Raw genomic sequence first — 72,089 nt, forward strand, 5'->3', positions numbered from 1 at the left:
CTATGGGGGTTCTGTCATATCCATCGCTGGGCCTTCAGAAGCACCCCGGCAGCATCACCTCCTGCCCTTTAAGGCCTCCCAGTATCCGGTCAGCAGGGCACTGGCGCGGCACCTCCCCAGGAACCCTCCCGCGACCTTCCCCCACATGATCCGTCCCCCCCCACCACCTCGGGTACCGCGCATCCCCCCGGATCGCCGCGCACACGCGGCGCACACTAGGAAGGCGGCTGGCACCCGACTTCCGGTTTTGGCATTCCCGGCCCCGCCCCTTCCGCCGCGCGTCAGAGGCCGCGGGAGCGCGCGGAAAGGAGCCGGCACGGCGCCCCCGGCTCCGGTATGCCCGCCGCCCCCATGCGCGCCAGCCTGCGCTTGCCGACCGGACGCAACCGCCGACCCGGCCGGAGGGGGTTTGAGACCGGACCCCGGGGGGAGACGCATCAGGAGGGGCCTGCATACATACCTGGTGCCCGCATTCTGGAGACGGCTGTCCACCGGACCCTTTGCTCCGCCTGCTCTAACCACTGCCGTGGCGACCTACCCGGCCCCACCGTGGCTCTTCCAGGTACCCTGAGCTTGACCGAGGTAGGAGATCCCCCCGCTACCTGAGTCGGTCAGCCGGCCTGGGAATCCCTCGACGACTCCATGATGGACGATCTGAAGGAAGTCCCGTCCTCTAGGAACAGGAAACCAACTGATGCGTGGGAGAGGTGCCGCCCTTTTGTATCTGTAGGTTTCCTGTTCCTGAAGGGCGGATCCCCTCTCTCAGGTGGTGCTGTCATGGACGACCGATAAAATCTCTTTAAATCTTCTGCCTGAGTGATTGTGAACGAGCTGAGTGTGACCTGACTAAGTGCGAACTGTTGTAAGTGTGTGACTTGCGATTCAGTAACTTTGGATTCAGGGAGTTTCCAAGGGAGGTATTACTGAATTACTGTGATATTTTTTAATACTTTTTATTTATTTTTTTATCTTTTCTGTTTGGTGCAATCCCCATTAGAATGTGCTCTACTATTGCCAATGCCATAAAGTGTACGTGTTGCCGCATGTATGAAATCCTTGACCAGCTGGTCGAGGGTGTATACTGGTGTGCGAGATGTGAGCATGTTGAGCATTTGGAAGATACTGGATCTAAATGTGCAGCTGGCAACACTGAGATCCATAGACAATATGGAAAGGAGTCTTCTGCTCACTGAGCAGACGCTCAATGGGATAGATGAGGGGGGGGGATGCTAGGTTGGAGCTGCAGGACAGTGAAGCAGCTAGCTGGGTGACAGTTAGAAGGCGGGGTAGAGGGAACAGTGCCAGGGAGGGCTAGTCCTAACCTGGCACACCCCAATAAGTTTGCTAAGTTGGCAGATGAGGGGAGTGTCAGTGCAGGAGCAACACTGCTGCAGCAAGGCATGACCTCTGAAAGCCGGAGTGTCTTCTCCAGTAAGGGGGGAAATAGGAGAGCAGGACAGGCCAGACAGGTGCTGGTAGTGGGGGACTCAATTATTAGGGCAATCTGTCACAAAGACAGGGATCGTCGAGCGATGTGCTGCCCACAAAGTCAGAGGAAGGTGGAAGGTCCTTACAGATGATTTCAGGGAATTAGGCTGCAAACTTAAAGCAAGGACCTCCAAGGTGGTATTTTCGGAAATACTTTACCACGTGCCACGCCAGAGAGGCAACGAGACATTAGGAAGATTAATAAGTGGCTCAGGAATTGGTGTAGGAAGGAGGGGTTTGGGTTCCTGCAGAACTGGGCCGACTTCTTTGTTGGCTACAGGTTCTACGCTAGGCATGGACTGCACCTCAATGGGGAGGGTGCAGCTGTGCTGGGGGAGAAAATGGCTAGAAGGTTGGAGGAGTGTTTAAACTAGGGAATGGGGGGGGAGGGTATTCCTTTTATAGGAGGGGAAGACAGTGCAGATAGAGACCTGGGCACAAATAATGAAATTGGGGGTGGGGATAGAACAGTTAATAATTTGAGAAAGAATAGAGGTACAGAGAGATACATAAGATGCATGTATAATAATGCCAGAAGTCTCGCCAACAAAATGGAGGAATTAAATTAATTTTGTTGGAACAAAATTATGACATGGTGGGGATATCTGAGACATGGCTGGACGAGAGCCATGACTAGGTGGTTAATTTACAGGGCTATAGTCTGTTCTGAAATTACTGTAAAATAAGCGAGGGGGAGGCGTGTTTTTATATGTAAAATCATTCTCAAAACCCATCCTGCGTGATAAAATATACATGTATCTAATGAAAATGTAGAGTCCCTGTGGGTGGAGATAAGGGGAGGGGAAAAAAATAATAAAAAACTGATAGGGGTTTGTTATAAGTCTCTAAAAATAATGGAAGCAACGGAGAATATCCTCATAAAGCAAATAGATGAAGCTGCGACTCAAGGAGAAGTCATTACTATGGGAGACTTCAACTACCCTGAAATACATTGGGGAACCGAAACCTGCAGTTCCAGCAAAGGTAATAGGTTTTTGACACCTATGAGAGACAATTACCTTTCACAACTGGTTCAGGACCCAACAAGAGGGGGGGGGCAGTGCTAGACCTAATATTAACCAACAGGCCAGACCGCATATCAGATATAAGGGTTGAGGGTCACTTGGGTAATAGTGATCACAAAATAATAAGTTTTCATGTATCCTTTAATAAGATATGTAGTAGAGGGGTTACAAGGACACTAAACTTCAGGAAGGCAAATTTCCAACGGATGAGAGATGATCTTGGTGCAATTAACTGGGACGATATCCTGAGACATAAAAATACACAAAGAAAATGGGAGACGTTTATTAGCATCCTGAATAGGACCTGTGCACAATATATACCGTATGGGAATAAACTTGCTAGAAATAGGAGGAAACCACTATGGTTAAATAGAGCTGTAAGGGACAAAATAAGTGACAAAAAGAAAGCATTTAGAGAATTAAAGCAAGTAGGTAGTGATGAGGCATTAAATAAATACAGAAAATTAAATAAATTTTGTAAAAAGCAAATCAAGACAGCAAAGATTGAGACAGAGAGACTCATTGCCAGAGAAAGTAAAAATAATCCCAAAATATTCTTTAACTACATAGTAAGAAACTAAAAAAATGATAGTGTTGGCCCCCTTAAAAATAGTCTGGGTGAAATGGTAGATGAGGATGAGGAAAAAGCCAATAGCCAATATGCTAAATGACTTTTTTTCAACAGTATTTACACAAGAAAATCCCATAATGGATAACATGATCAGTGATAAAAATCCTCCATTAAATGTCACCTGCTTAACCCAGCAGTAAGTACGGCGGCGTCTAAAAATCACTACACTACAAATCCCCAGGCCCGGATGGGATACACCCCTGAGTACTGCAGGGATTAAGTACAGTCATAGATAGACCATTATTTTTAATCTTTAAAGATTCCATAATAACAGGGTCTGTACCACAGGACTGGCGTATGGCAAATGTGGTGCCAATATTCAAAAAGGGGACAAAAACTGACCTGCGGTTTATCTGCGGTTTTTGCAAAATCCGTGCGGATTAATCCGCAGCGGATTCCGCAGCGTCTGCACACACCCTTACTATTTGCCACATGGGTTTTTTTTGCCTTCCTCTGGATCAACATGTTAGGGCAAGATAGGATAGGATATGGGTTGAACTAGATGGACTTAGGCTGTGTGCACACGCTGCGGAAAAGGTGCGGATTCATCCGCGCGGATTTTGTACAATCCGCAGGTGAAAACGCAGGTCAAAAGACCTGCGGTTTTACCTGCGGATTGCTCTGCGGTTTTGCCCTGCGGTTTTTCATCTCCTCAATGGAGGAGATGGCAAACCGCAGGAGAATCCGCAGAAAGAATTGACATGTCAATTCTTTCTGCGGATTGAAAACCGCAGATAATCCGCGCGGAAAATTCCGCACCGTCTGCACTGCGGTTTTTGATTCCCATAGGGAATCATTGTACTGTACACCGCAGCAGAAACTGCTGCGGGTCCGCAGCGGCCAAGACCGCTGCGGAACCGCAGCAAAATCCGCAGCGTGTGCACACAGCCTTAAAGTCTTCCTTCAACCTTAACCCCCAAGAGTGGTTTGCACGTTCATGACCGGGCCAATTTTTACAATTCTGACCACTGTCCCTTTATGAGGTAATAACTCTGGAACGCTTCCGTGAATCCTGGTGATTCTGACAATGTTTTCTCGTGACATATTTTACTTCATGCTAGTGGTAAAATTTCATTCATATAACTTGCGTTTATTTGTGAAAAAAACGGAAATTTGGCGAATATTTTGAAAATTTCGCAATTTTCCAACTTTGAATTTTTATGCCCTTAAATCAGAGATACGGCACACAAAAAACTTAATAAGTAACATTTCCCACATGTTTACTTTACATCAGCACAATTTTGGAACCAAATTTTTTTTCTTAGGAAGTTATAAGGGTTAAAAGTTGACCAGCGATTTCTCATTTTTGCAACACCATTTTATTTTTACGACCACATCACATTTGAAGCCACTTTGAGGGGTCTGTATGATAGAAAATACCCAAAAGTGACACCATTATAAAAGCTGCACCCCTTAAGGTGCTCAAAACCACATTCAAGAAGTTTATTAACCCTTCAGGTGCTTCACAGGAATTTTTTGAATATTAAAAAAAAATTTAACTTTTTTTCACAAAAAAATACTTCAGGTTCAATTTTTTTTATTTTACCAAGGGTAACAGGAGAAATTGGACTGCAAAAGTTATTGTGCAGTTTGTCCTGAGTACGCTGATACCTGATATATGGGGGGGAACCACTGTTTCGGCACATGGCAGAGCTCAGAAGGGAAGGAGCGCCGTTTGACTTTTTCAATGCAAAGTTGGCTAGAATTCAGATCGGACGCCATGTCACGTTTGGAGAGCCCCTGATGTACCTAAACAGTGGAAACCCCCCACAAGTGACCCCATTTTGGAAACTAGACCCCCCAAGGAACTTATCTAGATATGTGGTGAGAACTTTGAACCAATAAGGGCTTCACAGAAGTTTATAACGTACAGCGGTACAATTAAAAAATCATTTCTTCCACAAAAGTGATCTTTTCACCCCCAATTTTTATTTTCCCAAGGGTAACAGGACCCTAAAAGTTATTGTGCAATTTGTCCCGAGTACGCCGATACCCCATATGTGGGTGTAAACGCTTATTTGGGCGCATGGCACAGCTCAGAAGGGAAGCAGCGCCATTTGACGTTATTGGCTGGAATTGAGATCGGACACCATGTCGCGTTTGGAAAGCCCCTGATGTACCAAAACAGTGAAAACCCCCCACAAATGACACCATTTTGGAAACTAGACTCCCCAAGGAACTTATCTAGATGTGTGGTGAGCACTTTGAATCCCCCAGTGCTTCACAGAAGTTTATAACGCCCGGGCGTGAAAATGAAAAAATTGTATTTTTTCCACAAACATGATCTTTTAGTCACCAATTTTTATTTTCCCAAGGGTGCCAGGAGAAATTGGACCCCAAAAGTTGTTGTCCAATTTGTCCTGAGTATGCTGATACCCCATATGTGGGAGAAAACTACTGTATGGGCACATGTCGGGGCTTGGAAGGGAAGTAGTGATGTTTTGGAATGCAGACTGATGAAATGGTCTGCAGGTGTGATGTTGCTTTTGGAGAGCCCCTAATGTACCTAAACAGTGGAAACCCCCCACAAGCGGCCCCATTTTGGAAACTAGACCCCCTAAGGAACTTATCTAGATGTGTGGTGAGCACTTTGAACCCCCCCAGTGCTTCACAGAAGTTTATAACGCCCGGGCGTGAAAATAAATCATTTTTTTCCACAAAAATGATATTTTTGCCCCCAATTTTTTATTTTCCTAAGGGTAACAGGAGAAATTGGACCCTAAAAGTTGTTTTGCAATTTGTCCTGAGTACACTGATACCCTATATGTGGCGGTAAAACACTGTTTGGGCGCATAGCAGAGCTTGGAAGGGAAGGAGCACCATTTGACTTTTTCAACGCAGAATTGGCTAGAATTGAGATCAGACGCCATGTTGCATTTGGAGAGCACCTGATGTGCCCAAACAGTGGAAACCTTCAAATTCTAACTCCAACCCTAACGCCAACACACCCCTAACCCTAATCTCAGCCCTAACCCTAATGGGAAAATGGAAATAAATATTTTTTTTTATTTTATTATTTTTCCCCTAACTAAGGGGGTGATAACGGGGGGTTTGATTTACTATTTATGGCGGTTTTTATAATTGGCAGCTGTCGCACGCTAAAAGAAGCCTTTTATTGTAAAAATAGTTTTTACATCACCACATATTGAGAGCTATAATTTTTCCATATTTTGACCCACTGAGTCACGTGAGGTCTTATTTTTTGCAGGACGAGTTGACATTTTTATTGGTATCATGTTCGGACACGTGACAATTTTTGATTGCTTTTTATTCCGATTTTTGGGACGCAGAATGAACAAAAATCAGCGTTTCATGAATTTCTTTTGTGGGGGTGCGTTTCGCCTGCGGTAAAATTGATAAAGCGCTTTTATTCTTCGGGTCAGTACGGTTACGGTTACAGCGATACCTCATTTAGGTCTTTTTTTATGTTTTGGCGCTTTTATGCAATGAAAACAATTTTATATAAAAAATTATTTTTGCATCGCTTTATTCTGCGATGACGCTGTATGGCGGCTCGTTTTTTGCGGGACAAGATGACGTTTTCAGCGGTACCATGCATATTTATATGCGTCTTTTTGATCGCGCGTTATTGCACTTTTTGTTCGGCGGTATGATAATAAATCATTATTTTTTGCTTCGCTTTTTATTTTTATTTTTTAAAGGGTTCCCTAAAGGGGTTAACTAATGGGACAGTTTTATAGGGCGGGTCGATACCAAATGTGTACTTTTGTTTGTTTTTTTTTTATTTCCAAAAAATTAATTAGGGAATATTATTATTTTTTTTTTTTTAATTTAGCGATTTTTTAAAAATTATTTTTACACTTTTTTTTTTAAACTTTATTACATTGTCCCAGGTGGGACATCACTGTCCTGTGACAGATCGCTGATCTGTCACATCACAGATCACTGTGACAGATCAGCAATCTATCACAGGCAGTGTGCAGGTTTCCTCCTTGCCTGCGCTTTGCAGGCACTGAGGAAGCCAGCTCCCTGCAGGCCCCCGAAGGTCCCCGTCGCCATCTTGGATCCGGGGACCTGCAGGGAAAGAGCCCCCCACAGCAGCGCTGCACAGCGCTGCTGTGGGGGGCTCAGGGAAAACCGGAGGGAGCCCCCTCCCTGCTGATGCTTCCCTTTAACCCCCGGTACACCGCGATCGTGTTTGATCGCGGAGTGCAAGGGGTTAACGTGTCTGGGACGGTCCGTGACCGCCCCTGACACATTGTGAAGGGTGTCCGCTGTGATAATCAGCTGATACCCGGCCGCGATCAGCGGCACTCACCATGTGGGCGCCGCTGATCGCTGTGACGTACTATCCCGTCCCTGGGAATTAAGTCCCAGGGCACATGGAAGGGATAGTACGTCACATGACAGAAAGGGGTTAATTACTATGTTACACAGCGCTGTGTCAGATCAGCGATCTGACAGGTGCTGCACAAGGCTTCCTTATGCCTGCGCTCTGCAGACACTGAGGAAGACGCCTCCCTGCAGGCCCCTGCGGCCATATTGGATCCAGGGACCTGCAGGGAAGGAGGCCCCCAGAGCAGTGCAGCACATCGCGCTGCGCTGGGGGTCACAGGGAAGCACGGAGGGAGCCCCCTCCCTGCCGATGCGTCTCTAAACCCCCGGTACACTGCAATCGTGTTTGATTTCAGTGCGCCAGGGGGTAACGTGCCGGGGGCGATCGTTGACCGCCCCTGACACATAGTGCCGGGTGTCAGCTGTGATAATCAGCTGACACCTGGCCGTGATCAGCGGCGCTCCCCCCGTGAGTGCTTCCTCACTGCCTGCAAAGCGCAGGAACGAGGAAGCCTTGTGCAGTGCCTGTGACAGATTGCTGATGTGTCACAGCAATCTGTGATGTGACAGATCAGCGATCTGTCACAGAACAGTGATGTCCCACCCGGGACAATGTAATAAATATAAAGGAAAAAAAAGTGAAAAAATAATTTAAAAAAAAAAAAAAAAAAAAAAAATATACCCTCATTTTTTGGAAAAGAAAAAACAAACAAAAAAAAAACAAGCCACAATTAAGGTACACATATTTTGTATCGCCGCGTCCATAACGACCCACCCTATAAAACTGTCCCAATAGTTAACCCCTTTAGCAAACCCCTTAAAAAAAAGCGAATAAAAAAATAAAGATTTACTATCATACCGCCAAACAAAAAGTGCAATAACGCGCGATAAAAGACGCATATAAATATCCATGGTACCGCTGAAAACGTCATCTTGTCCCGCAAAAAAACGAGCTACCGCACAGCGTCATCAGCGAAAAAATAAAAAAGTTATATCTCGCAGAATAAAGCGATGCAAAAATAATTTATATAAAATTGTTTTCATTGCATAAAAGCGCCAAAACATGAAAAGACATAAATGAGGTATCTCTGTAACCGTACTGACCCGAAGAATAAAACCACTTTATCAATTTTACCACACGCAGAACGGTGAAAATGCACTCCCCAAAAGAAATTCATGAAACGCTGGTTTTTTGTTCATTCTGTGTCCCAAAAATCGGAATAAAAAGCAAACAAAAGATGTCACGTGCCCGAAAATGATACCAATAAAAACGTCAACTCGTCCCGCAAAAAATAAGACCTCACATGACTCAGTGGGTCAAAATATGGAAAAACTATAGCTCTCAATATGTGGTGATGCAAAAACTATTTTTACAATAAAAAGCGTCTTTTAGCGTGTGACAGCTGCCAAACATAAAAACCGCCATAAATACTAAATCAAATCCCCCGTTATCACCCCCTTAGTTAGGGAAAAATAATAAAATTTAAAAAATGCATTTCGTTCCATTTTCCCATTAGGGTTGGGGCTATGGTTAGGGGTGTGTTGGGGTTAGGGTTGGATTTAGAATTTGGGGGTTTCCACTGTTTGGGCACATCAGGTGCTCTCCAAATGCAACATGGCATCTGATCTCAATTCCAGCCAATTCTGCGTTGAAAAAGTCAAATGGTGCTCCTTCCCTTCCAAGCTCTGCCATGCGCCCAAACAGTGTTTTACCCCCACATATGTAGTATCAGCCTACTCAGGACAAATTGCAAAACAACTTTTGGGGTCCAATTTCTCCTGTTACCCTTAGGAAAATAAAAAAATTGGGGACTAAAAAATCAAGTTTGTGGAAAAAATATGTTTTTTTTATTTTCACGCCCGGGCATTATAAACTTCTGTGAAGCACTGGGGGTTTCAAAGTGCTCACCACACAGCTAGATAAGTTCCTTGGGGGGGGGGGTCTAGTTTCCAAAATGGGGTCACTTGGGGGGGGGGGGTTCCACTGTTTGGCTGTGTGAACACGCTGCGGATTTTGCTGCGGTTCCGCAGCGGTTTTGGCCGCTGCGGACCCGCAGCAGTTTCTGCTGCGGTGTACAGTACAATGATTCCCTATGGGAATCAAAAACCGCAGTGCAGACGGTGCGGAATTTTCCGCGCGGATTATCTGCGGTTTTCAATCCGCAGAAAGAAATGACATGTCAATTCTTTCTGCGGATTCTCCTGCGGTTTGCCATCTCCTCCATTGAGGAGATGAAAAACCGCAGGGCAAAACTGCAGAGCAATCCGCAGGTAAAACCGCAGGTCTTTTGACCTGCGGTTTCACCTGCGGATTGTACAAAATCCGCGCGGATGAATCCGCACCTTTTCCGCAGCGTGTGCACACAGCCTTTAGGTACATCAGGGGCTCTCCAAACGTGACATGGTGTCCGATCTGAATTCCAGCCAATTTTGCATTGAAAAAGTCAAACAGCGCTCCTTCCTTTCTGAGCTCTGCCATGCGCCGAAACAGTGGTTCCCCCCCACATATCAGGTAACAGCGTACTCAGGATAAACTGCACAATAACTTTTGCCATCCAATTTCTCCTGTTACCCTTGGTAAAATAAAAAAAATTGAACCTAAAGTATTTTTTTGTGAAAAAAAGTTAAATGTTCATTTTTGTTTAAATATTCAAAATAATTCCTGTGACGCACCTGAAGGGTTAATAAACTTCTTGAATGTGGTTTTGAGCACCTTAAGGGGTGCAGTTTTTAGAATGGTGCCACTTTTGGGTATTTTCTATCATATAGACCCCTCAAAGTGGCTTCAAATGTGATGTGGTCCCTAAAAATAAAATGGTGTTGCAAAAATGAGAAATTGCTGGTCAAATTTTAACCCTTATAACTTCCTAACAAAAAAAAAAATTTGGTTCCAAAATTGTGCTGATGTAAAGTAAACATGTGGGAAATGTTATTTATTAAGTTTTTTGTGTGTCATATCTCTGTGATTTAAGGGCATAAAAATTCAAAGTTGGAAAATTGCGAAATTTTAAAAATTTGCACCAAATTTCCGTTTTTTTTCACAAATAAACGCAAGTTATTTGAATGAAATTTTACCACTAACATGACAATATGTCACGAGAAAACAATGTCAGAATCACCGGGATCCATGGAAGCGTTTTAGAGTTATTACCTCATAAAGGGACAGTGGTCAGAATTGTAAAAATTGGCCTGGGACTTAACGTGCAAACCACCCTTGGTAGTGAAGGGGTTAGTATAATGGTATCTTATAGCATGTAGCAGTTGTAGCATTATACCTTTGCATGTTTTATCCAAGAAATGTCATTCATTTTAACACCCTTCTATACACATCCCCATCTCTATATATAAGTGTGTGTGTGTGTGTGTGTGTGTGTGTGTGTGTGTGTGTGTGTGTATATATATATATCATCAACCAATCACAAAGCAGCAGAGTGGGACGCGGTTGGAGAGCAGGGCTGAGGACAGATACAGCAGGACAGTGCATGGAGAGCGGGGCTGTGAGGAAGACAGTCTTCAGGACAGGGGCCGAATAGTGCCGGCACCTTCCCAGCCCTGTCCCGGCTCAGTAGGCGCTCCCCGTTGCCAACTGCGCTATCCCCCCCTCTCCACTACAGCTTCCCAGCCTAAATTTAGTCCCCGGCTTCTACTGCGTCCTATTACAGCGCTAGGCCACGCCCCTGCAGGCCGCCCAATCACACGCGCTGCAGCTCCGCCCACTCCAGGCCACGCCCCGCAGGCAGCTCAATCACATGCGCTGCAGCTCCGCTCTAGCTCCGTCCACTCCAGTCGAACGAACAATCTGCGCACCTCTCTCCCCTGGTCCTGGCATCACCGCGTGTGGTGCATGGAGATCGGGGCTGTGGAGGAAGGAAGACAGCGGGGCTGTAGAGGGAGAGAGCGGGAGAGCAGGTCTGTGAAGGAAGAGAACGGGATTGTGGACGGAGAGAGCGGGAGAGCAGGGCTGTGAAGGAAGAGAACGGGGCTGTGGACAGGGAGAGCAGGGCTGTGAAGGAAGAGAACAGGGCTGTGGAGGAAGAGAGCGGGAGAGCAGGGCTGTGGACGAAGAGACCGGGGCTGTGGAGGGACAACGGGACATGGATGTAGAGCGCGGCTGCGGAGGGATAGAACGGGAAGGCGGGTGGAGAGGGGGATGTTAAGGAAGACAGCGGGACCCACAGTTAGGTACTATGCTCAGGCAACGCCGGGCTCTTCACCTAGTATTATATATTTTTAAACCAACACAAATAAAATATTGCTAATATTTTTTCACGTTTTAGCTATCCTATTGTTTTTAAATACACGACTCATCCTTATTTCTATTTCCATTTTTATGCTCATTATCACCCATTCTTCCACAGCCCAAGGTTATAACGGGGTACAGGTATCCGCCCTTAAAATACTTAATGCTGCATGTCCCCAATTAATCCAATCACTGAGGCAAGAGCGCTGGTATATAAAGGGTGTTTTTAGACCGGGTAGTCACAGCTCTGATGAAGAGGGATTGATTCCCTCGAAACGCGTTGGTTAGCTGACTATCCTGGCACCCATCCTCTATGCTTCGTGATGTCACGCTTAGCTCTGCCCCCTCCTCTCACACCCGAACCCTGGCGTTGCTTCCGCCCGGAGCACGCTCGGCATCGGTGCTTCTCATTACTCCGGGTCAGCTCTCCCCAGCTGATTCAGCAGCGCAATACCACTCTTCTCAGCAACCTCCAGACGCGTTCCCTAAAGTCAGTGTCTCAGCACCAGCGGCCATTACAGCCGCAGGCACAGCACCGTTTTGATCGCAAGCGGCTTCCAACGGCATTCACGGGGTCCTGTGAGCAGTCTCTTGGCATTTTCAGCCTACCACTGTTTGCTCCAGCCCCCAACGCCCCAAGTTTGAACACATTGCACCTTGCCAGCAGCAGTAACTAACCAATTCTTACATATATCTGCTCCTCTCTCTCTTGCACTGAAAACCATTTAACACCATTTAACACCATTATTATTATTATTATTATTATTATTAGTGGCATTCCTGTACAATCAATGTTGTTACCCGGATAAATCCTTTGCATTTTCTTTTATCCTCGTGTTTTTTTTCCTTGTCTCCAATCCCTGGACCTTCATCCCTCTCACAGTATCCTTTAGTAAGTAATTCACTATCCAGTCAAGTTATTACTAGGAGGCACATTCAGCTACTAAATCCAATATTTTTTTTCATTCAACTAGGGATCATAAGTGATTGATGTACGCCTGACGTTTTAACCCTATGACAGCTCACGCTGTCTGTTTGGGGCTCTACACCAGAGCACGTCGAGTAACCACTCACCCTTTACTAATAAAACAAATATACTATACTCAATCAATTAAATCTAATTTAGGTACTAAAGGTGAGGTACCATCCATAAGCAACCCTACACCATCACTGTTAATCCAACCAAGTAATTGTATAAACTAGCCTATGAATACTTTTAAAACAACTACTGTATACTCAACGCAACTTAATTTATTCCAGGTACCAGGTCACGGTGCCATCCTTGAGCATCGCACACCTTCTCATACCCATTGGTCATCACCACTATCCTAACCCCTCCAAGTTATACTAGTGAGATCGATTTTGCTTGCACATATCAGATTTCCCCCTGGTCGGGGCCATCTGATTGTAAACTTTTTTAGCGTAGTGTTTCACTACTTTTCTATTCTTTTTTAGGTGCACTACCAACAGGAAATGACACAGAACCTGTTCAAACACCTACAGCTTTTAAGTTTACCCCCTCCCCCCCCCCCTCATTTTTTGGACAAATATTTAATAAACCCTTCTTAGAGCCTAAGCGCCTGTGTATATTCACTCATTTTTGACTCCTCTCCAGATTTTGAACATTGGTGGACAGCCATTTTGGTCAAATAGTTATTTTGAAGACACTCCTTTGTTATTTTAGCTGTGTGCTCAGGGTCATTTTCTTGTTGGAAGGTGAACCTTCGGGAAAGTCTGAGGTCCAGAGCACTCTGGAAGAGGTTTTCATCCAGGAAATCTCTGTACTTGGCCGCATTCATGTTTCCTTCAATTGCAACCAGTCGTCCTTGTCCCTGCAGCTGAAAAACACCCCCATAGCATGATGCTGCCACCACCATTTTTCATTCTTGGGATTGTATTGGGCAGGTAATGAGCAGTGCCTGGTTTTCTCCACATATACCGCTTAGAACTTTTTTGTGATAATTCTATCTTCGTCTCATCAGACCAGAGAAACTTATTTCTCATAGTCTGAGAGTCCTTCATGTGTTTTTTAGCAAACTCTATGCAGGCTTTCATATGTCTGGCACTGAAGATAGGCTTCCGTCAGGCCACTCTGCCATGAAGGCTGGATTGGTGGAGGGCTGCAGTGATAGTTGACTTTGTGGAATTTTCTCCCATCTCCCTACTGCATCTATGGAGCTCAGCTACAGTGATCTTGTGGTTCTTCTTTACCTCTCCCACCAAGGCTCGTCTCCCACGATTGCTCAGTTTGGCTGGACGGCCAGGTCTAGGAAGACTTCTGGTGGTCATAAACTTCTTCCATTTAAAGATTATGGAGGCCACTGTGCTCTTAGGAACCTTGAGTACTGCAGAAATTCCTTTGTAACCTTAGCCAGATCTGTGCCTTGCCACAGTTCTGTCTCTGAGCTCTTTGGCCAGTTCTTTTGACCTCATGATTCTCATTTGGTCTGACATGCGCTGTGAGGTCTTATATAGACAGGTGTTTGGCTTTACAAATCAAGTCCTTTCAGTTTAATTAAAAACAGTTGGACTCCAATGAAGGAGTAGAACCATTCCAAGGAGGATCACAATGAAATGGACAGCATGTGACTTAAACATGAGTATCTGAGCAAAGGGTCTGAATACTTATGACTAGGGATGAGCGAGTACTGAAATATTCAGACTCTCTATACTCGTACCGAGTATACCGTAATACTTGGGTATTCGGTACGATTAGCGAGTCCAATGTTAGTCAATGGAAAATATGAGTAATTGTCTGCTCGACCCTACAAAGCGGTCTGGAGGCTGAGGAAAAGGCTAAAAAATGTGTAAATGTTAAAAAAATGGATGCTGTAAACAAATGTATATAACATGGGGGCACCTGGTCAGGGGCTGCAAGAGTGGTTTTACACCACTGCTTCACTAGAATGTACAAACACCATTTGAAGTCCTGTCGCTTTTTGCCAGCAGAGCGGGACTCGCATGCCACTTAGTGCCAGTGAGTAAGTGTGTAAGTGGTGTAACGAGACCAATCTGCCCTAGGGGCTTTGTGTTGGTTAACGCAGGAAGAAGCCACCCATCATCATCATCACAAGGGATTCACAATTATAAAGCTTGGACTACTGTCCTTGTTGTTCCACTGCCACTGCCCAATGTGTAGGCTTAGACATAGAGTCTTCAAAACACAGCCCCTAGGCCTAATATCACGGTTGATGCAGGAAGGAGGCCTCAAGAACCAGACAATTATGAAAGTAGACTACTAGCACGTTACTTCCAGTGCCCAATGTGCAGGCATAGACACAGTGTCTTCAAAACATTAGCCCAAAGGGTTGTATCATGGTTGATGAAGGAAGCAGGGCAGGTCTGAAGGGCCAAACAATTATGAAGCTAGGACTACTAGAACAGTAGCTGCAGTGCCCAGGCCTAGCCATAGTGTCTCCAAAAATTAGCCCAAGGGGCTGTATCATAGTTTATGAAGGAACCAAGTCAGGTCTGAAGGGCCAAACAATTATGAAGCTAGGACTACTGGCACAGTAGTTGCAGTGCCCAGGCATAGCCATAGTGTCTCCAAAAATTAGTCTAAGGGGCATGATGATACCATGGTTGATGAAGGAAGAAGGGTCTCATCACAAGTGCCTCCGATGGGAAATATTAATTACCGGAACATTGTAGCTTATTGACCATGAGGTACATGTGGCAGAAGCAGGATTTGAAAACGTGTAAGAAGAAAAGGGGTGTGTATGGGAAGGGATGGATGTGATCAGCAGTTGCAAAAAAATAACGTTTTGGGTGACTTTAGGTTGGGATACTGTCATCTGGAGGGCTTAAATAATACTGTTGCGAAATCCAGTGCTTGTTAAATTTTATCAGAGTCAGCCTGTCTGCATTCTCTGTAGTCAACCGTGTGCATGTATAAGTGATGATTGCCCCAGCAGCACTGAAAACACGCTCTGACATCACACTAGCAGCAGAGCAGGCCAGCACCTCCAAGGCATATAAGGAAACGTCTGGCCAACTATGCAGCTTGGATACCCAGTAATTAAACTGAACAGAAGCGTCAGGAAGGACGCAGGTATGGTCACTTAGATAGTCATTGACCATCTTGTTCAACTTCTCCCTCCTTGACATTGTTACTGTTCCAGCTTGTCCTTGGTGATGAGCTGGTTTATTGCAGATGGCCCAGTTTGTGGACATTTTATCAGCACCTCTTTTGGACCTGCTTGGTGTGTGTCAGTACCACTGAAAAAGAAGTTCTCTCCCTCCTCGTTTTCATTATCATCTTCATCCCCCAATCTTGCCTGATATTGGCTGGGCAGGATTACCCATTGTGAAATCTTGCTCCATACCCAGCTGCTGGGCACGCAAAGATTCCATTTTTAGATTCTGCAGCAATTTTTTTCTGCAGACATAGCATAGAGATGGTTACGCTGATAATAGCCTGATCACCGCTCACAAGATTGGTGCAGTACTCAAAGTTATCAAGCACCTCACAAATATCAGCGAGTGATCCACACCCACTCGACAGTTATGTGTCTTGGCTGAGTCTCAGTGTGACGGGCAGGTTTAAGCTAGTATTCAGCAAGTGCCCTCTGCTGCTGCTCACTTATCCTTGCCAACATATGAAATGTTGAGTTCCACCGTGTTGGCAGGTCGCAAATGAGTCAGTGGTTTGGCAAATTAAATTGCATTTGAAGAGCTGCAAGACCGGCAACAGCGGTTGAGGAATGGCGGAAATTGGCGCAAATACAGCGCACCTTCTCAAGTAGGTATGGAAAGTCAGGGTATGTTTTTATAAATTTCTGCACCACTAGGTTCAGCACGTGTACCAGCTTCACGAGCTTTAAAGCCGCCACCAGGTTACGGTCATTGTCGCAGACAACCACACCGGGTTGAAGGTGCAGTGGAAAGAGCCACCGATCGGTCTGTTTTAGTCCTTGCCACAGCTCTGCTGCAGTATGTGGTGTTTCACCTAAGAAGATCAGCTTCAGCAGAGCGTATTGCCACTTTGCCAATGCGCTGCTGCACAGCTCCCAACTTGGGTGTGATGTGGAGGGTAATTCAGCATAGGATGACGAGGAGGGGAGACAGGACGTATATGATGAGGCGGAAACCAGGGCTGTGGAGTCGGAGTTGGAGTTGTGGAGTCGGAGCCGGTAGAAATGTACGAACTCCAGCTTTAAAAAAAATGTATTAATATTTCATAATTGAACTTTCATATGAATTTTATAAATGTTACTCAAATATATATGTTATATCAAACTATGAACAACAGTGATTAAGCAGTGCTGCTGGAGATAGAGACATTTCTTACTTCTTGTGTGTCACTGTTCTCCACTGCCCTTATCTAATCTTATACTTGGTTAACCTCATGCTGCCCCAACCCCCCTACTTACAATGTACGAAACTGAAAGTGAAAATGTGTTGCAAATTCTTAGTAGTAAAGCTCCTCCTCTAGACTAGATCATACTAGGTGTGCGTCTTCCAAGCATCTCACAGCTGCCTGCTACTCAGAAGAGGAAGACTGTAAGAAGTATTATCCTTTCAACAAACTTTGCATCAGTTAACTGTGAGTACATGAGGAATAATAACAGTATTACTGACCACTATATCAGTTGTACGACCTGGCAATAATTTTGTACAATTGTTTTTAGGAAAAACAATTGTCATTTGGATTGTGAATGCAGAATTAAAAACCTGAGAATGTCAAAGAAGCATCACATTAAATCAGCTGTATTTGAACATTTCACCATCACTCAAGATAGAAAACATTATGTCTGTCAGTGTATGACAAATGATCCAGACGAAAACAAATGCTGTGAAGCCAAGATGAGTGCATATTCAGGCAAAGATAAAAATGCTCCTACCAGAGCTTCTAATCTATAGAGACATTTACAGCGCTTTCATCCAGAAGTACTGAAAGCAGTGGATGAGAAAGACTGCATCCAAACCAATGAACCAGTGCCCAGCTCTTCCAGCCAAACAAAGGAGCAGAGAACTTTGCAGCCATCAGTTGCAAGATATTTTGTCAGTGCCAAAGTTACTGTGACAATGACAGTAGATACATTTAAAAAACAGATCATAGAGCTTGTTGTAAAGGATAGTGTGCCTATTTCATTATTTTCATGACCAGCTTTTATGTGTCTGAATGGGGAAATGGCCCGCAAGCTTGGTGTTTCTCTGGAGAGAGAGAGTATTAGAAAATTAGTAATCGAAGAAGTTTTTAAACAAAAGGAAGAAATTAAAAAAACTCTCAAGGGACGCTTTCTGTTTCTTAAAATGGATACCTGCACCCGTCACAGAGTGAACTATTTTGCCATCAATGTCCGATTTGTTTGTGACAAAAATGAAATAGTTACCAAGACATTGGCAGTAAAAGACACCAAAGCTCATCACACCAGTGAGTTTCTCCAGGTCTTGGTGGAAAAGGTTCTGCAATACTATGAACTTAAAAAAGAGCAAGTTCTTTCTGTTGTAACTGACAATGCTTCAAATATGATAAGTACTATTAAGCTAATGAATGAGAGTAATGATGGTGACCAGCAGCTAGAAGAACATTCTGGGTCCACAGACACAGAAATGTTTGAAATAGAGGAACACAGTATTGTAACTGAGGAGCAAACTGAAGTTGCTTCAGATGAACAGCAACATGATAGTTTAGATGATCTTGTTGAAACTGTGTCAATATGTTCTTTCATTCATCTCATGCGCTGTGTTGTGCATACGCTACAGCTGGCTATAAGAGACAGTCTGCAAGAAGGACATGCTGCTGCACTGATTGGCAAGGTGAGAAAATTGGCTACTGTTGCCAGAACCCCTAAAGTTGACTCAATTTTGAAGAGACGTGCTGGAAAAGGGGCAATTATTGATCAAGCTACACGATGGGGCAGTACTTACTTAATAATGATTCAGCGCTTGGTTGAACTGAAAACCTTTCTTGTAGACATGGCTAACCCTCAACTGACGCTAAATGAAAGTCAGTGGAATCAGGTGACTGAGCTGGAAAAATTGCTAGAGCACCCATTTACAGTGACTAAAAAATTACAAGCAGAGGACTTAACTCCAGGGCTGTGGAGTCGGTAAGCCAAACCTGCGACTCAGACTCCTCAATTTCCTTTACACCGACTCCGACTCCAACTCCGACTCCCACACATATTGCTTATATTTAAGTGAAAAATTTATTGTAGTACAATGTGAACCTCAGACATTTAATCATTTTTATGATCCAATAATCAAGATATTTAGATAGAACAGAATATATATTGGTGTACTACCCGGTTTTCATTCTTTTTGGTACAGATACGATATGGATAGACAGATATGGATAAATGGATAGATGGAGCAGATTTCTAATCTGCTTTTGCTATTGAAAACATTATCTATGAGCTCAAAAACCTTTCAGGTGATGCAGTTTTTTAAAAAGATGATCAGCTTTTGCAGCTGAAAAACGTATCCTCAAAAAACACAGGAAAAACGCTGTCTGTGAATGTAGCCTTAGATCAGGAATATAACAGCCATTTATAGGACATTTCATAACTTTCCCAAACTCATATGAAAAAATATTCAGCACATCCTGCATTGAATTACTGTACCCAATTTATTATATATTTTAGGAGTCGGTCCATTTTATACCGACTCCAACTCCGACTCCACCAAAATGAGCACCGACTCCGACTCCACAGCCCTGCTTAACTCCAGGTATTTTCTTAAAGGAGTGGAAGAACCTGATGTTTCGCCTGTCCCAAAGAGGAGGGTTAATTGCAAGTGGCATTGCTACATCAATGAAACGGAGAGAGGAGCTACTATTACAAAATAACATTCTTTTGGCAGCTGTTTATGTAGACCCAATGCATCGGATTCTTCTAGATGATCAACAGCCAAGTAAAGGAAAATAAGCTCTGTTTGAAATAGCAGTAAGGATGAAAGGGTTGCAGAACAGTCAGGAGGAACAAGAAGAATTTGGTCGTCCTGCCACATCTTCACCCTCATCATCAACTGATGAAGAATTTAATTTCAAAAAATATTTGGATCACAAGGACCGTGCAAAGCGTTCCCGCATAGAAGAGTAGTCATCCCCATCAAGGAACACAGCAAGTACATTTCAGCAGAATTTTTCATGTGCACTAAAAGAAATTGAGAAATTTGACCGTTCATCAAAAATAACAGTGCAACAAGCGATTCCTCTGTATCCTGACATTGTCAGAGATGTTGCCCGAGTGGTTACTGCTTTGCCACCAACACAAGTTAGTGTAGAGAGGTTGTTCTCTGCTCTCAATATAATTAGATCAGATTTGAGGGCATCCATGAAGGAGGATCTGACAGAGGCAATACTTTTTCTGAGGACAAATTTATAGATTTCTTCTTATTAACTGCATAAAAGTGTTTATTGCATATTTACTTACAGTTTAGAAAAGTTTATAAAAGTTATTTGCTATATTCTAATTGTATTCTAATAAATGTAGTTTTTGCTCTAAGTGGTCTGATTACTTATATGATGGTGAGAAACTGAATAAGCACGATGTTTAATATTTTACAACAGTAAATTTGTTATGAATTGGCCATTTATGAAGGAGTCGGAGCCTGATAAAATCCAGGAGTCGGAGTCGCAACTGTGGCTTACCGACTCCACAGCCCTGGCGGAAACCCTGATTGAGGCTGGGCCCGCTATTCGTGGCGTGGGTAGGATATTGGCACAAAAATATTGCCCTGAGGTTTAAGGCGAGATTACGCACCCCAGTAACCACACAAGACAGCGGTGCTGCCACTAAAAAAATTGCCCTGAGGTTTAAGGCAATATTACGCACCACAGTCATCACACAAGACAGCGGTGCCACTACTAAAAAATTGCCCTGAGGTTTAATGCGAGATTACGCACCCCAGTCACCACACAAGACAGCAGTGCTGACTTCGTGTCAGTTGTGCAGTACCATGCGTCCTATTTGCTGTGAACACAGCACCGCAACAGCACTAAAAAAGTGTCCTGAAGGGGATAAATGTGACCCCAAAATCAGGACGATTTGCACAAACACAACTCTCCCTAGCAGCTGCTCACACTCTCCCTACACTAGCTGAGTTCTGCATGCAATGTGCAGAAAATGGCGGTGGCAGGGCTTATATAGAGCCAGGCTATGACTCATGTACGACGCTTGGTGGCCAGCCAATCATAGTAATGCCACCCACAACTAAAAAGGCTGCTGCATTACTGTGATTGTCAAATGCTGGGCGGGAGGTCCGAGTAGTGCGAGGCGAGTAGTGAAACACTCGCTAAGTTCCGAGTACCGCCTGATAAGAACTGAATGAGTTAAATGAATTCTGCTGAACTTTATCTTTTCTTCGAGGAGATGTCTCAGACATCTCCCTTGTGAACCAAGGTCAAAGATTTCCTGCTTACATGGCAAAGCTGTTGTAGAAGTAACTATTTTTCTTTTCTTTATTGCGCATGTCTGTAAATGTCTAAATTCTTTGCTATAAAAGATGGAAGCCTAACTGATAAGCCAGAGGCGTCTTGGCAGGCATCCCAAGTTGTATTATACAGCTTGTGTCTGTGTAATTCTTCTCGACGGGGCAATCAATTAGAGACATATGGTGTCCTACACCCAAGAACATCGGTCCTTTGGATGAAAGAAGTATCTGAGGGATCCCGACAGTTTCCTGGCGCCTGAACAGGGACCTGAAATAGGCACCTCTCCGAGACTACCCGACCTACGGACCACTCCGGTTACTGATGAAATTGTGAACAGCAGACCTAAACACCTGGCCAGGTAAGAGATCAATTCTTCTCTTCTCTGCTCTTCATAATCTATCATTATAACTAAGGTCCGTATCAAGGGGAATCTAGTAGAGGAGGGGGCCGTAAAATCAGGTCCATATAAGAACTCTGAGGAAATCGGGTGTGACACGCATATGTAATTTCTGCTCGAATGAGAGGTTATTGTAGATTCTGCCTGTATACTGCTATCTTTAGGAGAAGAGCTGATGCAAATCAAAATGGGTATGGTGCATGGACGTTTGCGGGAACAGTCCCAGGGTTGAATATACAAAAATTTCACCACGTACGTAAGGGAGATGAATGGTGGATATTACTAGCATTAAATACACATATCCCATTGAATGATACTTTGAGAGGTCTAACATTACGAAATCTAAGGCTGGGTGAACAGTTCATACTGCGCAGCCCGAACGGACAAGTTTTTCACAATAGACGATTTCGCGTTAGGAATCAAGGAGGTCGTTGAGTGGCTGCTTTGATCTGAAAGATTGTGGAAAGTAGAAAAATAAGCTGCACAGTAGGTATTCGTTCAAAGAGTGGTGATATTGCCTAACTGGGTTATGTGACAGCGTCCTTTCGGGGAGGTCACCGCCTAAGCTTAAATCAACACCCTTTACGAATAAACCTTGTGACAGATAAGAGTGTGATCGAATGAGCACAGGATCATGAAATAAGCCTGTGACGAGATATGATTGAAGAACCCCAGTAGATGGACACTTTATTTACAATCCTGTGTGGTGTGGGAGTGTTACTGTTCGGATGCTACCTAGCATATAAGTACACGAGACACGTAGTACAAGGAGGAACAGACACCCCGTTTAACCTGTTGGCACCTTAGGAAGAAGGTAACGAGGTATAGTAGAGCCTAGTCTTGAGCTTACCCAATACACCACCTAAGGCAGGGGACCAACAGGAAAGAAACAAGAAAAACAGGATAAGAATAAAAGATAAAATGGGGAACAATCAGGGAAAGACACCCGAAGAAGGAGACCGGTTATGTGATATAATTGAGGATAGATATGGAAGTAGTGCAGCAAAGAACCTGGAAAAAGTATTAATCAAATCCAAAGTGCAAGATAGTCAGGCTGTGTGAATCCTTGTATATATGTCTATGAGAACCTCTGAATAAGATGAGAGATGAGTAATTGAGTATAAGAAAAAAAAAAAAATCAGTGAATGAGCACGTATGAATGAATCATCACACATCATTTTTGTGTCAAGAGATTTGTGACCTTTCTAGTTGTGGTGGAATCCCGGACAGATGCGTTATAGATATTTCAAATCTACATCTGAGACTGAATGAATTGAGTAATGATATAGTTCGTGTTATATGTGGCATTACATTGTAAAGCTTCCTGAAAGCATTTGGCCAGAAAAAGGGCAAGGCATGGTTAATCTCATTATACAGTTATCTGCCCTTACACTGAAATCCCGTGATTTTGAGTTTCTTTGTAGAAATTGATTTTGATAAGTCTAAAGAACTACAGAATTCTGTGAAGGACGACGCTGCATTCTGATGGGAGGGGGGAATGATGGCGCTGCGCAGTTTTTCTTCTCCCTTCGCTCTTATCTCTGCTGAGTGTGAGCTGTGCTCAAAATTCTCTGTAATTCTATCCGTAAGGTACGCGCTGAAAGATTTGTGCATTTTAAAGCAACAGTACTTAATTGAAGATTGGAAGTTAAAAGTAAGATATGGTGCCTAATTTAGAAGGGAATTGTAAGTGATTGTTTGGTCATTGTAAGTGATTGCTTGGTCATTAATGTGTTTGAACCTGCTTCTAGTTGTGTGATTGATTTGTATAGCAAATTGTGTCAAATTACAAAAGACAGAGAAGGAAGGAAGCAGTAAAACAAGTGGGACAAATATTGAAAAAGGCAAAAATACCAGAGTGTGAATGTTTGGATGTACAAAAAGGCACAGATAAGGGAAGAAAATAGCAAGTGAATAAATGATGCTTGAGAATGTGCAGCAGTATGGAAGGTGTATTATGAATGTTTGATTGACAAAGTGTAACCAGAGACCCAGACAAAACAGATGGACTTGTAAACACTGTGGTCAGACTCAGACAAACCCAGACTGAATAGCTACTTGTGTGACCTGTGCTACTGACCTAAGAAAATTGCACTAAATCCTATCCAGACAAGATCATAAGAAGCTGACATAATAGTGTGGATAGTGGGTAGTGGGGACATTGGCCCTTGAGGAGTAAGCTGACAGTAGACATCCGACGACCAACCCCATCAGGACCTAGAAGTGTGACTAGAATAAGAAAGATGCAGGTGTATTATCCCTGGAGCCCCTCTGACCAGCTAGCTTTGCTGAAGCAGCTGCCTGACCCTGAAGACCAACCATTCCCGTTTTACAGACACATAAAGGAAGTACAGCAGACATATAAGTGTACCTGGGCAGACCTAGAGAGGTTGGTGAGTTTAAAGGCAGGTGACGCACTAGATCATATAATTAAGACACATACAGATGTGACAAAGAATCAGGCTTGGGGCATGGATGATAAATCTGCACGATCTGGGGAGACGTACTGTGAGTCACTAAGACAATGGGCTGCAGTAGAACAATCAGAGCAGTCTGTACTCCTGACTAATGTGACACAGCAAAAAGGAGAGAGTGTAGAGATGTACTTTGGACGGTTACAGCTGAAATGGGCAGACATGGGGTACATTTGCATAAACCCACTTGATGTTAGAATACTGGTGAATGCATTCATTGACGGTATGAACAAAGACTTACGAGACGCAGTACAGACAGTCAGACCTGAATGGAGATATGTAGATCCGAAAGACCTCCTTAAGGTAGCTAAAGAAATTGAGCAAACAAGGACAATAAGACGACCTGTCATGTATGCTGGAGCACAAGGAAAAAAGTGGAGACGTAATAGGGAAGGCATGTGAGATCACACTGACGTTTCTTTTGACAATCTATTCCCCACATGACATCCATGCCATACTCCTACAAGTTCAACCAAAACATCTGTCTATGGCCAGACAGCTCCGACTTGAGTGTGCTCTACTAATTCCTGAGTATGTCACTCCTCAAAAGATGTAACGTTCTAAATCCAGCCACCCTCCTGCCTGTGGATTCAGAAAAGGGGGGAATTGGTGACCATATTAGCAAGTGAGGAAGGATACTTTGACATGACGCATGAACATGTCTGCATAGAACTGATGAGTCAGGAGACAGTTGGGTTTGCACACATTCATGAAAAACCTGTTCCTAATGCAGACTTTGAGTTTCTTTTTTGTAGATGGCCCCAGATACCACCAGGATGGACGATTCTACACTGGATATGCAGTAGTATCCTCACATGAGGTAATCCGAGCGGAACCACTCTCTCCTCACATGTCGGCGCAGGAGGCAGAGTTGAAGGCACTCACTGAGGCGTGTAGAGCTGCTGCAGGTAAAGTCGCTAATATTTTCACAGATTCGAAGCCCATTAAAAATGCAGAGCTGGCAGTCCAGGTTGGCATTGTCAAGGTAAAAGCACACACAAAGGTGACTCCGTGGAGGTAGAGGGCAATAGAAGGGCGAACGAGGCTGCTAAAATAGCACAAGACGGCCTAGAGAGAGCAGTGGACGGTGGCGGGGAGTCAGCGTATTCCAGCCACATTGGGTCTAGATGTCCTGAAATCCCTCCAGCATAAAGCTGCCCAAACAGAGAAGGTACACCGGGGGAGACTGGGAGCTGAGCTGAACTCAAATGGAGTATGGGAGAATAAGGATAAAATGTGCCCACCAAAGTCCCTGTTCCCAATCATGGCGCAAGCAGCACATGGCCCCAATCACACCTCAAAAAGTCACATGTGTGCCATGGTAGATGCCTTCTGGATCGCTCCTGGCTTCAGTTACGCAGCCGCGAAACTTGTACAATCATGCCTCATCTGTGCACAGCACAACCCAGGTAAAACAGTAAAAGTCCCTAAGAAAGCGACACCTAGGCCTTTCTACCCGTTTCAGAGACGGCAGATTGACGACATACAGCTACCAAGGTAGGAGTGTATGCAAACATCCTAGTATGTGTAGATCTCTTCTCTGGTTGGCAGGAAGCCTATCCGGTAAAACGTGCAAATGCTAAAATGACTACAGACAAACTGATGAAAGAACTGATCTGCAGGTATGGTGTCCCAGAAACCACAGAAACAGATAGGGGTGCACACTTCACGGGAGAAATAAAGAGGGAAGTCATGCAGGCCCCGAGTGTACAGCAAACATTTCATACACCATATAGGCCACAAGGTAGTGGGAAAGTGGAAAGACTAAATGGGACACAAACTGAAAATTCAAAAGGCCATGGCAGACACAGGAAAGAGCTGGGTGGAGTGCTTGCCTCTTGCACTCTTTTCAGTCAGACACACTCCAAATAGAAACACAGGCTTGTCTCCTTCTGAAGTCCTGAGACTTAGAGATCAGTATGATAAAGACAATGATCGTACTAAAGATAGTTGGTGGTCAGACACTTTCTCCTTTCTTAATCCAGCTAATTGGTTTAAGGGTATTGGAGGCTGGATAGCTGGGATTATACTAAGTTTATTACGTATTGCCGTTTGTCTCCTTGTAATATATGTGCTACTGAAACTTGTTTTTTGGTGTATCTCTATATGCAAGAAAAGATGCAGAAATAGATAAGGAAGTTTGACTGTAAACAACAAGAATTTAACTATTATTCCTTTGAGTCCTAGATTGACATCTCATTTCTGGCATGAAGGAGCGTACTCTTGCAATGATGGACGTGGCTTCAGTATCTGGGGGATGGAGAAGGTAGAAGACCTGTCTCCCTTGGGCAACCCGTCGGCCTGGGATAGTACCTGGTGAACGAGCCACTATCCGCTGTTGTTGCAGGATCCAGTGTTCCAGATTGTGGAAAATGAAGATGTCAAAGGGGGGAATGATAAGAACTGAATGAGTTAAATGAATTCTGCTGAACTTTATCTTTTCTTCGAGGAGATGTCTCAGACATCTCCCTTGTGAACCAAGGTCAAAGATTTCCTGCTTACATGGCAAAGCTGTTGTAGAAGTAACTATTTTTCTTTTCTTTATTGCGCATGTCTGTAAATGTCTAAATTCTTTGCTATAAAAGATGGAAGCCTAACTGATAAGCCAGAGGCGTCTTGGCAGGCATCCCGAGTTGTATTATACAGCTTGTGTCTGTGTAATTCTTCTCGACGGGGCAATCAATTAGAGACATATGGTGTCCTACACCCAAGAACATCGGTCCTTTGGATGAAAGAAGTATCTGAGGGATCCCGACACGCGAGTACTTCATTACTCGCCGAGTACCGAATACCCACAATTATATTCGCTCATGCATACTTATGACCATGTGTTATTTCAGTTTTTCTTTTTTAACCCCTTTCTGACAGCCAATGTACTATTCCATCCATGTAACCTGGGCCTGTCTGACCATGGACAGAACAGTACGTCTCAATGATTGGCGGCGCACACGGGTGGTGTGCGGCCGATTGTGGCCGGATGTCAGCAGATTCTCATAGCTGACATCAGGCACTAAGTGCCAGGAGCGGTCACGGACCGCTCCTGCACTTTAACCCCCCCGAAATGCTGCAATCGAACACCATCGCAACATTACAGGAACAGGCAGCGTGAGGAGGGGACCCGATTGCTGCCAAGGTAACTTGATGTCGTCATGATGACATCCAGGTTACCAGAGTTAAGAAACTTCTTGTCATGCACAGTGCATGATCAGGAAGTCTCTCAGGTCAGTGTGCAGTAAGTGCAGCGCTGACAGCTTCTATAGCCTGCAGATGCTGCTTCATTTGCATGCTATAGAAGCGATCAGCCTGCCTGCAAAAAATGGTTGTCCCATAGTGGGACAAAATGTAAAAGTTAGAATAAAGTGTATAAAAAAAAAAAAAAAAAAAATTAACATTTATTCTATCACTTAATAAATATTTGAACGGGAAAAAAATCTAAACAATAAAAGTACACATATTTGGTAACGCCGCCTCCGTATGACTAGCCTATAAAACTGTCCCACTAATTAACCCCTTTAGTGAACATTAGAAAAAAAAAACAAGGCAAAAAACAATGCCGAACAAAAAGTGGAATAACAGGTGTTTAAAAAGATGGATAAAAATAAACATAGTACCGCTGAAAACGTCATCTTGTCCCGCAAAAAACAAGCCACCATTTAGCTCCATCACCCGAAAGATAAAAAAGTTATGGCTCTCAGAATAAAGCGATGCAATACTAATTTTTTTTTTTTTTTTACATAAAATAGTTTTTAATGTATAAAAGCGCGAAAACATAAAAAAATTATATATAAAAAAAAAAAAAAAAGGTATCGCTGTAATCGTACTAACCCGAAAAATAAAACTGCTTTATCAATTTTACCACAAGCGGAACGGTATAAATACCTCCCCCAGAAATTCATGAATTGCTGGTTTTCGTTCATTCTACCTCCCAAAAAATCGGAATAAAAAGCGATCAAAAAATGTCATGTGCCCAAAAATGGTACCAATAAAAACGTCAACTCGTCCCTCAAAAAAACAAGACCTCACATGACTCTGTGGGCCAAAATATGGAAAAATTATAGCTCTCATGATGCAAAAAATATTTTTTGCAATAAAGTGCGTCTTTTAGTGTGTGACAGAGGCCAAACCGAAAAACCCGCTATAACGCCTCTTTCACACATCCTGATATTTCCGGTACCGGAGATGTCAGTGTGTGTAATACTTGTGGCATGCGTATGCCGCATCAGTACCACAAAGACAGGTGCCAGGGAATAAACGTTTACAGTAAGCGCTGGTCCCCTGCATCGGGTGCTGAACACAGCTCTCATCATTCTCCCTTGCTCTGCCTGCGATCGTCACAAGCAGGGGAGAATGATGAGAGCCATATTCAGCACCCGACATCGGGAAACAGCACTTACTGTAACGCTTCTTCCCCGGCGCTGAAGCGTGTCATATGGATGACATCCATGCATGTTATGCGTGTGCTGGATGTTTTATGGCCCATGCTGACATTAAAAAACGGACATGTCAGCGTGTTTTGCCCACGGACACATGGTCCGTGGAAAAACACTGACGTGCACAGACCCATTCACTTGAATAGGCAAATAGTGCTCCGTTCCTCCCAAGTCTCTCCTCATTGCTGCCCGCTCATTAAACCAATGAATATGCGCATATTCATGACTTTAATGAGCGGTACCACATGACCTCTGAAGGAAGGAGCCTGAGACCGTGGGAAAAACAGAAGGGCTGCAGAGACGCATCGGGGGGTCAGTATGAACTGACAACCACGCTCCCCCTCGCATATATGACTCGCATATAAGCCGAGAGGGGTCTTTCAACCCCCAAAAAATGGGCTGAAAACCTTGGCTTATACGCAAGTATATACGGTAAATCTGATATCGCTGTAATTGCACCGACCTAAAGTATAAAGTCGTCTAATCACTTATACCGCACGAGGAATGGTATAAAATATAAATAAAACCTATTTTTCACCTACTGTTTATTTAATCATTCTGACTCCCAAAGATCACAATAAGGCTTGGCTACCTGCTGAGCGCTTACATCGGAGTTTCCATGTAAATCTCTGAAACACGATTCCCTAAAATGAAGCAGATGGAGGAACTATGGACTTTTTCTGGCCTGTGATCCGGCGGTGTCCATTTTTTTTGTTTTTGTTTTTTAAGGTGCGCATAAAACACTGTCCTCCACAGTTTTGTACAGTTCTAAAAACAATAAAAAGGACATCACTGAATAGAGGCAACTCTGCTGTCTCATCATAGTCAATAGTTCCTTCGGGGGTTTCATCTGAATCACTTCACTTTGAGATTTAGGCCGGGATCACACTACCGTGTGTGATGGCGAAACTTGAGTCTCTCGCATCAACACCCAGCGCTGCCGCCAGCACTCAGGACCGGAGCTGCGGCTGCATAGAAATACATGCAGCCGCAGCTCCGGTCCTGAGTGGCGGCGGCAGCGCCGGGTGTTGATGCGAGAGACTCATGTGAGTTTCTCGCATCACACACGGTAGTGTGATCCCGGCCTTAGATGAATATCCCAAAATTAGTGCTCAGCGTAGTGCGCAGGATAAATGTGATCCCAAACGTTACGTAAAATGTTCCCAATAAAAACTTCAACTTAATGCACAAAAAAAGTCCCCACTCAAGTCCATCTTCTGTCAATGATAATATAGAGGGCTTCCACGTTACTGGTAGCACAAAGACCCTGGAAAAGCGAAATGGCTTTTCACCCCCCTCCAAAAGAAATTCAGCAAATTCTGTGCTCCATGTACCTAAACCACATTTAGCGTTCACATGTTTGACATTTCTGTAGCATTAAGAACCCACATAATTTACGCATGCATGTCTCCAGAAGCCTGAACTTGGCATAACATACTGGTCACTGCAACGGCAGTTTGCAATTTTCACTCAGCAACATCCACAGCTGCTTCTTTCTGGAAAACACCTATGAAGTCAAAATTGTCACTGCACATGTAGATAAATTCTCAAAGGGGTATAACACAGGTCAACGAAAAAAATTTTTTTTTCTGGTGTCCAAAATATTTTAATGAATTTGGGGTATTTTTGGGGTGCTGATTCTGAATATGTCATCAGTTTTGCCAGATTGGCTCAAGTTTTTGAGATTTTTGGTATCTTATTTATAGCACTTGTTGGTAAATGCGACGCATCATCTCATTAATTTCTTTGGATTAGTACTTGAACTGAGCAGTTCTCAATATAGTTTTGTGTTAATTAGTGTTCTAAAAGTTTGTTCATAGCTTGATTTTTGCACTAACTTTATGTTGTTGTCTGTTTTCCAGTGAAAAGCATGAACTCATCATGAAGAAGTTGTCTTAACGATCCAGACTCATTCTGTTACATTTGTGGTGAATATACACCGCCAAAACATAGAAGAAACATAACAGACTTCGTAAAAAAAGTGTATTTTGCCTATTTTGGGGTTATGCTTGGGGACCAAGACAAGTTTTGGGCACCACACATAGTGTGCAAAGCATGTATCGAATTATTACGAAAATGGAGCAAAGGACAAAGAAAAAGCTTCAAATTTGGTGTTCCAATGGTGTGGAGAGAGCCAAAAAATCATCATGATGACTGTTATTTCTGTGCAGTGCAAGTGCAAGGATTCAATAAGCATAAGAAACGAAAATGGGAGTAACATGGAATCTGCAAGAAGGCCTGTCCCTCATTGTGAAGATGTGCCTGTACCTGTGTTTACCATAAATAACAGTCATCATGATGATTTTTTGGCTCTCTCCACACCATTGGAACACCAAATTTGAAGCTTTTTCTTTGTCCTTTGCTCCATTTTCGTAATAATTCGATACATGCTTTGCACACTATGTGTGGTGCCCAAAACTTGTCTTGGTCCCCAAGCATAACCCCAAAATAGGCAAAATACACTTTTTTTACGAAGTCTGTTATGTTTCTTCTATGTTTTGGCAGTGTGTATTCACCACAAATGTAACAGAATGAGTCTGGATCGTTAAGACAACTTCTTCTTGATGAGTTCATGCTTTTCACTGGAAAACAGACAACAACATAAAGTTAGTGCAAAAATCAAGCTATGAACAAACTTTTAGAACACTAATTAACACAAAACTATATTGAGAACTGCTCAGTTCAAGTACTAATCCAAAGAAATTAATGAGATGATGCGTCGCATTTACCAACAAGTGCTATAAATAAGATACCAAAAATCTCAAAAACTTGAGCCAATCTGGCAAAACTGATGACATATTCAGAATCAGCACCCCAAAAATACCCTAAATTCGATGAAATATCTTTGGCACCAAAAATGCTGTTGACCAGTGTAATTACCTAAATGGGGTCACTTGAGGGGGGATTATGTTCTTCTAGCGCTTAGGTCTCTGTAAATGTAGTCCACAAACTATTTTAAGAAAAGCTGCACTCCAGGAGGCAAATAGCACTCTGTCCCTCCCAAGTCTCACCGCGTGGCTAAGCAGTAATGTACAGCCATATATAGGGTATTTCGCCATTCAGCAGAAATTGTGGGACAAATTTTGCTGTAACTTTAACCCATTTCCCAGTGTGAAAATGTAAAATTTAGGGCTTATACAATTACATTTTTACCACCAAAATGTTATTTTATTCTTCACTGTCCAATAGTATAAAACTCTGTGACACACCTGGGGTGTAATATGATCACTGCCCCCCCAAAGATGAATTCATTGAGAGGACAAGTTTATAAAATGGTGTCTCTTAGGCGAGCGAGGGGGGGGTTGATACCCCAGGGGCTCTGCCAGTTTTATATAGCATCCTCAAAGCAGTCCAGCAGAACCTGTGGCGCTTATTTCCTTCTGAGCCTTGCACTGAGCCTCAAAAGTAGTTTTCGACCACACATGGGGTAACGGTGTACTCAGGAGAAATTGCACAACAAATTTTGTGGTCCATTTTCTCCTGTTACCCTTACAAAAATGCAAAAATTCGGGTTAAAAACATTTTTGTGAGAAAAATTTGATTTTTTTAATTTTCACGGCTACCTGGGGTTTCAAGGTGCTTACCACACATCTAGATAAGTTCCCTAAATGGTGTCACTTTTACAGGGTTTTCACTGTTTAGGCACATGAGAGGCTCTCCAACCGCAACATGGTGTCCGCTAGTTATTCCAGCAAATTTTGCATTCACAAAGTTAAATGGTGCTTCTTCTATTCTGAGTCCTGCCATGAGCCCAAACAGTGTTTTTTCCCCCACATATGGGGTATCGCCATGCTCAGAAGAAATTGCACAACTAATTTTGGGGTCCTTTTTTTTCCTGTTACCCCTGTGAAAATAAATTTGGATCTAAAAAAAAATTTTTGCAAAAAAAAAAAACGTTAATTTTTTTTCCCACATTCTAAAAATTCATGTGAAACACCTGAAGGGTTAATAAACTTCTTGATTGTGGTTTTGAGCAGTTTTTAGAATGGTGTCACTTTGGGGTATTTTCTGTCATATAGGCCCCTCAAAATCACCTCAAATGTGAGGTGCTCCCTAAAAATAACATGGTTTTGTAGATTTTGCTATAAAAATGAGAAATCGCTGGTCAACTTTTAACCCTTATAGCTTCCTAACAAAAAAACATTTCAAAAATTGTGCTGATGTAATGTAGATATGAGGAAAATGGTATTTATTAACTATTTTGTGTGACATAAGGCTCTAATTTAAGGGCATAAAAATGAAAAGTTTGAAAATTGAAAAATGTTAAACTTTTCATTTTTTCCACAAATAAGCGCAAATCATATCAAAGAAATTTTACCAATACCATGAAGTACAAAATGTCACAAAAAACAATCTGAGAATCAGTGGGATCCATGGAAGCGTTCGAGAGTTATTACCACATAAAATGACAGTGATCAGAATTGTTGAATTTGGCCTGGTCAGGAAGGTGAAAAAAGGCTTGGGGGTGAGGGCAGTTAATAAAAAAATTAAACACCAAATGCGGTACATGTTCCTATTTTTATAAATCTAATGGATATTTAATTAAAAAAAAAAACACAAAACATACAGATGGTAACCTGTATATGATCCAATTTTTGCACACCCATTGACTCAAAATGAGTCTGATCTGGAATATGAATCAAGTAAGGAAAGCTGCGATTTTTTACATGCAGACCATGTGGAGATCTCAAGCAGCACCACCCATTTAGCACCCTCAAAAAGCACCTCCTGCCCAGGGCCGGACTGGCCATCTGTCAAATGCCAGAAGGGCCTGTCTGGTCGTGGGCCACCTTGTCTGCTATGTAGTTAACAGAATCGGTGTTCTCACGACACCCATACTGTTATGAAATATGACGGAGCACAAAGTCACTGACTCCGTCACTTACCCCAGCAGTCCATGGCTATCATTAGAAATATTGGTCTGGTAGTAAATCTTGATTTCCTCCATCCAGGGTAATATATCCCATCTGGTGCTCAGGGACGGGCCTATGGGACTTCAAATGCCAGGGCTGAATTTCAGCCCCAGTCCGTACCTGCTCCCGCCACACGCTTAGCACCCTCAAGCGGCGCCTCCCGCCACACGCTTAGCACCCTCAAGCGGCTCCTCCCGCCACACGCTTAGCACCCTCAAGCGGCTCCTCCCGCCACACGCTTAGCACCCTCAAGCGGTTCCTCCCGCCACACGCTTAGCACCCTCAAGCGGCGCCTCCCGCCACACGCTTAGCACCCTCAAGTGGCGCCTCCCGCCACACGCTTAGCACCCTCAAGCGGCGCCTCACGCCACACGCTTAGCACCCTCAAGCGGCGCCACACGCTTAGCACCCTCAAGCGGCGCCTCATGCCACACGCTTAGCACCCTCAAGCGGCGCCTTAGTATGACCTGCAGCAATGAGATCTGCAACAATTTCCAGGGAAGTTCAGAGCTATGGAGTGACATAAGTCATAGCCACAGAGGCGGCTTTTACACCACACATGCGCTTTGCAAACAATAATGATTTGGGGACTGTAACCCAGCAGTTCTCCTGAGCTGTGATTATACATTTTCTCCAGACTATAGCTTAAACACAGTTGTTTGAGAGACAACATGCGCTGCCAATCCTTGTCCAGTGGGTGGCGCCACCAGTTACTGCGCGCTGGAGCCATGACAAAATGAGTAAGACTAATTACCCTTGTCGCTGGCGTCTGTGCTTGCTGGGACTGCTAGTGCGTTGAAGTTCTGGCGATATACTGAGTCTGACAACGTGCTTTCTCTCTCCTCCTCTCCCTTACGACTATACTACTTCCGGTGTCTGTGCTGACTGGTGGTTGTAGAGGCCGGAACTCCCGAAGGTCAGTCGTGCTTTTCGTAGATCATTCCTGCTGCGCTACTCGTGCGATTTTTCTGCGATATTTTCGTGCGACATTGGACAATACTCTATAGTAGAGACTGGTCATTCCTCAGCTATGAGGCTCCACAGTAGGGACTTTATTATGTCCTCCATCCCTGTGATTTAGCTTACATGGTTCGGCAGATGGGGCAGGATAATACATTCAAGAAGGAGGAAACGCCTGTGCAGTCCGAGCCCAGACTGCGGTCCACTGACTCCAGTCACATGTTTCCTGGCAACCTACATATCCCAGATCATGTACAGGTGCATCTCGCAAAATTAGAATATCATCACAAAGTTAATTTATTTCAGTTCTTCAATACAAAAAGTGAAACTCCTATATTATATAGAGTCATTACAGAGTGATCTATTTCACGTCTTTATATCCAGTAGTGGGATTCAAATTTTTAACAACAGGTTCTGTGTTTGTGTGTAGAAAAGCCACACCCATTATTACGCCACACCCGTTATTACGCCACACCCATTTACATGCACCTTTTCATCAAACATATACAAGTAGGGGCGCAGTCAAGGAGCTGTTCCCTATAGGCAGCACAGGTCCCCAATAGGCAGCACAGGTCCCCAAAAGGCAGCACAGGTCCCCAATAGACAGCATTTGTTCGCCAATGTGCAGCACAGGTCCCCAATAGGCAGCATTGTTCCCCAATAGGCAGGAACAGGTCCCCAATAGGCAGCATTGTTCCCCAATAGGCAGTGCAGGTCCCCAATAGACAGCATTGTTCTCCAATAGGCAGCACAGGTCCCCAATAGACAGCACAGTTCCCCAATAGGCAGCACAGTTCCCCAATAGGCAGCATTGTTCCCCAATAGGCAGGCACAGGTCCCCAATAGGCAGGCACAGGTCCCCAATAGACAGTATTGTTCCCCAATAGGCAGTGCAGGTCCCCAATAGACAGCATTGTTCCCCAATAGGCAGCACAGGTCCCCAATAGGCAGCATTGTTCCCCAATAGGCAGGCATAGGTCCCCAATAGACAGCATTGTTCCCCAATAGGCAGTGCAGGTCCCCAATAGACAGCATTGTTCCCCAATAGGCAGCACAGGTCCCCAATAGACAGCATTGTTCCCCAATAGACAGCACAGGTCCCCAATAGACAGCATTGTTCCCCAATAGGCAGTGCAGGTCCCCAATAGACAGCATTGTTCCCCAATAGACAGCATTGTTCCCCAATAGACAGCACAGGTCCCCAATATGCAGTGCAGGTCCCCAATAGACAGCATTGTTCCCCAATAGGCAGCATAGGTCCCCAATAGACAGCATTGTTCCCCAATAGGCAGTGCAGGTCCCCAATAGACAGCATTGTTCCCCAATAGGCAGCATAGGTCCCCAATAGACAGCATTGTTCCCCAATAGGCAGTGCAGGTCCCCAATAGATAGCATTGTTCCCCAATAGGCAGCACAGGTTCCCAATAAGCAGGCACAGGTCCCTAATAAGCAGGCACAGGTCCCCAATAGGCAGGCACAGGTCCCCAATAGGCAGGCACAGGTCCCCAATAGGCAGGCACAGGTCCCCAATAGGCAGGCACAGGTCCCTAATAGGCAGGCACAGGTCCCAAATAGGCAGGCACAGGTCCCAAATAGGCAGGCACAGGTCCCCAATAGGCAGGCACAGGTCCCCAATAGGCAGGCACAGGTCCCAAATAGGCAGGCACAGGTCCCAAATAGGCAGGCACAGGTCCCCAATAGGCAGGCACAGGTCCCCAATAGGCAGGCACAGGTCCCCAATGGGCAGGCACAGGTCCCAAATAGGCAGGCACAGGTCCCTAGTAGGCAGCACAGCACAGGCCCCCAATAAGCAGCAGCACTGCACATATACAGTAACTGACCTGGTGTTGGCCTGTGTACCATACACAGGCTGAAGTTTTGAGGTGAGGCAGGCGGCGGGCCACCACACACAGACTAGTGTCCTGTCCAGGCTCAGCTCACTGGGCAGCCGCAGGAATCAGTGCGGGGGCCGCCGGGGTGTGCTGACTGCTGTGCTCTGTCCAGTACTAGTCAGCAGACAGAGCAGCAGCATGCGTCGTCACGTATCAATGCGCGCGGTATCCGGCGGGAAGCAGAGCAAGAGTCCTCCTCTGCTCCTTGCCTCCAGGCAGCGCCAGGACATCAGAGGACCGGATCGCGGCTCTAGATCTCCCCGGTTCGGGGAACCGGCTGCTTTTTTAACAACCGGTTCCACCGAACCGGGGAGAAACCGCTGAATCCCACCCCTGTTTATATCTGTTAATGTTGATGATTATGGCTTACAGTCAATGAAAACCAAAAAGTCATTATCTCAGTAAATTAGAATACTTCGTAACACCAGCTTGAAAAATGATTTTGAAATCTGAAATGTTTTCCTACTGAAATGTATGTTCAGTAAATGCCCTCAGTACTTGGTCCGGCTCCTTTGGCATCATTTACTGTATCAATGCGGTGTGGCATGGAGGCGATCAGCCTGTGGCAATGCTGAGGTGTTAGGCTGGTTTTACACTTACAGCATTTTTTGCGGCCCATTTTTGCGGGCCGTATCGCCGCATTGTTTGTGTTGTAACGCAATAACGGGCCGCAAAAAATGTCTGCGGATCGCCGTTTTTTTTTCCAATACTATGGAAATCCCATTGGAAAAAAAACCCAGTGTTCCGCAAAACCGGAAGTGACGGCGCGCCTGTTTTTGCGGCCACAATGTGTTTTTGCGGCCACATTGATTTAAATGGGGGCCGTGTCCATACGCCTTATAAAAGATCAAGCAAGCTCGATCTTTTATCACGGCCTCAAAAACGGCCACACGGCACACCATTGAATTTTTGCGGGCCGATTTTGCAGCCCCGTAGAAAGCTATTGGGGCTGCAAAATCAGCCCGCAGCAATACAGTAAGTGTAAAACCGGCCTTATGGAAGCCCAGGTTGCTTTGATAGCAACCTTCAGCTCATCTGCATTGTTGGGTCTGGGGTCTCTCATCTTCCTCTTGACAATATCCCATAGATTCTCTATGGGGTTAAGGTCAGGCAAGTTTTCTGGGCAATCAAGCACAGTGATACTGTTGTTTTTAAACCAGGTATTGGTACTTTTGGCAGTGTGGACAGGTGCCAAGGCCTCCTGGAGAATGAAATTTCCATCTCCAAAAAACTTGTCGGCAGAGGGAAGCATGAAGTGCTCTAAAATTTCCTGGTAGATGGCTGCGCTGACTTTGGACTTTATAAAACACAGTGGACCTACACCAGCAGATGACATGTCTCCCCAAACCATCATTGATTGTGGAAACTTAACACTAGACTTTGAAAATCAAGGTCCCAGAGTCTGGAGGCAGAGTGGAGAGACAGACAATCCAAGCTGCTTGAGGTCTAGTGTGAAGTTTCCACAATTAATGATGGTTTGGGGAGACGTCATCTGCTGGTGTAAGTCCACTGTGTTTTATCAAGACCAAAGTCAGCGCAGCCATCTGTCACAATCCCGCCGCTGACACCGGAATGTCACGGACGGAGGGATGCGACGCACTGCCGGCACACGGCTATCACAGGCGCAGGGGGGCTTATCTTAGTTAACCCTCCGCTGGCACCATGTGACAAAAAAACAGCAAGCTAGTCTTGCCCTAACAATTTATCGCAGGGGGGTTATTTTGGTTGTCCCACCACTGCTAACAATCTTCCACAAACTGCGGGGATTTATGGATGTCCCACTTTTCAGTTCCACTTTGGAACTCTCAGCTCTCCGGCGGCCCCCTTATCCTCAGGTCAGTCAGGGAACTACACCTAGGATAATTAGTCGCCGGACGGGCTGCTTGTTGTGCACGGGCGATTAGGCTGCTGCAGTGAGGGAATTATTAATGCTTTGGCCGCAGCCCCCCAATCAGCATATAAGACCCTTCCGTCACTGCCAGCTAGCCCAACCAACCAAAACACACCTCGCCGCCACCAGCTCCAGATTTCTCTGCTTAAGTTATAGACTTAGCAGAGGGGTTCAAAGCCAACCCAATCAGTAACGTAATTATCTTAAAGGCGCGTGTTCGTTTCTAGAGCATGAAGGCAGACTAATAAGTTTTAGAATTTATTCCCAAAAAAGGGGGGCAGTGATTACACAGATAAAAGTTGTTACAAAATTGAGACATTAGATATATACAATGCAAATATAAAATAAAAGGGAATAACAGCAGAAATTAAACTTACAGTTGCTTAGATGGTTTGTAGGCTAGCCATGTGGCGGGGGGATGGGCAGCAGCCACACGTCGCCCTGCATCTGGGTGTCCTTTAGGCATGAAGACCTCCAGCTTGTTTGCCCAACCCCAGGGAGGGAATGCCTTATAGATCTGGGTCTGTGACATCACGAAAGGGGCGGTCTAGGGATGTTACTCCCCCTACTCTAGGAGCACAATTCTGACTACAGAACTTATAATAACCATATTTAGTAGAGGGTATCTCGTATAAACACGTACATGGTATCATTCTTTGTAGTTTGTTGAATACAATAATTCAAAACCAAATATGCGGTAGTTATGATACACCGTTTAGAAGGAACCCATTTCTCAGTTTCTGGGGGTGCTAGAACTTCGCAAGGACCACCATAGTGAAGCCGGCTCGGAGTACGTTGCCATATGCCAGTTTCATATTTGTAGCACCGACTACTGTTGCATTATGGCTCCTCTAAGATCTCCTATTCCAGTATCCAGCCGCATGGCATGAAACAAAAGTAATCCTGTTCCTGGCTGTGTAGAGGAGGGGAGAGAGAGGGCTGCTGGCACAGGAAATGTGTGGTGTAGGATTACCAACAGGCAGAGAAGACACCCACAGCTGCTAAGGGGGGTTGCAGGAGCTGACAGGCAAAGTCTCAGAGAATGGAGGATTCGGGAAGGTTCCAGATGTCATCTCTTACTTATTAGTACACCTCCCCCTTTTAGAGTGTGCTACGGAGGCATAACCTGACGGTAATGTGCCACGCGCACCTCAGCGGGTTCGCCCCGGCGGGACAACCCATCGGCATTTTCATGTTCGCTGCCCTTTTTGTGTTGTATGGTAAAGTCGTACTGCTGAAGAGCAAGGCTCCAGCGGAGCAACCTTCCGTTGGTTCCGGACACTATGTGCAGCCAGCTCAGAGGGTTGTGGTCGGTTACCACCGTGAAGGTGCGCCCGTACAGGTAGGGCTGCAAATGTTGCAGTTCCCACACCATGGCCAGGCACTCCTTCTCGATGGTGGAGTATACCACTTCCCTCGGCAAGAGTTTCCGGCTCAGGTACAAAACGGGGTGCTCCTGGTTCCCCGAGTCGACCTGGCTGAGCACAGCACCGAGGCCAAACTCGCTGGCGTCGGTCTGTACCAAGAACGGGCGACTGCTGTCAACTGCTTTCAACACTGGAGAGTTGCACAGGGCTGGTTTCAAAGCTTGGAAGACCGCCTCGCAGCCGGACGTCCAGTTAACTGTTTGGGGTAGCCTCTGATTGGTGAGGTCGGTCAAGGGTTTTGCAAGGGCGCTATAGTCCTGTACGAACCGCCTATAGTACCCTGCAGTGCCCAAGAAGGACTTCACCTATTTCTTGGTTCTGGGGGTGGGCCAGGACACGATTGCGTACACTTTCTCTGGCTCCAGACTCATGGAACCCCCGCCTACCCGGTGCCCCAGGTAGTGGACCTCGCTCATACCCATCTGGCACTTTCCCGGCTTGATGGTCAGGCCTGCCTGGTGAAGACGCTTGAGCACCTCCTGGAGATGCTGAAGGTGTTCCTCCCAGGTGGAACTGAAGACGGCAATGTCATCCAAGTACGCCACCGTGTACTCCTCCAGTCTCCGGAGCAGGTGGTTGACCATCTGCTGGAAAGTGGCAGGGGCATTTTTCATGCCGAAGGGCATGACTGTGGACTCATACAGTCCAAAGGTGGTGATAAAGGCGGATTTCTCCTGCGTCTCAGGGCTTAAGGGGATCTGCCAGTATCCCCAACTCAAATCCATGATGGATATGTATTTTGCTTTTGCCAACCTCTCAAGCAGATCCTCGATGCGCGGCATCGGGTGTGCATCAGAGGATGTGATGGCGTTGAGCCCCCTGTAGTCCACGCAGAACCGGGTGGTCCGATCCTTTTTAGGCACAAGGACTACAGGCGAGGCCCACGCGCTTTTTGGCTGTCGAATCACCCCCAGCTGTAACATCTCATTGATCCCTTGGTGCATGACCTGTTGCACCCCCTCAGAGATCCAATAAGGTGTTTGCCGTAGTGGGGCGTGATTCCTGGTGTCCACCTCATGAACCGCTAACTCCGTCCTTCCAGGTCGGTTGGTGAACACGGCCCGGAAGGGTTCCAGGGTGGCCAACAACGACCGCTAGGGTACGGTTAACAAAACACTTATCTCCATTTCCTCAATGGACCCATTGGCCTTGGCTTGGGCCAGCATGTCCAGGAGGGGATCTTCCTCCCCATCCTCGGGCAGGTTGCAGACCGGTAGGACGCAGGCTTCACGTACGTGGTGCGCCTTCAGCATATTGACGTGAAAGGCCTTGCGCCTACCCCCAGCATGGTCAAGCGTGACCACGTAGGTGACGGGTTGAGCTGTTGGTGGATGACTTATGGGCCTTCCCAGGCTGCCTGAAGCTTATTCGTTGGTACGGGAACCAGCGCCCACGCCTTTTGACCCATCTGGTAGGTCCGCTCCCGGGCGTTCTGGTCGTACCAGTGCTTCTGTTCAGCCTGAGCCTGTGTCATGTTGTCATGCACCAACTGCGTCAAGGTCTGCATCTTGTCACGGAAGCTCATGACATAATCCACGATGGACACTTCTATGGGGTTTGGTTCATCTTCCCAGGATTCTGTTATCAACCCAAGGGGTCCCCGGACTCGCCTGCCGTACAGGAGCTCGAAGGGGGAGAACTCCGTCGAGGCCTGCGGAACTTCTCTGTAAGCGAATAGCAGGTGTGGGAGGTACCGCTCCCAGTCGCGCCCTTGGGTCTCAACCAGCATGCGGAGGATCTGTTTGAGGGTACCGTTGAAACGTTCACACATACCATTGGTCTGTGGATGATACGCACTCGATACCAGGTGCATCGCCTGCATTTTCTTACAGAGAGCCTCCATTAGGCGAGACATGGATTGGGTCCCTTGATCTGTAAGCATCTCCCTGGGAAATCCTACCCTTGAAAAGATGGTCACCAGTGCATCAGCCACCTTATCAGCCCTGGTTGAAGACAGAGCTACTGCCTCTGAGTACCGGGTAGTGTAGTCTACCACGGTGAGAATGTATTGCTTTCCAGAGCTGCTGGGGACGGCCAGCAGGCCTACAATGTCCACCGTGATTCTCTGGAATGGCTCCTCTATCACTAGCAAAGGGATAAGGGGAGCCTTAAGAGCAGGCCCCGCCTTACCCACTTTTTGACAGGTGGCACAGGAGAGACAGTAAGTTGTGACGTCCCATCTTGGGCCAATAGAAGTGTTGAGACAGCCGTGCCTTAGTTTTGCTGATCCCCAAGTGTCCAGTGAGTGGAATCTCATGGGCAAACCGCAACAGCTAAGTTCTGAACTGATAGGGGATGACCAGCTGTCTTCCCCTCAACCACTCCTTTTGGGATTCTCTCGGTACAACCTTCCTCGTTCCCAGAACACCCTCTCCTTATCAGACTCTGAGGTGGGCGTCTCGGCGAGGTCTCTCAATTTCTCCAGGCTCGCATCTGAGTGCAGAGCGGCCTGGAACTCCTGGCTGGAGGCAGCCAGAAGTGACGTCAGGGTCCCTTCCTCACTGGGATCCTCTGGAACCGGCTCTGAGTTCACCTCTGGTTCATTCTCTCTCTCGTAGCAGAAGAGGGTCCAGAAGGCAGGGCACTACCTGCGATCTGGGCACTCTGACTGCGTGTGACAGCTGCTATGTATGCTGTTTCCCCGGGGATTTCTACAGACCCACCAGTCGGCAATGTTATGGGCTCTACCTCCCCATCCACCCCCAACACTTCAGGAGCAGTGCTACTTATGGGCCAGTTACCTTCCTCGGTGGCACTGGTCAGTTGCATGGCATCACCTTCCTCACGGTTCCCATGCACTTCCCCATTTCCTTGAGCACCGATGCTTGCTCCTGTTAGGGGTTTCTCAGCCGTCTCACTCCGCAGAGCGATGCGGCTGAGCACTTCAGCACCTGTGGACACATCTACCGTTTCAAAGAAAGGGTTAGCAGGTTCAGTCGGCATCGGTACATCATCATCATCATCATTCTTAGGAAAAGAATGGTTACCAGATTTCTTTGGTACGTTTACATCACCATCAGCATCATTCCTGGGGAAAGAATGGTTGATAGTTGCATCATTACTCATCAAGGCATTAGAAGCTAACACATTCAGTTTCCCATCATCATCATCAGGGTTAACGTTACCCTTATCAGATTGGGGAGGGGTGTCGGGGACGTAATATGCAACCATCCACCCCAAGTCAGTCCCCAATTAAACATCAGTGGGCAGGTTTTCGGACACTCCCACTTCCCTCACCCCGCTCCCAGCACCCAAATCAAGAAATACCCGGGCCACTGGGAAGGGACAGTGGGTGCCTCCACTCCTGAATGACAGTCAGGGTTTTCCCCTCAATAAACTCTTCAGGGGCCGCCAGTCCAGGATGGATGAGGGTTCGTTCAGTCCCGGTGTCCTTGAGGCCTATAGCAAAATGGGCCCCCACCTGGACGTGCTGAACGTTGTCGTCAATCTTCCCAACCACACCTCCCACCAAAAGAACAGAGGCGTTGGGCCCAGACACTGATGTGACCAGTCCGATTGCAGTTGAAACACTGGCAACTGTCAGTAGTAGGCCTGGGTTTGGCAACAGGGACAGGGCCTCCGGAGGGACGGCTGGTAGGGGCACTGGGGTTGGTTGCAGGCTTACCCCCTCTCCAGCTGGCGGTGACTGGCCTCTGTGTCTCTGGCTTCCGGTTGGCCTCATAGTTGTCGGCGATCTGCCCTCCTTTGTCCGCATTCGTTGGTTCTTGGTCCAGGATGAACTGTCGGACCTCAGCTGGGCAGAGATACAGGAACTGGTCTTTGATCATCAGGTCCCGTAGCAGCTCAAAGGGATCAACTGACAGTCCACTGGTCCAAGTGGGTCCTGAATTATAACTATCGTGTGGGCCACGTTGGAGGTTCCGGAACTTCTTTCGGTATACCTCAGGTGTCAGCCGGTATTTGGTGATCAGGGCCTGCTTGATGGCATCATAGTTGTCATTGTCTTCTGGCCGCAGAGAAGCAAACACCTCCAGGGCTTTGTCTTTTAGCCCTGGAGTCAGGTACCTGGCCCATTGGTCCTTTTCCAGCCAGTACTGTCTGCAGACTTTCTCAAAGGCCCGCAGAAACGTGTCCCAGTCCTTTTCCATCATGGGAAAATGCTCTGGCCGGGGTCGGACTCTGGGCTCACTGCTCCGGGCTGCGAAGGGCATTCCCCTCAGCCGGGCCAGCTGCAGTTCATGGGCTCTCTCTTGAGCTTGCTGGATCTGCTGCAGGCGTCCCACATGGTCTTCGGCAGGGAGCAGCTGTAGGGCCATTTGCAGATAGCGGTCCACGACATCCTGACTGCTGGTCAGGCTGACCTGCACCAGCTGGACCTCCGCAGCTGCACGGTTGGCACTGGGGCTGCCTCCTGCATCCACCAATGATTGCTCAAACCAGATCACTATTGCTCTATGATCATCCCACCGCTCTGCCACCAATATGTCACAATCCCGCCGCTGACACCGGTATGTCACGGACAGAGGGATGCGACGCTCTGCTGACACACGGCTATCACAGGCGCAGGGGGGCTTATCTTAGTTATCCCACCACTGGCACCATGTGACAAATAAACAGCAAGCTAGTCTTGCCCTAACAATTTATCGCAGGGGGTTATTTTGGTTGTACCACCACTGCTAACAATCTTCCATGAACTGCGGGGATTTATGGATATCCCACTTTTCAGTTCCACTTTGGAACTTTCAGCTCTCCGGCGGCCCCCTTATCCTCAGCTCAGTCAGGGAACTACACCTAGGATAATTAGTTACCGGACAGGCTGCTTGTTGTGCACAGGCGATTAGGCCGCTGCAGTGAGGAATTATTAATGCTTTGGCTGCAGCCCCCCAATCAGCATATAAGGCTGGTTTCACATTTGCGTTTTTTTGCGCTGGAAAAAAACGCATACGTGCGCATGCGTTTTTTCCCCTATATTTAACATGGGTGCGCATACCTGCGCGCTGGTAAGCGCATGTATGCGATTTTCATGCGCTGCGTTTTTTTGGGGTGTGCGTTTGTATTTTCCAGACGCAGCATGTTGCATTTTTTGGCCCTGCAAAAAAGCGCATGCGCACATATGCGCACGTTTTGCGCTAAAAATGGCCATTATAGCCTATGGATGCGCATACATGCGCACTGGCATGCTCATGTATGCGTTTTTTTGCACATGCGTTTTTTTTGTTAACCATGGAATTTAGGGGTTTGGGTTAGAGTTAGGGTTAGTTAAGGGGGTTTAGGGTTAGGGTCAGGGTTAGGGTTGGGGTTAGGGTCAGGGTTAGGGTTAAGTATGGTTTGGTTAAGGGTTAGGGTCAGGGTTAGGGTTAAGTATGGTTTGGTTAAGGGTTAGGGTCAGGGTTAGGGTTAAGGTTAGGGTTAGGGTTAAGGTTAGTTAGGGTTTGGGTTAGGGTTAAGTATGGTTTGGTTAAGGGTTAGGGTCAGGATTAGGGTTGGGGTTAGGGTCAGGGTTAGGGTTAAGTATGGTTTGGTTAAGGGTTAGGGTCAGGGTTAGGGTTAGGGTCAGGGTTAGGGTTAAGTATGGTTTGGTTAAGGGTTAGGGTCAGGGTCAGGGTTAGGGTTAAGTATGGTTTGGTTAAGGGTTAGGGTCAGGGTTAGGGTTAGGGTCAGGGTTAGGGTTATTTAGGGGTTAGGGTTAAGTATGGTTTGGTTAAGGGTTAGGGTCAGGGTTAGGGTCAGGGTTAGGGTCAGGGTTAGGGTCAGGGTTAGTTAGGGTTTAGGGTTTGGGTTAGGGTTAAGGGTTAGGGTCAGGGTTAGGGTTAGTAAAGTCATGGTTTGGGTTAGTGTGAGGGGCCACCTAATGTTGGAAAAAAACGCAAACGCGGTAAAAACGCATACAAACGCATAAAAACGCTGCGTTTTTTTCATGCATGCTCATAAAAATGCTTGAAAAAAACGCAGCAGTTGTATGCTTTTGTATGCGTTTTTTCAATGCGTTTTTTTGCGGGAAAAACGCGCTGCAAAAAAAAGCAAGTGTGAAACTAGCCTAAGACCCTTCCTTCACTGCCAGCTAGCCCAACCAACCAAAACACACCTCGCCGCCACCAGCTCCAGATTTCTCTGCTTAAGTTATAGACTTAACAGAGGGGTTCAAAGCCAACCCAATCAGTAACGTAATTATCTTAAAGGCGCGTGTTCGTTTCTAGAGCATGAAGGCAGACTAATAAGTTTTAGAATTTATTCCCAAAAAAGGGGGGCAGTGATTACACAGATAAAAGTTGTTAAAAAATTGAGACATTAGATATATACAATGCAAATAAAAAGGATTAACAGCAGAAATTAAACTTACAGTTGCTTAGATGGTTTGTAGGCTAGCCATGTGGCGGGGGGATGGGCAGCAGCCACACATCGCCCTGCATCTGGGTGTCCTTTAGGCATGAAGACCTCCAGCTTGTCTGCCCAACCCCAGGGAGGGAATGCCTTATAGATCTGGGTCCGTGACATCATGAAAGGGGCGGTCTAGGGATGTTACTCCCCCTACTCTAGGAGCACAATTCTGACTACAGAACTTATAATAACCATATTTAGTAGAGGGTATCTCGTATAAACACGTACATGGTATCATTCTTTGTAGTTTGTTGAATACAATAATTCAAAACCAAATATACGGTAGTTATGATACACTTTTTAGAAGGAACCCATTTCTCAGTTTCTGGGGGTGCTAGAACTTCGCAAGGACCACCATAGTGAAGCCGGCTCGGAGTACTTTGCCATATGCCAGTTTCATATTTGTAGCACTGACTACTGTTGCATTATGGCTCCTCTAAGATCTCCTATTCCAGTATCCAGCTGCATGGCATGTGTCATGTCCGCCATGTCTGCCATGTCTGTTTTGTCTCAAGAACTCCTGGAGCGATGTGCATGCGCATATCTTGTCTGCTATCCTGCATGTTCCCTAGAGCAGTGTGCACACTCACCTTATGTCTGATCTGCAGGATGCCTGCGTTTCTGCTCTGCCTTCTGTGATCTTCTCGTCATGTCTAGAATCCCTGGTCATGTGTCTGGATGTGTCTGCTTGGATCCTGCACTGTCTGGTTCTGCAATCATCTCGTCATGTCTGGAACGCTGATCATGTGACCTTTCCTAGGATCTTGCACTGTCTGGTTTGGTAATCATCTCGTCATGTCTAGAACTCTGATCAGGTGACCTGTCTAGGTTTCAGCACTGATTCTGCAGTTGTCTCGTCATGTCTGGAACTCTGATCATGTGACTACGCTGTTATCCTGTGGATCTGAACCCGGAAGTGCTCCCCTGGTCCTGACCTGGAAGAGGAGGTGCTATGCCCTATATCAGGCCGCCCCTTCCTATTCTCTGGGCCTGAGTATTGTGTGTGGTGTCCCTGCATGGCTGCTTGGTCTGTGGGGCGCTCCCTCTATTCTGTGCCCTTGCACTCTGCTCTGTCGTGCATCTCTGCACACGCTCCGTGCTCGTATTCTGTCTCTTGTCTTGTGTTTGTCCTTCGTGCCATGTCTTGTAGTCCTTATTTGCTCTGCTTCTGTTCCGTGTTTCTGTCCTCGTGTCATGTCTCGCTCTGCTTTGTGGCTTCAGGTACCTTGCCTCTGTCTCAGTCGCCGGCGTGTCCTTACACATCCAGGCCTCCGTCTCTGTACCCTGCCCTGACTTGTCCTCACACGTGCAGGCCTCCGCTCTGAACATGTCCCTGGCGTGACTCTCTGCACGCGCAGGACTCTGCCTCGCCTGTCCCTGGCGTGACTCTCTGCACGCGCAGGACTCTGCCTCGCCTGTCCCTGGCGTGCCTCTCTGCATGCGCAGGACTCCCTCCTCGCCTGTCCCTGGCGTGCCTCTCTGCACGCGCAGGACTCTGCCTCGCCTGTCCCTGGCGTGCCTCTCTGCACGCGCAGGACTCTGCCTCACCTGTCCCTGGCGTGTCTCTACATGTGCAGGCCTCGCTCTGTGCTCTGTCTATCCCAAGGTCCTTCCTTGGCCCGGCTCTGGGCTTCGGCCTACGCTCCGCTGCTAGACTGTCCCTGTCCTGGCATGCTCTTTGCATGTGCAGGTCTCTGCCTCGCTCTTTGTATTGTCCCTGATGTTTCGTGCGCTCTTGCACATTTCGTACTAGGCTTTGCCATGCTGTCTCGCATGTGGCTCTGTCCTGTACCCTTTGCCTAGCCCTGCCTTGTGGCTCCGTGCCTCTGTGCACGTGCCTGGTCGCCTGTGCCTACCTGGTGTGCCTCAGCCGTGCCGCCTCTAGCCGTGCTCTCGCCTGTGTGCCCCAGCCGTGCCCCGTCCAGTGCTATAGTGGTCTGGCTGCGTGGCCCCGCAGCGGTGCCGCCTCTAGTCGTGCCCGCTTGCAACTGCCATCGTCAGTACCACCTGCCGGTGCTCCCAGCCGTGGTCTCTGTGCTCCCTTGCACTCACGCTGGTTCTCGCACTGTGCCTTTTCGTGCTACTCTTGCACAAAGTCTTTGTCTCTTTTGCTCTTCTCTGTACTTCTAGTTTGCCTGCCGGATTCCATAACCTGCCAACCGCTGCCAGAGGTCCGGACCTAGATGACTGCGGCCTGATGTCCGGAGCCAGATACCTGGACCCTGTCGGTCGATGCCAGCATTTGGATTCCGATGCCACCGTACTCTGTGCCTCTCCCTGGCATGCCCCTTGGCATGCGCAGGTCTCTGTCCTGTGAACCTGATCCTGGCGTGTCCGTTGACACGCACCATGTCACTAACTCTCTTGTTTCCTTGCATGGAACCCTGGCTAACTTCTGGATGTCCGGATCCTGCCGATCACCCTCTGAGCTACAGACCCTGATGTCCTGGTTGATCGTGGACTGTTGTCCGGAGTCCGATGTCCGTGTACCATCTGCACGTTCCATGCCTGGACCTCGGCGTGCCATTGCACGCACCCTGTTTCATGAACTCTGTGTGTTCACGTTTACTCCTGTTGCACACTGAAGAGTTCCACAAGTCTTGGACCTCGGCGTGCTCTTGCACGCACCTTGTCTTATGTTCTGTGTGTTCACGTTTTGCACCTGTTGTACCTGAAGTCTTCCTTAATGAAGTTTCTTTGAAGTAACGACTCGTCTTGCCTTGTCTTGTTTCCCTGAGCCGGCCGTGTGGTCCAGCTGCCGTGGTGGCTCACACCCTTGGTCTTGCCCCTGACACTCCCTGTATAGGGGGTGGTTCTCATAAGGTCAGCTCGCCCTAGGTGGGTGGGTGCCACGGCCCAGAGGGTCCACTCTTTCTAAGAAGAACGACTCAGCGTAGGCTGACACTCGTCACAGCATGAAACAAAAGTAATCCTGTTCCTGGCTGTGTAGAGGAGGGGGAGAGAGAGAGGGCTGCTGGCGCAGGAAATGTGTGGTGTAGGATTACCAACAGGCAAAGAAGACACCCACAGCTGCTAAGGGGGGGAGAAGGGGGGTTGCAGGAGCTGACAGGCAAAGTCTCAGAGAATGGAGGATTCTGGAAGGTTCCAGAAGTCATCTCTTATCTATTACACCATCTATCAGGAAATTTAATAGCACTTCGTGCTTCCCTCTGCCGACAAGCTTTTTGGAGATGGAAATTTAATTCTCCAGCAGTACTTGGCACTTGTCCACACTGCCAAAAGTACCAATACCTGGTTTAAAAATAACAGTATTACTGTGCTTGATTGGCCAGCAAACTCATCTGACCTTAACCCATAGAGATTCTATGGGGTATTATCAAGAGAAAGATGAGAGACACCAGACCCAACAATTCAGATCAAAGCAACCTGGGCTTCCAAAACACCTCAGCAATGCAACAGGCTGATCGCCTCCATGCCACGCCGCATTGATGCAGTAAATTATGCCAAAGAAGCCTCGACCAAGCATTGAGAGCATTTAATGAACATACATTTCAGTAGGCCAACATTTTGGATTTTAAATTAATTTTTTCAACCTGGTGTTATAAAGTATTCTACTTTCACATTCGCGTTTCCTGGAGCTGCGGAGGGATGCGCATGGCCGCCGTGAAGCTCCACTCATGACTGCACCTCCTCCGGTCAGCTCCGCCTGCCTACCATATCTTTAGCATTGGGTACGCAGGCCGTGCGCAGGTATGCTTTTGCCGGCACATGTGTCCTTTTGATGGTGCGCCGAGCGCACCAAAATGCAACACGGTGCGTTTGGCGCTTCCTACTTCCTCTCACTGCCTCCTACTTCCTCTCACTGCCTCCTACTTCCTCTCACTGCCTCCTACAGCCTCTCACTGCCTCCTAAAGCCTCTCACAGCCTTCTACAGCATCCAATAGCCTTCACAGCTTCCTACAGCCTCTTACTGCCTTTCAGTCTCCTACAGCCTCTCACGGCCTCCTACAGCCTCCAACAGTCTCACAGCTTCGTACAGCCTCTCATGGGCTCCTATAGCTTCCCACAGCCTCCTACAGCTTTTCACAGCCTCCCACAGTTTCTCACAGTCTCCTACAGCTTCTCTCAGCTTCTCACATCCTCCTGCAGCTTCCCACAGTCTCCTGCAGCTTCCCACAGTCTCCTGCAGCTTCCCACAGTCTCCTGCAGCTTCTCACAGTCTCTTGCAGCTTCTCACAGCCTCTGTCTTCTACAGCTTCTCTCAACTTTTCACAGCCTCCCACAGTCTCCTGCAGCTTCTCACAGCCTCCTGCAGCTTCTCACAGCCTCTGTCTTCTACAGCTTCTCTCAACTTTTCACAGCCTCTCGCGGCCTCCTACAGCCTCTCGCGGCCTCCTACAGCCTCTCGCGGCCTCCTACAGCCTCTCGCGGCCTCCTACAGCCTCTCGCGGCCTCCTACAGCCTCTCGCGGCCTCCTACAGCCTCTCGCGGCCTCCTACAGCCTCTCGCGGCCTCCTACAGCCTCTCGCGGCCTCCTACAGCTTCTCGCGGCCTCCTACAGCTTCTCACAGCCTCCTACAGCTTCTCACAGCCTCCTACAGCTTCTCTCAGCTTCTCACAGCCTCCTAAAGTATCTCACAGCCTCCCACAGTTTCTCACAGCCTCCCACAGTCTCCTACAGCCCTTCACAGCCTCCTAAGGCTTCTCACAGCCTCCTACAGTTTCTCACAGCCTCCCACAGTCTCCAAAAGCTTCTCTCAGCTTCTCACAGCCTCCTACAGTCTCCTACAGCTTCTCTCAGCCTCCAACAGCATCCCAACAGCCTTTTACATCCTCTCACAGCCTCCTACAGTTTCTCACAGCCTCCTACAGTTTCTCACAGCCTCTCACAGTTTCTCACAGCCTCTCACAGTTTCTCACAGCCTCTCACAGTTTCTCACAGCCTCTCACAGTTTCTCACAGCCTCTCACAGTTTCTCACAGCCTCTCACAGTTTCTCACAGCCTCTCACAGTTTCTCACAGCCTCTCACAGTTTCTCACAGTTTCTCACAGCCTCTCACAGTTTCTCACAGCCTCCCACAGTCTCCTACAGCTTCTCACAGCCTCCCACAATCTCCTACAGCATCCCAACAGCCTTCTACATCCTCTCACAGCCTCCTACAGTCTATCATAGCCTTCTACAGCGTCTCACAGCCTCCCACAGTCTCCTACAGCCTCCTACAGTCACTCACAGCCTCTTACAGCGTCTCACAGCCTCTCGCGGCCTCCTTCAGCCTCTCGCGGCCTCCTTCATCCTCTCGCGGCCTCCTTCATCCTCTCGCGGCCTCCTTCAGCCTCTCGCGGCCTCCCACAGGCTCCTACAGTACAGCCTCTATAGAAGCAAGACATTTTTCCGGCACAGGAGTTCTTTTCTTAAAAAGATATTTTCTTTATTCAGACATCTTCATGGGTAAAAACAGTACATAAGGGGGAAACCCTCAACGCCTGACATGTTTCGGACCTGTTAAAAAAGATACTTCCTCAAAGGCATACAAACATAAAATCAGCAATTCCTTTTATGTTCTTAACCACTACAACAGCACATGTGGTTAATTGAAAAGACCACCTCCTATTAACTATTTAACAACCATTACAATATTCATGGAGTGCGGTCCCACAAAAAAAAAAAAGATATCCTGACACCACATTAAGTGTGTGCATGCATACCAATTTCACGTGCATGTTAAATAAAGATATTTCAGTCAGTCAGTGAACTGACAAAGCTGAATGAACATCTACACAGACATCCAACCCCAATACAATAAAGATACAAAAACCTTTCTTAGAAATTTTATTTTATTTTTTTTTTTTTCAAAATTGATAGACAATTCTTAACAAAATGTAAAATATTAAGAATGACCAAGGGTGGTCTATTAAAAATACAAAAGGTCATTTTTATAGTTAAGACCCTCTGGGTTGCGTGCATTCATAGCCAGTATCCAAAAGGCTTCTCGACAACGAAGCGCTGACATGCAGAAGGGGAGAGTTTGGGGGGCTGTGTTATCACTCTAACACACTTTATCACACTAAGCCATATTAGTGTTCACTGCTATCAACACTAATAGGGCTTAGAAAAAAAATAATTGTAAAATTCAATAATTCCCTTATTCATTATTTTGTTTTCTTTCCCTGTTTGTCATTGGGTAACAAAGCGTAACCCACAGGTAACACTTGGGGAAGTTGCCCCCACTCGTTGTGTGTCTGTGTAGGGGGCTGTGTGCAGCGTCGGACTGGAACACCTTGGGCCCACCAGAGAAAATCATTCTTGGGGCCCACTATGTAGCTGCATAGAGTTAAATACCAGACCACCAATTGTGCGGTAAAACACGCTAATATCCGGGTATAATATAAGGTAGTACATGTCTTAATTATGTAGCAGGAGTTGGGGTAGCCCCCTCATAGAATATAAAGCAGCCCCCTCTTAGAATATAATGCAGCCATCTCATAGAATATAATGCAGCCATCTCATAGAATATAATACTGCCCCCCTCATAGGGTATAATGCACCCCCTCATAGGGTATAATGCACCCCCTCATAGGGTATAATACTGCCCCCCTCATAGGGTATAATACTGCCCCCCTCATAGGGAATGATGCACCCCCTCATAGGGTATAATGCACCCCCTCATAGGGTATAATACTGCCCCCCTCATAGGGTATAATGCTGCCCCCCTCATAGGGTATAATGCTGCCCCCCTCATAGGGTATAATACTGCCCCCCTCATAGGGTATAATGCACCCCCTCATACGGTATAATGCACCCCCTCATAGGGTATAATACTGCCCCCCTCATAGGGTATAATGCACCCCCTCATAGGGTATAATACTGCCCCCCTCATAGGGTATAATACTGCCCCCCTCATAGGGTATAATACTGCCCCCCTCATAGGGTATAATGCACCCCCTCATACGGTATAATGCACCCCCTCATAGGGTATAATACTGCCCCCCTCATAGGGTATAATACTACCCCCCTCATAGGGAATAATGCACCCCCTCATAGGGTATAATACTGCCCCCCCCATAGGGTATAATACTGCCCCCCTCATACGGTATAATGCACCCCCTCATACGGTATAATGCACCCCCTCATAGGGTATAATACTGCCCCCCTCATAGGGTATAATGCACCCCCTCATAGGGTATAATACTGCCCCCCTCATAGGGTATAATACTGCCCCCCTCATAGGGTATAATACTGCCCCCCTCATAGGGTATAATGCACCCCCTCATAGGGTATAATGCACCCCCTCATACGGTATAATGCACCCCCTCATAGGGTATAATACTGCCCCCCTCATAGGGTATAATACTGCCCCCCTCATAGGGTATAATACTGCCCCCCTCATAGGGTATAATACTGCCCCCCTCATAGGGTATAATACTGCCCCCCTCATAGGGTATAATGCACCCCCTCATACGGTATAATGCACCCCCTCATAGGGTATAATACTGCCCCTCTCATAGGGTATAATACTACCCCCCTCATAGGGAATAATGCACCCCCTCATAGGGTATAATACTGCCCCCCTCATAGGGTATAATACTGCCCCCCTCATAGGCTATAATACTGCCCCCCTCATAGGGTATAATGCACCCCCTCATACGGTATAATGCACCCCCTCATAGGGTATAATACTGCCCCCCTCATAGGGTATAATGCACCCCCTCATAGGGTATAATACTGCCCCCCTCATAGGGTATAATACTGCCCCCCTCATAGGGTATAATGCTGCCCCCCTCATAGGGTATAATGCACCCCCTCATACGGTATAATGCACCCCCTCATAGGGTATAATACTGCCCCCCTCATAGGGTATAATACTGCCCCCCTCATAGGGAATAATGCACCCCCTCATAGGGAATAATGCACCCCCTCATAGGGTATAATGCTGCCCCCTCATAGGGTATAATACTGCCTCCTCATAGGGTATAATGCTGCCCCCTCATAGGGTATAATGCTGCCTCCTCATAGGGTATAATGCTGCCTCATAGGGTATAATGCACCCCCTCATAGGGAATAATGCTGCCCTCCTCATAGGGACTAATGCTGCCCCCCTCATAGGGTATAATGCTGCCTCCTCATAGGGAATAATGCTGCCTCCTCATAGGGTATAATGCTGCCTCCTCATAGGGTATAATACTGCTCCCCTCATAGGGAATAATGCACCCCCTCATTGGGTATAATGCTATATAGATATATAGATATAGAGTTAGATAGATATAGATTGAAAGATACAGTAGATGTAGAAATAGATAGATATAGAGATAGATAGTAGATAATGGATAGAAAGTAGATAATGGATAGATATAGATAGAAAGATTCATAGAGATAGATATAAAGATAGATATAGAAAGAAATATAGATAGATAGATAGATAGATCGATAGGTAGATGGATATAGAGATAGATAGAAAATAGATAATGGATAGATAGATATAGAGATAGCTATAGATAGAAAGATATAGAGATAGATAGATATATAGATAGAGATAGATAATAGAGATATACAGATATAATAATAATAATAATATAGACATATATAGATAGATATAGAGATAAATATATATAGATAGATGGCTATAAATAAAAATAGATATAGAGATATATATAGAGATAGATAGATATAGAGATAATAGATATAGAGATAGATAGATATAGAGACAGATATAGAAATATAGAGATAGATATAGAGATAATAGCTAGATATAGAGATATGTATAGAGATAGATAGATATAGAGAGAGATATAGAGATAGATAGAGATAGCTAGATAGATGGATAGATAGATATAGATAATAGAGATAATAGATAGATATAATAGATAGATATAGAGATAGATAAAGAGAGAGAGATAGAGATAGATAGATAATGAGATATAGAGATAGATATAGAGATATAGTGTTAGATAGAAAGATAGATATAGAGATAGATAGATAGATATAGAGATAGATATGGACATAGAGATAACAGATAGATATAGAGATAGATAGATATAGAGATAATATATAGATAGATATAGAGATAATATATAGATAGCTATAGAGAGAGATATATAGAGATAGATATAGAGAGAAACAGATATAGAGATAGATATAGAGATAGGTAGATATAGAGATAATAGATAGATATAGAGATAGATAGATATAGATATAAAGATAGATAGAGATAGAGCGGTAGATAGAGAGAGAGATAGATATAGAGATCGATAAATAGATAGAGAGATAGATATAGATAATAGATAGAGATAGATAGATAAAGATAGATAATAAATATAGAGATAACAGATAGAGATAGAGTAAGATAGAAAGATATAGAGATAGGTAGATATAGATAATAGAGATAGCTAGATAGATAGACATAATAGATAGATATAGATAGATAGAGATAGATAGAAAGATAGATACAGTGGGGCAAAAAAGTATTTAGTCAGTCAGCAATAGTGCAAGTTCCACCACTTAAAAAGATGAGAGGCGTCTGTAATTTACATCATAGGTAGACCTCAACTATGGGAGACAAACTGAGAAAAAAAAATCCAGAAAATCACATTGTCTGGTTTTTTTTCATTTTATTTGCATATTATGGTGGAAAATAAGTATTTGGTCAGAAACAAGCAATCAAGATTTCTGGCTCTCACAGACCTGTAACTTCTTCTTTAAGAGTCTCCTCTTTCCTCCACTCATTACCTGTAGTAATGGCACCTGTTTAAACTTGTTATCAGTATATAAAGACACCTGTGCACACCCTCAAACAGTCTGACTCCAAACTCCACTATGGTGAAGACCAAAGAGGTGTCAAAGGACACCAGAAACAAAATTGTAGCCCTGCACCAGGCTGGGAAGACTGAATCTGCAATAGCCAACCAGCTTGGAGTGAAGAAATCAACTGTGGGAGCAATAATTAGAAAATGGAAGACATACAAGACCACTGATAATCTCCTTCGATTTGGTGCTCCACGCAAAATCCCACCCCGTGGGGTCAGAATGATCACAAGAACGGTGAGCAAAAATGCCAGAACCACGCGGGGGGACCTAGTGAATGAACTGCAGAGAGCTGGGACCAATGTAACAAGGCCTACCATAAGTAACACACTACGCCACCATGGACTCAGATCCTGCAGTACCAGACGTGTCCCACTGCTTAAGCCTGTACATGTCCGGGCCCGTCTGAAGTTTGCTAGAGAGCATTTGGATGATCCAGAGGAGTTTTGGGAGAATGTCCTATGGTCTGATGAAACCAAACTGGAACTGTTTGGTAGAAACACATCTTGTCGTGTTTGGAGGAAAAAGAATACTGAGTTGCATCCATCAAACACCATACCTACTGTAAAGCATGGTGGTGGAAACATCATGCTTTGGGGCTGTTTCTCTGCAAAGGGGCCAGGACGACTGATCCGGGTACATGAAAGAATGAATGGGGCCATGTATCGTGAGATTTTGAGTGCAAACCTCCTTCCATCAGTAAGGGCATTGAAGATGAAACGTGGCTGGGTCTTTCAACATGACAATGATCCAAAGCACACCGCCAGGGCAACGAAGGAGTGGCTTCGTAAGAAGCATTTCAAGGTCCTGGAGTGGCCTAGCCAGTCTCCAGATCTCAACCCTATAGAAAACCTTTGGAGGGAGTTGAAAGTCCGTGTTGCCAAGCGAAAAGCCAAAAACATCACTGCTCTAGAGGAGATCTGCATGGAGGAATGGGCCAACATACCAACAACAGTGTGTGGAAACCTTGTGAAGACTTACAGAAAACGTTTGACCTCTGTCATTGCCAACAAAGGATATATCACAAAGTATTGAGATGAAGTTTTGTTTCTGACCAAATACTTATTTTCCACCATAATATGCAAATAAAATGAAAAAAAAACAGACAATGTGATTTTCTGGATTTTTTTTTCTCAGTTTGTCTCCCATAGTTGAGGTCTACCTATGATGTAAATTACAGACGCCTCTCATCTTTTTAAGTGGTGGAACTTGCACTATTGCTGACTGACTAAATACTTTTTTGCCCCACTGTATAGAGATAGATGTAGAGATAGAAAGATAGATATAGAGATAGATAGAGATAATAGAGATACATAGATAGATAGAGAAAGATAGATAGATATAGAGATAGATATAGAGATAGAAAGATAGATAGATATACAGAGAGATAGAGATAGAGATAAATAGATAGATATAGAGAGAGATATAGAGAGAAATAGATATAGAGATAATAGATATATATAGAGATAGATAGATATAGAGAAAAGATATAGAGATAAATAGAGAAAGAAAGATAGATAGATATATAGATATAGAGATAGAAAGATAGATATAGAGATAGAGCGATAGATATACAGAGAGATAGATATAGAGATATATAGATGGATAGCTATAGAGAGAGATATAGAGATAGATATATAGATATAGATATAAAGATAGATATAGAGATAGAGCGATAGATAGCGAGAGATATAGATATAGAGATAGATAGATACAGAGAAAAGATATAGAGATAGATAACGGATAGATAAATAGATAGATAGGTATAGAGATAGATAGATATAGATATTAGATAGAGATATATATATATAAAGATATAGATGGTAGCTAGATAGATAATATAGAGATAATAGATATAGAGATAGAGTAAGATAGATAGATATAGAGATAGATAGACATAATAGATAGATATAGAGATATATATAGAAAGATATAGAGATAGATAGATATAGAGATAGATGTAGAGATAGAAAGATAGATATAAAGATAGAGCGATAGATAGAGATAGATAGAGATAGATAATAGATAGAGATAGAAAGATAGATAGATATAAGAGAGATAGAGAGAGATATATAGAGATATAGAGATAGATAGATAGAGAGAGCGAGAGATATAAAAAAAAAAACAAACCACAATACTCACCTCTCCTCCTCGCTCCCACGCTGATGCCGGCTTCAGTGTCCAGACACACAGCGGGTGCGCGATGTAGTGACGTCATCGCGCACTGGCTGTGAGCCAGGAGCAGAGAGGACTGAGGGCGGCGCCGGCCCTGATTTACAGCTGTAGTCTGCAGAGCGGCTTACTGGGCTGGGGGCGGGGCCTCTGGGGGAGGGGACCTGAAATGATATTCACTGCTTCGCAGTGAATATTCATTTCTCTTTAGCAGCGGGGACAGGGGCTCCTGCCTCCTGACACCCGCTGCTGCTCCGCTGGCAGGGGCCCCCATAGCAGCTGCATGGTGTGCGACACACCACTGGCTGGGGGCCCCTGGAGCAGCGGGGGCCCTAGGCAACTGCTGGCCCTGTATGCCAGCAGGTGCCAGGGCCCACCAGATGCCAGGGCCCACCGGAGAATCCACCGGTTCTCCGGTGGGCCAGTCCGACGCTGGCTGTGTGTCTGTTGGGAATATACGCTCATGGATGAAGGGATATTTAATGTACTAATAGGATTAATAGGACTTAAAATAAAAATAATTTTAAAATTCAATAATTTCTTTTTTTTTTTCCAACTAGGTAACAAAGCATTGTGGAGACTAAATTGGCTCCTTCGGGCAAGGACTGCAAGTTTCCCTAGTGGGCGACATCAAGATGCAGGGACTCTGCTCTCTGGCATCCATCATAATGTGGACCAGCTAGCCTCTTCCCCTTATACAGCGTCACACAGCCTCTGAAAGGCCCATGCACTGGCCCACAGCCTCTGATGTCAGGCCCCCTCAGCCTCACACAGGGCGCTGACAGGCCCCCTCAGCCTCACACAGGGCGCTGACAGGCCCCCTCAGCCTCACACAGGGCGCTGACAGGCCCCCTCAGCCTCACACAGGGCGCTGACAGGCCCCCTCAGCCTCACACAGGGCGCTGACAGGCCCCCACTGCCACACACAGGGGGCTGACAGGCCTCCACTGCCACACACAGGGGGCTGACAGGCCTCCACTGCCACACACAGGGGGCTGACAGGCCCCCACTGCCACACACAGGGCGCTGACAGGCCCCCACTGCCACACACACAGGGCGCTGACAGGCCCCCTCAGCCTCACACAAGGCACCAATCACACACTATTTACCTTTTTATAGTATACTGCATTGTGCAATATTTTGTAATTTGTTTTTTTCTCTCTCCACAGGTTGAAAGCAGAGATTGGCATTGGTTACATTTTGAAGCAATTTGTTTTACCTGTATTTTGTTTTTGTATTAAAAGTATTTTGCCTTTTCAGTTTTTCCTCAAATAAAATGTAAGACTAAGTGCACATGTAGCAGAAATTTTCTGCTGAAAAACAGGACTCCCTTCCCGGAAACCGCGCGTTTTTTTTCCTGCGCGTTTTTACCGCGATTTTTGCACTTTTTTTTGCTTTTTTTTTCTGGAAAAAGCCAGAAACGCGGAAAAAAACGCAAAATTAATGAGCATGCTGTTTTTTACCGCGATGTGTTTTTTCGCGGTAAAAACGCATCAATGTGCACAAAAAGTGCAAAATGCATAGAAATGAATGGGGAGCTTTTTCGCGTTTTTCCCGCGGATTTTTTGGCAAATCCCTTCAGGCCCCTGCAGGCTGCCACAGGCTCCCCCTGTTGGGGAGAGCCTTAAGATCAAATACTTAAACTCAAGACATAAGAGATTGCAAGGAACTACCCATAAAGTGTATTATTTCATTTTACATGAGCTTTTTCAGATCAAAGTGTGACACTAAAGATGGCTGCCATTTCCTGTTTCACCACACACCATGTTCTCCATGGATCATGGATCCGCCCACAATGACGCCTACCCTGATGACCTCATGGATCCGTCCATGACGACGCCCACTCTGATGACCTCATGGACCAACCCAGCCTGATGACATCATGGATCCGCCCACGGACTAGCTCACTGCCCAACCCACTAACCAATGGAATACATCCGAACACTCCCATTTCAGAGTTAACCAACCCTGTTGTGAACTCATTTTCTGGTCTACCAGTTGAGTTCTCCTTCCGGGCTCCCTCTGGTGGTAACAGGAGGTAATGAGGTTGATTTAATTAGTAGAGATCTGCCACCTGATGATGAGGATAACGATTGGATCTCTGGAATCTCAGACTGGATTTAAGACAGCCGACGCCCTATTCGGGTGCTGGTATTTCCTTCTGGCTTTTCAGGTCTTGGTTTTCAGCTCTGTTCCAGTCATCTCAAGCTAAGTGTTTCTGCTAATGTTCACACTTGATTTTGTTGGTCTATTCAGTCTTTTTGTGTGGTCTGCCAGCCCCGGCTGGGGCTGTGCTGAATTTCCACTCTTATTTATCTGTATTTGCCAATTTGCTTTTTGTCCCTTTTTAGATTGGCCTCTGTCTCAGAATATTTCAGAGTGCTGATATAGTGGGAGAAGTCTAGTGACTTCAGGGTTAATTTTGTTATCAGAAGTGTTGGACATTATTTTTGTAGGGTTTTTTGGGCAGATTGCAGACAGTGTCTTTCCTTTCCTGTCCTTTCTAGTTAGTTTGGGCCCCATCGTTTGCTCAGCCTATTTTCCTGCCTGTGTTTGTGTTTTCATCTTGTTTCACCGTCAATACATGTGTGGGGGCTGTATATTCCTTTGGGGTCTGCTCTGGGGCAGTTAGTTTTCCCCTTTTCTTGCTTTAGGCTTATTTAGTCCACCGGCTGTGACGAGGCATCTAGATTCATCGTAGGAACGCTCCACGGCTGCTGCTAGTTGTGTGGTTAGGATCAGGGGTCTGCAATCTGCATAGTTACCAACCTCTCTGGTTTTCTGTGACTTAGCTTGTTTAGTTTTCCTCCTCGGTGACCCATTCATAACAACCCCCTTACAAGGGATATATAAACCTATGTTTGGATTAATAAATCTCTCTCTCTTGCTCATGGAGCTGTGCCATAGATTGATCAAAGAGAGGTTACATCCGTCTCTGGTGTGATTTTCTTTAGTGCGTACTGATCAATATCCATTGGGCCAGGAGCAGGCAACTAGTGAACATTTCTTATTTTCAACCTAACACCCCCAGGCCCCTGCAGGTTGCCACAGGCCCCTAAAATGCTGTCCCTGTGGGATGGAGGGTGCTTCGCACAGTATATGGTGTCAGCTGTGGGGGGCATGGTGGAGGATATAGGCTGTCCCTGTCGGGGAGTGGGAGCTGACATGCAGGAGGGGAGGGTTGGGCTGGTTTCACATTAGCGTTTTTGCGCGCAGCGCATCGTGCGCTATCGGTCGAATGTGCCCCTATGTTTAACATGGCAGGCGCATGGTCTAGAGCTTGCACGCATTCATCAGTTTTCGTGCACATGTGCTTTTTCCAGGTGTGCGCCTAGACGCAACATGTTGCATTTTTTGTTCCGCCCAACCTCGTTAAAAAGTCGCAGGCGTGTGCATGACATGCGCGCGCATGTGATTTTTGAGTAAACATGTCTAGACACTGGTTTAAACCACCTCCTACACAAAGAAACATTGTTTGGGGTATAGTGTAGATAAAAGAAGGTGTTTGCACTGGCAGACCACTACTCTACAGATACAGACAGCCTACAAGCGACACATGAGGATCCAGTCATTTTGAGACAAGCAGGAACTTTAACAATGTGAGTATTCTAACTTAATGTCTGCCTGTCCTTTTTTAAATTTATTATGTACTAATGTATTTTTTATTTTATTGCAGCATGTCTTCTGGAGAGGAGTACACACCGGCCCAGGGTGAACTGGCCCAAGCAGAGCGTGAAGTGAGTATCTTCCTGTCCTACATTTTGTGTAAGTATTCGCTGCTGCATGTACACATGTGGCAAATTAATTCTTTTTCAGACATCATCGGCCACGGTTTCGGAGGACGAACAGCAGGAGCAGTCAAGCCAAGTGCGGGCGGGGAGACGGCCTGTAAATATAGACTGACTGTGATTGTCCTTTTTTTTTTGTTTGTTTTATTTTTTATTTTTTTTCCCTCTGCCTTTTTTTCTGCCCTGTTTTTCATTTTCAATCTTTCTTCTTTTCTGTATCTTTTTCTATCTTTTTCATTTCCAAATCTTTCCAAGATTATGTTTTTCTTTTTTTTCTAAGCTCCACAACAGGACGAAGAAATCGCCCTGGACAACGACACCCTGATCAACTTGGTCCAGGAGGGAGTCCCGTTGTGCGACAGCCGTGATCCGCAGCACGCGGACAAGGTGGTGACCCAGCGGCTCTGGAATGAGGTGGCCGCAGCGCTGATGGAAGGCTGGGACAACGCCTCTCCCTGGGTCCGCAAGGATTTTCTTAAGTATTTCAATGCTCTGTGATGCGGCAGTGACTCTTGGCCGTGATCACACAGGTGTGTGTGATGCTAGAGATATTCTAGCATCATACACATTTGTGTAATCATGGCCAACAGTGCATTGTCTATTGTATTGCTGTGTGATGCCGCAGTGACTCTAGGTCGTGAACACACAAGTGTGTGTGATGCTAGAGATATTCTAGCATCATACACTTATGTGTTATCATGGCCAACAGTGCATTGTCTATTGTATTGCTTTGTGATGCCGCAGTGACTCTTGGCCGTGATCACACAGGTGTGTGTATTGCTAGTGATTTGCCCATCAGTGCATTGTCTAATTTTTTTTATTTCTTTTTTTCACAGTCCCCCATAGTCCTCCACAGGGCCGGCGTTAGAGGCAGGCAGACCAAGCAACTGCCTAGGGCCCCCGCTCCCCCAGGGGCCCCTAGCTAGCTATATACTATGCTGGGCTATATACTGTGCTGGGCTGTATACCATGCTGGGCTGTATACCATGCTGGGCTGTATACCATGCTGGGCTGTATACCATGCTGGGCTGTATACTATGCTGGGCTGTATGCTATGCTGGGCTGTATGCTATGCTGGCCTGTATACCATGCCGGGCTGTATACCATGCCGGGCTGTATACCATGCCGGGCTGTATACCATGCTGGACTGTATACCATGCTGGGCTGGGCTGTATACCATGCTGGCTATATATCATGCTGGGCTGTATACCATGCTGGGCTGTATACCATGCTGGGCTATATGCCCTGCTTGGCTGTATACCATGCTGGGCTGTATACCATGCTGGGCTGTATACCATGCTGAGCTATATACCATGCTGGGCTGTATACCATGCTGGGCTGTATACCATGCTGGGCTGTATACCATGTTGGGCTGTATGCCATGCTGGGCTGTATACCATGTTGGGCTGTATGCCATGCTGGGCTATATACCATGCTGGGCTATATACCATGCTGGGCTATATACCATGCTGGGCTGTGTACCATGCTGGGCTATATGCCATGCTGGGCTATATGCCATGCTGGGCTGTATACCATGCTGGGCTGTATACCATGCTGGGCTATATGCCATGCTGTGCTGTATACCATGCTGTGCTGTATACCATGCTGGGCTATATACCATGCTGGGCTGTATACCATGCTGGGCTGTATACCATGTGGGCCTGTGCTATATACCATGTGGGGCTGGGCTATATACCATGTGGGGCTGGGCTGTATACCATGGTGGGGCTGGACTATATACCATGGTGGGCTGGGCTATATACCATGTGGTGCTGTGCTATATACCATGGTGGGCTGTGCTATATACCGTGTGTGTTGTGTGTTCATTCTCTGGTTCGGGAGGTGGTGCTGCTGGTTTGATCGGTGGAGATCTGCCACCTGAGAATGAGGATGATGATTGGATCTCAGGATTCTCAGATTGGATTTAAGACAGCCGACGCCCTATTCAGTTGCTGGTGATTCCTTCTGGCTTGTCAGCTCTTGGTTTTCAGCTCTGTTCCAGTCATCTAAAGCTAAGTTTTTCTGCTAATGTTCACACTTGATTTTGTTGGTTTATTCAGTTTTTTGTGTGGTCTGCCAGCCCCGGCTGGGGGCTGAGCTGAATTTCCACTCTTATTTATCAGTATTTTGCCAATTGGCTTTTTGTCCCTTACTCGTTCGGTCTCTTTTTGCTCTGTCTCGGAATATTCCAGAGTGCTGATATAGTGGGAGAAGTCTAGTGACTTCAGGGTTAATTTTGCTATCAGAAGTGTTGAACATTATTTTTGTAGGGTTATTTGCAGGTTGCAGACAGTGACTTGCCTTTCCTTTCCTGTCTGGTTAGTTTGGGCCCCATCATTTGCTCAGCCTATTTTCCTGCCTGTGTTTGTGCTTTCATCTTGTTTCACCGTCAATACATGTGTGGGGGCTATCTATTCCTTTGGGGTCTGCTCTGGGGCAGTTAGTTTTCCATTTTCTTGCTTTAGGCTTATGTAGTCCTCCGGCCGTGACGAGGCATCTAGGAACATCGTAGGCACGCTCCACGGCTACTGCTAGTTGTGTGGTAAGATCAGGGATCTGCAATCTGCATAGTTCCAACTTCTCTGGTTTTCTGTGGCTTAGCTTGTTTTGTTTTTTTTTCCTCGGTGACCCATTCATAACAGAATCACCAGCCATACCGCAGATTCTAGGGTACTCAAAAGCAGGAAAGAATTGTAAAAAAAAAAAAAAAAGTGTCACAATTTTTTTTTTTTTTATATGTATATTTTTTCCTCTTTTTCTCTGGGGCCGTAGGAGAATTTTTTTTTTTTTTCTTAATGGAGATTAAGCAATTGTCTGATCGTGTGGAGCAGCTCACTGCTGAAGTGCGGGGAATTTCCGCCTATCTCGCTCATTCACATGCTGCTGAACCAAAGATCCCTACTCCTGATGTGTTTTTTGGGGATCGGTCTAAATTTTTGAATTTTAAGACTAATTGTAAATTATTTCTTGCGAGCCTAATTTATCGGAGAGCTCTGCGCAGCAGGTTAAAATTGTCATCTCTTTGCTGCGCGGCGATCCCCAGGATTGGGCGTTTTCTTTGACACCTGAAAATCCTATTCTGACTGATGTGGATGCATTTTTTCAAGCCTTGGGGTTGTTGTATGCTATTGATCAAGCTGAAAAAGTCCTGATGGCATTAAGCCAGGGTCAGGATTTTGCAGAGTTATACTGTCAAAAATTCCGAAAGTGGGCGGTCCTTACTACATGGAATGATAGTGCCTTGGCAGCTGTCTTTCAGAAGGGTTTGTCAGAAACCATAAAAGATACTATGGTGGGATTTTTCTGTTCCCTCTGGTCTTGACGATTCTATGTCATTAGCCATTCAAATTGATCGGCGTTTACGTGAACGCAAAACTACACGAGAGGCGCTGCCACCTTTTGGACAAATGTCTGAAGCTATGCAATGTGATAGTTTTGTCTAGGGCGCAACGTCAGGAGTTTAGAAGGCGTAATAAGCTGTGTTTTTTCTGTTGAGACGTCTCTCATACTATTTCTGTCTGTCCAAAACGAGAGAAACGTTTTGTACACACATTTGCTGTGGGCAGTATACAACCTAAGTTTCTTTTGGCAATTGCTCTGATCTGCTCCTTATCCACGTTTTCCACGAAGGCTTTTGTGGATTCAGGAGCAGCATTGAATCTGATGGATTTGGACTTTGCTAAACGTTGTGGTTTTTCCATGACGCCTCTGCGGACGCCTATTCCTTTGAGGGATATTGATGCTACTCCTTTGGCGGAGAATAAACCTCTGTTTTGGACCCAGGTGACGATGCAGGTTGCCCCAGACCACCAAGAAAATTGTAAATTTTTGGTTCTGCATAATTTGCATGATACTATTGTTCTGGGTTTTCCTTGGTTGCAAACTCATAATCCAGTTTTGGATTGGAAATGTGGGTCTGTGGTGAGTTGGGGTTGTCAGTGTGTTCTTAGGGACGCTCCTGTTTTCTCCACCTCTCCTCAGTCTCATGATATTCCTTATTATCTAGCCGATTTTTCTGATGTATTTAGTGAGAGCAAGTCTCCGTCTTTGCCTCCTCATAGGAGTTATGACTGTGCAATTGAGTTGATGCCTGGGTGTAAATTTCCCAAGGGTCGGCCTTTCAACTTATCAGTACCCGAACATGATGCTATGCGATCCTATATTAAGGAGTCATTGGAGAAGGGTCATATTAGACCATCCTCGTCACCTTTAGGTGCTGGTTTGTTTTTTTTTGTGGCCAAGAAAGATGGTTCATTAAGACCGTGTATTGATTATCGTTCCCTTAACAAGATGACTGTAAAATATCAGTACCTGTTACCTCTGATGTCTGATTTATTCTCCAGAGTTAAGAGTGCCTGCTGGTTTACTAAGCTTGACCTCAGGGGGGCGTATAATCTTAGTCGCATCAAGCACGGGGATGAATGGAAGACGCCGTTTAATACTCCGGAGGGACATTTTGAGTACCTGGTGATGCCTTTTGGGCTCACTAATGCCCCTTCTGTCTTCCAGTCCTTTATGAACGATATTTTCCGTGACTTTGTGGATAAGATTTTGATCATCTATCTGGTTGATATTTTGATCTTTTCTAGTGATTGGGATTCTCATGTGGAACACGTCCGGACTGTGTTCCGGATTTTGAGGGAGAATTCCCTGTTTGTTAAGGGATCGAAATGCCTCTTTGGTGTACAGAGGATTTCATTTTTGGGATTTATCTTATCTCCATCGACTATTGAAATGGACCCGGCCAAGGTACAGGCCATTTATGATTGGGTTCAGACTACTTCTTTGAAGGCCCTCCAGAATTTTTTGGGTTTTGCTAATTTCTATCGTAGATTTATAGGTAATTTTTCTAGTATTGTCAAACCACTGACTGATCTGACCAAGAAGGGCGCTGATGTGCTGAATTGGTCTCCTGAGGCTATCTCAGCATTTCAGGAGCTTAAGCAGAGATTTACTTCAGCTCCAGTTTTACGGCAACCTGATGTCTCACTTCCATTTCAGATGGAGGTAGATGCTTCTGAGATAGGTGCAGGAGCTGTTTTGTCCCAAAAAGACCCTGTGACTTTCTAGGAGTTTCTTTGCCGATTCTCTTAGTGTGACTGAGCCTACTACTATCCTAGGTGAAGGGGTAGTTCTTTCTGCCATTTCGCCCGATTTGAGATGCGCCTTGGAGGAATTTCAGGAGGATAAACCTGAGCATTGCCCTATGGGAAAATTGTATGTTCCTGACCAGTGGAGAAAGAGAGTGATGTCTGAAATTCATTGCTCCACATTGGCTGGTCATCCAGGTATTTTTGGTACCAGAGATTTGGTGAGCCGGTCCTTTTGGTGGCCTGCCTTATCTCGTGACGTCAGGAATTTTGTACAGTCCTGTGGGACTTGTTCTCGGTCTAAACCCTGTTCTCGTTCTAGTGGGTTGCTGATGCCCTTGCCGGTGCCCAAGAGGCCATGGACCCATATCTCAATGGATTTTATTTCTGATCTTCCTGTCTCTCAGAGAATGACTGTTATCTGGGTGATTTGTGATAGATTTTCGAAGCTGGTCCATCTTGTACCACTCCCAAAGTTGCCATCTTCTGCTGAGTTGGTGCCCTTGTTTTTACAACAGGTGGTTCGGGTACATGGGATTCCTGAGTGTCATGCCCTCAGCCGCAGGCACGGTCTCTGCCGCGCAGGGAGACTGGCGCCTATCTCGCAGCTCCACTGCTACTACTCACCCTGTCCGTGGCTCCAGACAATCAGCGGCTCCTTTCTCTGCTAAGAACTTGCATCCTCTTGGCAGGTCTCCTGGTTATGCTCTTAGGAGGCGCGCCCCGCTTCCTGCACATACTTAAAATAGCAGGGCACCTGTTGTCTATTAGGGCTGTCTGTGCTGTGATGCTCTGTGCATAAAAGGCATCCTCCCTCAAGAGGGCGTTGCCTGAACAATGTGTTCATTCTGTGGGATCGCTGTCTCCCACTCAGGCCACACTCTGCTTTGCTCTGCGTTCTGAATGCCATTGCAATATTCTAAATTCTCTGTCTCCTCAGAATCCTCTGCTGGCAGTTCCCACTCCTGGATCCCTCTGGACACTCCGGTTCCTACCCCAGACTGACCAAGGCTTTCCTCTGGGAATCATCCAGTGACCATCGCAGGCTAGATCAGCCTTTCTGTGATTACTCAGACCTTCCAGGTCTCTCACCACCTCCTCTATACGGTCTGTATGGGTCGTCCCTCTGGTCCGGGCATCGCGGCATTAAGGTCATCTGGTGTTGCGACGGGGGAGCCCCTGTATAGGGGTACACCTTGCCCGGTGCTCCACTACGTGGTTCTGTGTCGTGGTCCAGAGGGTTCTTCCCTCAGGCACCTTGTCCATTTGTTTGCTTTATTTAATAAACATCTTTAGTTTATTTGATGCTCTTCTCCTGTCTCTTGTGTATCGGGTATACAGCTACCACTGCACCATCAGTGGTCTAGTGGGTCCACTATACATCTTCACGCCCTGTGGGTGTAACAGTTTGTTCAGGCCATGGACTCCGCTGATACCCGATACTCAGCCCAGGGTGAGCTGGCTGTGCTTTGACAGAGTCAGGATCAGCTAGTGGCCTTTATGCGAACTTTGGATACCCATCTGTCTACTCTACAGGCTGCCGAGCCCACCAACGCCACCCAGCTAGCAGAGCTCCATCTGGAACTCACTCACCAACTAGAGATGCAGACCCGCTTGTTGGACTACATGACCTCCGTGGAGGACCAGTTAACTAATGTACTGCCGGTTGCTGCATCCCCAGTCCTTCAGCCCCCAGTGCTGCATCCTATGGTTGTGACCTCTACAGGACCCAGTCCTCATCTCTGCAAACCTCCTCGTTACAATGGTGACCCCAAGTTGTGCAGAGGATTTCTCAACCAATGCTTGTTGCATTTTTGTTTTTCGCCTCAGCATTATCCGACTGACATGGTCAAGGTGGCTTTCCTTGCCTCACACCTGGAGGGAGAGGCTTTAGCCTGGTTCAAGCCCCTAATGGAGCCTAATGATCCCATCGTGTCTGATCTGCAGGTATTCCTGGACACCTTCCGCAAGATATTCGATGAGCCTGGTCGTGCCACATTTCCTATGGAGTCTCTCTTCAATTTGCAACAGGGCTCTCTCTCTGTTGGTCAGTATGCCATCCGTTTCCGTACCCTGGCTTCGGAGTTCCAGTGGACCAATGAGCCTTTGGTCGGAGCCTTTCGGCGAGGATTATCCGGAAGAATCAAGGATGAATTGGCGGTCAGGGACCTACCTGAGACCCTGGATGATCTCATATCCCTCGCCATTCGAATTGACCTGCGTCTCCAGGAGCGCTCCAGGGAGAGGATTCTCGAGAAGCGATTTCATCGTCCTGCATCTTCTTCACCGAAACCTCGGTTTCCGCCTTGTCCTGCTCCGGTTTCTAAGAATGAACTCATGGAGCTTGGTCGCGTTAAGGTGAAGAGGAGTAGGCAGGAGAAAATGTCCGCTAGGAATCCGTATCGTTATGGTGGATGCCCTGCTCCCAGTCCATGCAGTGGAATGGAGAGGCCGGAGAAACTCTTCCGCCTGGGACAGGTAAGAGAGGCCTCCCTAGGTGAGAATGATTCCTCACCTCCACTAACTGTCCATACAGGTGATCTTCGGAAAGGTGCGGTTCTCCGAGACGGCCTATCTGGACTCTGGATCGGGTGGAAACTTCATCCAGCAAGCAGTGGCCATGCAGTTCGGGATCCCTATCACTCCTTTGCAGCCGTCGCGGCACATCATCTCCGCAGATGGAAGACCCCTGAAAGATCCCATTCTTGGTATCACCGAAGAGGTGGAGCTTCAAATCGGAGCACTCCACAAGGAGAGAATTGCCTTCTTTGTGTTACCGAATCTTTCTCCACCGTTTCTACTAGGTCTTCCGTGGCTGCGCCATCATGAACCTGTCCTGGATTGGCAGTCAGGAGATGTCCTTCGATGGGGTCAGTCTTGTCACAATCACTGCCTCGTACCCGTACGGCCTGGTTCAAGCCCGCGTCCTCCTGCAGCCTTACCCGGGTTACCCGCTGCCTACTGGTCCTTCGCAGATGTATTTGACAAGAAGGAGGCCGAAACTCTTCCCCCGCACAGGCCTTATGATTGTCCCATCGACCTAATCCCCGGATCCACTCCGCCTCGAGGTAGGATCTACCCTCTTTCTCCCACTGAGACTCAAGCCATGTCTGATTACATCAAGGACAATTTGGCTCGAGAGTTTATCCAGAAGTCCTCTTCTCCGGCTGGAGCTGGATTCTTCTTCGTCAAGAAGAAAGATGGATCTCTTCGTCCATGTATAGACTACTGTGGTCTCAATTTAATAACGGTAAAGAACAGATACCCTCTTCCCTTAATTCCAGAGCTCTTTGATCGTCTTCGAGGTTCCAGGATTGTTACCAAGTTGGATCTCCGTGGGGCTTACAACCTCATCAGGATACGATCTGGGGATGAGTGGAAAACCGCCTGCAACACGCGAGACGGTCACTACGAATATCTGGTGATGCCTTTCGGACTAAGCAATGCGCCCGCCGTCTTCCAGGAGTTTGTCAATGACATATTCCGTGACCTGCTCTATGTTTGTGTGGTGGTCTATCTGGACGACATCCTGGTATTTTCTCCCGACTTACCATCTCACAGGAGGAATGTTAGTCTCGTTCTTCAACGTTTGAGAGAGAATCGCCTCTACGCGAAGTTTGAAAAATGTCTGTTTGAACAGAGATCTTTACCCTTTCTTGGCTTTATCATTTCTGATACAGGTCTCGAGATGGATCCAGAGAAGGTCTCCGCCGTGCTTAAGTGGCCCCGACCTGAGGGAATCAAGGCCATACAGCGGTTTCTGGGATTCGCCAATTACTATCGGCCATTTATCCCTCACTTCTCCTCCCTGGTAAGACCACTCACCGCTTTGACTTGTAAAGGTGCCAAACCAAGGGATTGGACTCCTGAGGCCGAGTCGGCTTTCACTTCCCTTAAACAAGCCTTCTCTACTGCCCCGGCTCTTCACAGACCAATGATCAACAAGCAGTTTTTCCTGGAGGTGGACGCCTCGTCATCTGGAGCCGGAGCGGTCCTCACGCAGAAACTGTCTACCGGTAAGATGGTGACCTGTGGATTCTTTTCCAAGGCATTCTCGCCCTGCGAACGTAACTACTCAATTGGGGATAGAGAGTTACTGGCAATTAAGTTAGCCTTAGAAGAGTGGCGATATCTGCTTGAAGGCGCAGTTCATCCAGTCATCATTTACACAGATCATAAAACCTGTCCTACCTCCAGTCAGCTCAAAGACTCAACCCTCGCCAGGCTCGTTGGTCTTTATTTTTTGCTCGTTTCAATTTCTCTCTCCATTTCCGCCCTGCAGAGAAGAATATCAAAGCCGATGCGCTTTCCAGGTCATTCCTGTCAGGCGACCTTGAAGAGGAGCCTTAGCATATCATTGAACCATCCAAGATGATCACGGTGGCTCCATTCAGTCTGTCGCAGATCCCGCCCGGTAAGACTCTTGTAATTGAAAGAGACAAGAGGAGAGTTCTACGCTGGGGTCATTCTTCTAAGCTGGCCGGACACGCCGGTCAAAAGAAGACGTTACAGCTAATATCTCGATACTACTGGTGGTCCACCTTGCGCCAAGATGTTCTGGACTTCGTTGCAGGCTGTCCCACCTGTGCTCGTAATAAAACACCCAAGAAACTGCCAGCCAGTCGCCTCCTTCCGCTCCCGGTTCCATCTGCTCCCTGGCAACACATTGCCATGGACTTCATCACGGATCTGCCAGCATCATCCGGTTGTAGAGTAATCTGGGTTGTTGTTGACCGGTTCTCCAAGATGGGACATTTCACTCCGCTCTCCGGTCTTCCTTCCGCCCCTAAACTCGCAGAGCTCTTCATTCAGCATGTCCTTCGGCTTCACGGACTTCCACTCCATATTGTCTCTGACAGGGGAGTTCAGTTCATTTCCCGCTTCTGGCGGTCCCTCTGTAAGTTGTTGGATGTCACCCTGGACTTCTCCTCGGCCTATCACCCACAATCTAATGGCCAAATGGAGAGAGTGAATCAAGTCCTCACAAACTATCTGCGACACTTTGTGAATAGTCACCACAGCGACTGGGCCAACCTGCTTCCATGGGCGGAGTTTTCATACAACAATCATGTCGGTGAGTCCTCCTCTAACTCCCCGTTTTTCATTGTTTATGGACAGCATCCTAGGATCCCGACTCCACTGCCTCTTGCTTCTTGAAATCCTGCAGCTGAGTCCCTGGCAAAGGACTTCTCAAAGGTCTGGACAGAGAACCAGGACCTTTTTGGAGCAGGCATCGGTTCGGACCAAGGAGCATGCGGATAAAAGACGTCTGGATCCGCCACCTTACCAACCCGGAGATAAGGTATGGCTGTCTTCCAGGCACATCCGTCTTAAGGTCCCTTCTTATAAACTGGCTCCTCGTTTCATCGGTCCCTTTGAAGTGCTCCACCGGATCAACGATGTGTGCTATCGTTTGAAGTTGCCAGCCTCCTTACGGATCCATAACTCCTTCCATGCCTCCCTGCTGAAGCCAGTTGTTCTCAGTCGCTTTACCCA

The 72,089-nt window shown here is 46.2% G+C and overlaps 1 long non-coding RNA gene across 2 annotated transcripts; it reads left to right on the forward strand.

Annotated features, from left to right (window-relative positions):
• The first annotated feature begins 33,868 nt into the window (after positions 1-33,868).
• On the forward strand, positions 33,869-48,488 carry LOC141052619 (uncharacterized). Of its 2 annotated transcripts, none has more exons than XR_012220861.1 (2): positions 33,869-34,189; positions 46,391-48,488. It is a non-coding gene; the product is annotated as an uncharacterized lncRNA (long non-coding RNA). The 2 variants fall into 2 exon arrangements; XR_012220862.1 differs by having other exon boundaries at positions 47,913-48,488.
• The last annotated feature ends 23,601 nt before the right edge of the window (positions 48,489-72,089 follow it).

The sequence above is a fragment of the Dendrobates tinctorius genome, unplaced genomic scaffold (assembly GCF_039654945.1).
Source record: "Dendrobates tinctorius isolate UK_male_01 unplaced genomic scaffold, ASM3965494v1 ptg000162l, whole genome shotgun sequence".
NCBI lineage: Eukaryota > Metazoa > Chordata > Amphibia > Anura > Dendrobatidae > Dendrobates > Dendrobates tinctorius.